The following is a 72089-nucleotide window of genomic DNA, read 5'->3' as shown; positions in this document are numbered from 1 at the left end:
AACCAACAAAGTCATGGAATATCACAAGAATATCACAAAAAAATACCAACTTATCACAATTCATGCTATCCATTATCAAGAATATCCTAACGTAAACAATCATGTGTTCCAAAACAAGCATAGCATTACAAAAATATTCATCAAGACAAAGAAATTCAATGTAATTTCCGACAAATCCAACCAACGCATACTAGCATCAAAACATAAAGATAAGAAAAGGGAAATTCAATCGTACACTCTACTCCCCCTCACTTAAAGCGTTTCGCCTCAAAACGTAAAATTAAAGTGCAAGAGAAGGAATTGAGTACTCCCCGGATTTACTGTCGACCACGGCCACGACCATGGTGAGAGGCGAAGAAGTGGGCGGTTCGGGTTTGATGCCGTGAACTAGAAACATGGTCAGGTTGTGTCGTCAGTGGAAAATTGGCTTGAAAATCCTCTGTAAAACCATAAATTGGATGGTACATTAGTAATGGTTGAATGAAAATAGGATCAGAATTTACCTCTGGAGTATTTTCTGATACCGTCGAATGCATCGATAGTTGTTGAAGAGAGGAAGTAGTGACCACGGTTGGAGTAGACTAGAAGGATAGTGACGGAGAGCACGACAGAGATGGATAATGAGCAATTCTTGATCCGGGGTAGAGAGAGATGGTGGGTGCGAAGGTCAAACGGTACGATGTGGTCAGAGTGTTTGGTGTTGGCCTCGACAACATTGTGGAGTGGAGAGGTTGAAGCATGTTAGCAAGGGTGTAGTGGTTCGGTAAGACCGGCGACGGTGAGGAGATGAAGTAACCGGGTTGAGGGAGTGGAAGCATTTTTGGGGAGTAAGTAATTGTTTGAAAGAAGAGGAAAGGAGATGGGGTTTATTTTGTTTCTGTCGTACGTGTGTGGGTGTTAGCGTTGGAGTAGAATTTTGTTTTTGAGTATAATAAGAGAGTTGAAAATTTAAAAAGTCGATTAATGGGGATAGGGGTGGGGTCTACGGCAAAGTAAAAAGGTGAGAGAATAAGGGATTGGGGTGGCAGAGGAATCAAAAAAGGGGAAATTAATTTGGGTTTTGCTAACGTGCGTCGACCCCTCCAAGGGTTTTATTAACGTACGCCGTTTAATAAAACGGTGCGAACGGCTGGGGTCTTTTTATTCCTGCTTTGTTCGACTATTTACTGCTCAATAGACTCCGAAATTAGCACTATTCAAATCATAATTTCGCAAATCCTCGGCGTTTAAGTTTGAATAAAAATATTCGCTTCCTGCAAAATAAAAATTAAATAAACATGCTCAATTGAAATAAAAAAATAAAACAAAAATAAAAATGTAACAGAATTAAAAACAATGGGTTGTCTCCCATTAAGCGCTTTTGTTTAACGTCGTTAGCTCGACGACCTGATTCAAACTACGTGTTCCGTGACAAACACTTCCACTTCATTCTCTTTTTCCAACTAAGAAATTCCTTATGCGAAATTTGAAAACTCTCATAAAGATTTTTTTGGATATTTCCCAATTTAAAAATCTTGTCGAAAAGAATGTCCGTCAAAACATCTTTTTTACTAAAAAATAATTTCCTCAAATGATTCCTCCCTCGATGGTTTTGACTTAATTTTTTGTGCCTGCAAAATAGAAGGCAAAACTTTATACTTAGAAAGAATCAAATCGGCACAATCTGAAAATATTTTTTCAACTTTTTGATTTCCTTATCATGATCTTCTAACTCCCTGCATAGATCAAAAGAAAAATTAGTTTCTACAAATTCGTTTTCTAAAGGATCGATAATACCAACATAATTTATGCTCTCCACTTTGTTTGGGTGTTTCATTTTCTTATACACATCAAATTTAACAACCTCACCATCAAACTTCATGGTTAAAGTCTCGCTTCTTACGTCAATTTTCATGTGTGCAGTAATTAGGAAAGAGCGTCCCAGCAAGATATCAGAGAATATGCTTGTGCGATCATTCTCCATATCGATTATATAAAAATCGGCGGGAAACATCAAGTCGTTTACCTCCACCAATACATTCTCTAAGAGTCCTTCCAGATAGACCACCGATCTGACGGCAAGCTGTATTGATATCTTTGTGTCCTTGAAAGACTCGTTAGTAATCATTTTGTAAACAGATAGAAGCATTACATTAATATATACTCCAAGATCGTACATGGCTCGTTTTATCTCAACTTTACCAATTTTACAGGGTATTGCGAACATACCTTGGTCTTTTAGTTTCAGTGGTAACTTTCGTTGGAAAATGGCTGAGACATGCTCTCCCAAATTCACTTTCTTGTTCCTGGTAAGTTTTCTCTTTGTTGTGCAAAGGTCCTTCAAAAACTGACAATACCTTGGAACTTTTCAGATAACCTCAATGAAAGGTATATTAACTTCCAACTTCTGAAGTACGTCTAATATTTCCTTTTCCTCAGCTTTTTTTATCCTTTTTAACTAACCTCGATGGAAAAGGTGGTGGTACGTCATAGGGATATGGCGTTGGATCGTTAATTTGTTCTTCGTCATTCTCTTTCTAAGATCCTGATTCATCAGTCTTTTTCTCTTTTTGGATTGCTTCGTCTGATGGAATAAGTGGCGCCATTACTATACCACTCCGAAGAGTGGTGGCACTGACATTCTCCCTCGGGTTTACCTCGGTTTGAGATGGAAGTTTACCTTGTGACTCCAAGCGGCCTACGGCTTGGGCCAGTTATCTCATCTACTTGTCTAGCTCTTGTAAATGGGCTTCAGTACGATTCTGGAATTTTTCCTAAGAAAGTGTTAACCTCTCGACAATCGACTCTAATGATGTCTTTTATGGCTGTTGTGAAGGTGGAGGTGGTCTCACTTGATAACCTTGATTTGGTCTTGAATTCTGAGCATAACTGAAGTTCGGATGATCCCTCCATCCTTGGTTGTATTTATTGCCATAGGGATTATAGGCTTTTTGAGGAGGTCTTGGAAAGTTTCCAACTGCATTGACTTGAGTTGTTGTGTCATCTTGAATCAGTGGACAATTGTCTGTCGGATGATCAGGTAATGCATATATTCCACACAATCTGTTTGGTCCTGTCTTTCCTGCAACAAGAGAGTTGACAACTTCAGTTAACTTATCTATTTTTTTCTAAGGAAGATGAACTTATCTCATGAACCCTTCGAGGAGGTTCATTATTTGTGCGGAATTGTTGGGAATTTGCAGCCATTGTGGAAATTAAGTCCCTAGCCTCAGTAGGAGTCATATTCACCAAGGCTCCGCTGTTGGCAGCATCGATCATCTTCATTTCCAGGAGATATAATCCTTCATAAATGTATTGAATGAGTGTTTGTTCAGTTAACCCATGTTGTGGGCAACTAGAACATAACTTTTAAAACTGGTCCCAGTAAACGTAAAGCGACTCTCTTTCAAGCTGCTTGATTCCAAGTATTCTCCTTCGTAGTTCACTTACTTTTGCCGTAGGGAAAAACCTGTCAACAAAAAGATGAGTTATTTGAGCCCATGTAGTAATAGAATTAGGGGGAAGATAAAATAACCACTCCTTAGCCGAATCGGCTAGGGAAAAAGGAAAAGCTCTAAGTTTGATTTGGTCCTCGGTTACTCCCTGTGATCTCATGCTAGAGTAGACCATGTGAAATTCCTTGAGATGTTTGTGTGGATTCTCGTTTGGCAATCCGCAGAATGTAGGGAGGAGATGAATAAGTCCAGTTTTCAACTGGTATGGAGTTTCGCCTTGAGGAAAATCAATGCACAAAGGCCCTTGTTCAGTAGGTGTCGCAGCTAACTCCCAGATAGTAGGATCGGCCATCGGAATTGTATTAACGGCTTCACTTGAATTTGATTCTTGTTATGGATTTGATTGTTGTCTCCTTCTTTCCCAAAGTGTCTATGCGTGGAGTCTTCTAGCTCTGCCTTCGATTTCCGGGTTGTTCTCCACTAATGCGCCCGGATTAGTCCTGGTCATAAATCAAAAGCAAACACAAAATTAGTAACTTTGGCGAAGTCCCTGGCAACGGTGCCAATTTGACAACTGTCGTTTTCGATGTCAAACAAAATTCCTTCTTCTCGATTAATAAATGAAGAAAATGTGTAGTGAAGAGAAGTAAGGGTCGATTCAACAGGGACTTGAAAAATTATAATTTTATGTTCGGTTTGATTAAGCCAGACGTGAATGTAGTAACGAGGGGTTTTGGTAAAAAGATTTTTAAATATTAATAAAGGCGATTTGAAGTAAAAATAAAGAAAGGATTTTAAAGTCGAAAAATAGATATGGTAAAAACAACCTCAAGCTTCGCTTTGACTCAATTTCCTTTAGATCATCAAATTAGATTTTCCCTTCGGGATTCACGTCGATTACTTTGTCTACAAGGGCTATCCTCATGACTCTATTTTGTATACCGAATACCCAAGGCAATCTTTGATTCCGACTTCGGAAATTGATCTAATCAACATCAATTGTCGTAAATCAATTACCGTTTAAGTTCATGGAGACCGCCTCGGATTGTTGTTTCTATAACCATCAATTTCGATCTCAATTCCCTCTTGGCAAAGCTATCTCGCCAATTGTGTTCCCAGGAAGTCGAATTTGCTTTCTATAAGCCGAATCTTCCTCCCACACGTTTAATCGCAACAACGATCTAGACCAAAGTCTATCTTTGATTTTGGAAAATGTTTTGATTTTTAAAAATAAGCGCAGAGATTGAGAGAGATATTCCGAAGATATTAAGGGCTTGTTTCAATTCCCCGTTAGAATTGAGTCATCGCTTCAGCTCTCGGCTTATGAAAATTTAGCTAAGAATGACAAAAGTCATACTTAGCATATTTAGAAACAAGCTTGAAAATAAAAGAAAAATGAAAAACTTGAAAAGTAAAAATAAAAGAGAAAGCTTTTATAAAACTAGAAAGAAAAGAGAATTGTAATATGAGTGATGAGTTTAGGCTTACCCCAAGAGAGTATTTATAGCCTCTCAAAGCCTAAGGATAAACAAAGAAAATAAAATAAAATAATCCTAAAGATAATTATTTTTTTTTCTAAATTCAAACTTTAAACTAGTCTCCTAATGCAACTCTGCTAGTCCATCTTCCAGAAGGCGTGTTGAGGAGGTCTTCTAGAAACCGTTGCTGACTGGACCTTCTAGAAACTGCCACGTCAGACCGCATCGTGCACAGAATTGTGCCCATGTCTCCAGCCGTGACCAAATAATAATAAAAAAATACAGAATGCGTATGTTTTGTCACTAATTTTAGAAAGTAAGGACCTGCACAAAAATGGGCATAACACAACCAAATCAGTAGCAATGAATCCACAAAAACGAAGAAATAACGAACAAATATTAACGATTCTGAACACTCATCACGTTTCAACATAGATATGATCAACTGATGATAGATTTGATTCCGATATATCATATGAGTATATTAGAAATCATTTCTAAAAATTGTTATTTTTCAAGGTGTAAGGCTCGGGAAACTTTATGTCTTGAAGATAATAATCTCCGAAAATTCTGAGACAGAAAATATAATGAGATGCTCCTTATGTTTTTCGGAGATGTTGATGGAGATATAACACTAATCAATTCATTAATAACAATTTGATTTCTCCGATTTTAGTTCTGTCGGCGTCGTTGGTAGTTTGCAATTGACATTAACTTTAGAAGTGAATACATACAAATAAAATATGATTTTATCAAAGTTAACGAGGACAAAGAAGGGGAAGTATTGTCCTTTTCCTATGATCCATGTCGTCCAAATTCTCAGGATCCGCATGGCAAAAGCACATTCACTTAATAATCTTGAAATGGAAACTGATCAGCCAAAAACATATCTCAATAATTGCACTCACTATTTGCCTATGAATCACATTTTTCATGGGCAGCTACAAGAGATTGCTGATGGAGATGGTGTTTCTTTTCTTTTTGCTAATAAAACCTGATTCCACCACTACTGAGCACCGACAATTACTTAGTAATGCATGATGGTGTCTAGAAAATAAACCGGAGATAACAAAACCTACTGACAGAGAGAAATTGAAATTATTTTTTTAATGTTCTCATGTTGTTTCCCACTGCATTGACATGATCAAATAAAAAAAACCATTAAAATAAAAGATCCCTTTGAGATCTAAGGCCTATTTGTTTTTCTTTTACAACATTCCCTCCCGGTTCTCTTTCCAGAACAGCTGTTGCAGTTTACCTTTTTTGTCATCCCCTGCTTCTTTCCTGGAAACCACCTGTTCCAAGAGATTGATAGCAAGTTTCTCTTTTTCATGCCACTGAAGAATCTGAATGTTTAAGACAAAGTTGAAAGCAAATGACTAACCTGCATGTTTTGAACTTGTTTTTCCAGATTTCAGGAAATCAAGTGTTTTCTGTGATGCTGATTTACCCTGCGGAAAACTATGTATTATGTATCGTGGAAGGTAAATTGCTTTCAAGAATGTAATGACTAGTATTTAGTACCTTAAAATGTGTACCAGAAAAACCTTGTGAAAAGTCCAACTCTATTGAGGCTTCTCCCTTGAAGTTCTTCTGTAAATACACCGAAAAACACCCATTGTTACTCAATTTTGTCACGAATGAACCCCGAATAGGCATATTAGTGTGTATGATATTGTGAAACTTGCCTCGGAGAAGCTTATTACAGGGGAGCTGGCAGTATCATCAAGACAAGAATGGTGCCGATTATTACTACAATCTTCTTTGATCTTGTTTTTGTTTCTGCTGCTTTTCTTGTCTGGTTGTCGAGTGGTTGCAGGATGAGAACAAAATCTCCCATTTTCTTGGCAATAACAATGTTGTCTTGGGCCAGAAGATGCATCAGACACCATGGATAAGCCATCCTCTTCATCTTCAACCATGAATCTTGCTCCTTTCACCCCGTAATCCTCAGCAAAGTTCCCAGTTTGAGAACAAGAGGATTGGTCTAAGTAGAAAGTCCAACCAGATTCACAATCGCTACCACATTGCGAAGCTGATAAATTCATTATAAAACACTATTTTTTTCTATGGAAAATAAATAAAAGAAAGACTATATATATGCAAAACCCCTTGAAAGCTGTAATGTATATAAACAGAATAGAAAGAGGGTATGGTGGGATAAGACCAAATGAATCAGACATTATTGTCCTTTCTTCAATCATTTTTTTCCTTATGTGAATCAATCAAATTTGCCAGTTGGCTCCGAGAGAGAGAGGTTTCTGAACAGTGCTGATAAGGGAACCGATTATCATCAATTCATGTATATAAATGTAATAATACAGCAGCCTGTACATCAGTGGTGCCGTCCTTTCAATAAAAAGTGAATGTAATTTTACTCCTCATTTAATAGCCTCTATACCTTTGTGTGTGTGTGTTTTTTTCCCTGCATGGATTTCAGATGTTTATATTTGGAAGTGATAGTTGGGGTATAAATAGGGTAATTATATATCTTCACTTCCAGAAGAAAGTAACAAGGTGGGTGCCTATTTACACAATGAAAGATACCCTTTTAATTAAAAAAACATGATTAAATAAGACCCTCCCAAAATTTACAGTTTCACCGTTGCTGTTATTCACACGGGGGCCTTAATCACTCCTCCCAAAGTCTCGTTGACTACTCGTACTGAAATTCTGAAATGCCAATGGATTGGAAGACTGAAAGGAAGACCTTGGGTGATTGACCATGATTTTAAGGCTCTTAAAAGCTTGTTACCAACTTGTACAGTATCTTCTCCAGTCTTCAAGTTAGAAAATCCATCCTTAGCTGTTCTTGGACCCTACCAATAATGTTGGATCCTCGAGGTTGCAACTGATATCAACCTTTTAGAAGCATTTTCAAGAGAACAAACGACAGTGAGTGGGCTAAAACCGATAGGGGTGAGCATTTTATCGAGTCGAGTAAAAAAAATTTCAAATTATTCGAGTTAACGAGTCGTATTTGTAACTCAAACTTAACTTAAAATTTTTTCAAGTCGAGTCAAGTTATTCGAGTTTCTATACAAATTTTATCATAATTATTTATAGTATTATGGAAAGGATTGATTCTAATTTTTTGATTTTCTCTAACCATATATATATATATATATATTCTTTTCACATTTATAATGTTATTTAATATATCAAAATCAATCTAAAAATTATAAAATATATTTACAATATTATATTTTAAAGAACATATTTTGAGGGTAAAATATTGATGAGAATATAAAGAGTTAAAAAATTGATGGTAAGAAAGAATTTACAAACAATTGCAGTCAAAATATCACATTGAGTAAAATGCAAAGTTAACGGATCAAATAAAAAGAGAGTATATTTTTAGTAAAAAATAGAAATTGAAGTTACATAGGTATTCTATAGTAGTATAGGAGCATATGTTTTAAATTTGGTAAAAGATAAACTTAAAGGGAATGATGAATCGAAGAAATAAGGAAATCATGAAAAGATGAGAGATTAAATTGAAAAATTAAAAAAATATAAAAAAGAGGAATTGGAAGCACATAGGCATTATACGATGGTTTAGGAGCATGTGGTTCAAATTTGATAAAAAAAACTGGACTTAAAATAAAGGAGAAATTGAAGGAAAAAGGAAATCAAGTACTTTGCAAAACTGTCAAAATAGTCAGTCCAATTTTCAGTTTTTCAAGTAACTCGAAATTTTCAAATTTAAACTCGACTCGAATTCGAAAACATAATCAATAATTCAAGTTGATTCGAATAACTCAAAATTGAGAAAAAAATTAAGTTTTCAAATCGAATCGAATATTGCTTATCCTAAAAACCGATGCTTGATATAAATAACACAATGAGTATAAATTGGGATGAAAAAGACAAATTGGTTCCAGACATTAAACTCGTGCACATGGACATTGGTAGTCTGTGGCCCTTTGACAGACCACCACCTCTTAACCTTTAAAATAGATTAACCATGTATTTGTACCATTTTATTTGGTCTGGTTTCTGGTGAATATAAATTTGAAGAAAATCGAAAAACACCTAGGGGTGCCCGACAAGGGAAGAGTCAAAGCTAGCTGCTTAATTATTTTGGCTACACCGCCACCCTCGCTCGACCAAGATTTGGTTGATCCCTGCAAAGAAGAAATCCCCCCACCCCCAATAATAAAAATCAACCAACTCAGTCCCCATCAAACCAGAACGAAAGTCAATGCCTTTTGTTTTGTCCTACAAAGAAAATAAAAATTAGTTTTGTTTTTATATAAAAAGCGCTGTGAATCCCATTAAAAGCTTACGTCTGTCTTATGGAATTGTCTCAGAAAATGTAGGTTAATATACGATTAATATATAACATTATCAGATACATTATAATATATTTAACAAATTCAGGTTAGCGTTATCGGAAATATTGAGTAATAATAATGTAGTAGGTTTAAATTATGAAGAAATATTAAAAAATTTGGCAACCGACAAACTTAACTTGTCGGTTTGTGTCGATACAAATGAAAAATGTATCGCTCTATAGAAATATTACAGGTAAAAATATGATAAAATCGGTCTCGAAATGAAAAAACCGGTAAAACAATACCGAATATGTTGAAAGTGTCGATAATTTAATATAACTATCGACACTTTTAGAATTTAAAAGAGAGAATAATTTATAACGCCTATAAAGTGTCGATACTTTAAAAAAATATATCGATCTATAACAATATAACAGGTAAAAATATGACAAAACCGGTCCCAAAATGAAAAATCTGGTAAAGCTCTACCGGATATGTTGAAAGTGTCGCTAATTTAATATAAGTATCAACACTTTTTGAATTTAAAAGAGAAGAAGTTATAGCGTCTAAAAAGTGTTGATACTTTATGAAAATGTATCGATCCATAACAATATAACAGCTAAAAATATGACAAAACCGGTCTCAAAATGACAAAACCGATAAAGAACTATTGTATATGTTGAAAGTGTCGATACTTTAATAAAAGTATCGACACTTTTAGAATTTAAAAGAGAAGAAGTTATAGTGCCTATAAAGTGTCGATACTTTAAAAAAATTAGTAAATACAAAGATTTGTTTCGATACATATGTAAATATATGTGTCGATACATTTTCCAAAAGTATCGACCCCAAAAACATCGAAACAAATAATTATAATGTAATAGGTAAATTAACAATGTAACCAGTATACATATACCGGTTAATTATAAAACATGTCAACATAATTTATCGGCACTATTAGAATTTGTGTCGATACTTATTGTCTAGAATGAATGGCCAAACGACAGGCACGCATAAAGTGTCGATACATTTACAATATAACCGGTAGAAATATATCGGGGTTAATGAGAGAATAGGTCAACATAAAGTATCGACACTTTTTAAATTTGTGTCGATACATTTGTCCAGACGAGGTTTACGCATAAACTGTCAATACATTTATAAAAAGTATCGATCCCAATACATTGAAACCGATAATTATTAACAGGTTACAATGTAACCAGTAAAAATATATCGGCTAATTAGCAAATATGTCTACATTATGTATCGACACTCTTTAAAAATGTGTCGATACTTTTTTTCTAAAATGAAAGCATAAACAGGTGCACGCATAAAGTGTCGATACATTTAAAATTATATCGATCCCAAAAATATCAAAATCGATAATTATAATGTAATATGGTCAATTTACAATGTAATCGGTTGAAATTTATCTTTTTTATGAGAAAATAGGTCAATATAAGCGGTGGTATCTATTACATTATATAAGCGTTACCTAATATGTTATTGTACTTGGTAATATTTCCGGTTAAATGCATATTTTATTATATAAGCGCTACCTATTACATTATATAAACACTACCTAATATGTTATTGTGCTTGATAATATTTCCGGTTAAATGATATAACATAACCGATCTAAATTTTAACATGTCACTTTTTTAACCGATTACGCCATTTTTAACCGTTTTTTAGACGTCGGTAAATTATAAATTTCATCACTGAATTTTACTATCTTTTCTATTTTGCTCACTAAACTTTAAAAGATTTCAATTTCCTTACTAAACTTAATACATTGGAGTTTTTTTGTCATTGAACTTTACTCTCTCTTCTATTTTTTTTATTCGGCTATTAAATAGTTAATGGAGTTAAAAATGACGTCCTTTAAAAAATAACATTTTCACCAAAACGACGTCGTTTTGCATTTATATAATAACTCATTTTAACGTCGTTAACTATTTAATGATTGAGTGACAAAAAATCAAATATATTAAGTTCAATGAGGAAATTAAAAATATTTAAAGTATAATGAGTGAAATATGAGAGAAAGTAAAATTCAATTATCAAATTTGTAATTTATCCTTTATATAATACTTTTTGAGATCATTAAAAGAGTGAAAATATATTATTAATATTAACAATAGAAAATGAGAAGATATTCATTGAAAAAAAATAATTAATAAATCTCAACTATCTATTTTCACTCGTCCAATGAACCTAAATTTATAAAAGAAAAAAATTACACTATATATGTAGATCTTAAAACATTGTTACATGTATTTATAATCATATTATTATATATATATACACCATTGATATGAATCAAAATATTTTTAAGATAAATTATATCGGTAGTCATCGACTTATTACTTTTTTCCATTTTATCTCTCAATATAAGTAGAGAAGTACGCACAACTTTACGTTAGAAGAACAAACTTGCATAATTTTAAAGCAACAAATTTATAAAATTTTAAATTGTAAAAATAAATCATCAATAAAAAATACTTAAATTATATAAAAATTTAAAAATTTTAAGAGATACAACCATACTCGCGGGCTCTCACCTCGATTCATCCATATATATATATATATATATATACAAGAGGTCCACCGTCCACTCACAAAACAAAACCCTGGATCAAATGTTTAAGTATTAAATCAAGTTATATAATTATTTATTTCTAATCAAATTAATATTTAATGTAAACTATTATTAAAATTAATATCAAATTAAAATTATTTTTTCATTTTATTTAATAATAAAAAAATTAATATTTATATATTTTATATAAAATTGATATTATATTATTCCAAAAACTAAATTTATAATATCTTTTGTTGAGTTGTGAAAAGTCTGTGTACTCTTTTTAATAACTTTTTTTTATGATCTTTTATTATATTGATATCGTGATCTTTTGAAATGAATATTATTTATTATGATGTTAACGCTTTTTCTTTTATCAAATAATATTACGGTGAATGTCACTTTAAAAAAAACTTGGCAAATTCTTTAATTACGTTAAAAACAATATTAAACAGAAAATATACATAGACCTTCAACAAAATTTGGTGCTTTTAAAAATAACATATTTATATACTATATTATCAACATTTTTTTCTATATTTAGTATATAATTTTTCATATTGTCTAATACAAATGAACTATTTAAAATAATTAATTTGTATAATTATTAATTCTATTTAAAGAAAAATAATCAGCATATTCTAAATAAGTATTATAAATTTAATCTTTAGAATGATATAAAAATAAATAAATAGTTGTTTATTTAATTTAATTTATTTTTAATTGAGGTGAGAAAGTAATTTAATTTGATGTTTAATTTTAATCATTGTTTAAGTTAAATATTAGTTTGGTTAAAAATATAAGAATTGTATAGCTTGATTTAGTTGTTAAACATTAGATTTTTTTTAGGAGGATATTTGATTTGATCCACCCTAATTGCATTTTGACATAATTTTAAAATGATGATATAGTATAATTTAAATATAAATTTTGATGATGAAACTTTAATCTATTTTAATAGATGGATATAATTTTTTATGCAAAAGTTCATGGTTCGATCCAGGGACAAAATTATGCTTCGTCCTGCGGCCACTGTCAGTATCTCCTATTTTTTAGTCATTAAAAAAATGTGTAAGTATTAAAGTAGGGTTCTAAATTTTAGTTTATTTTAATTTTATTTTATAATTAATTATACTTTATCCTTCTTAAGTTAAATCTTGACTTCGTTCGTGGTTCGGTCCTCTATCATCTAAGCTAATTCGTAGTCTAGTTTTCCCAATGGGGTGTGGATGGACAGGCATAACTACAAATGAATGAAAAGAGAGGTGTCAATTGTTGCGACTAAAAGTGTGAAAAGAAATGGCAAAGATGGTGCATGCTTTAAAAGTCTTGATGATCCAATCATTCAAAGATATGAAACAAAAAAAGAAAGAAGTATTGAGTGGACTCGCAAAACTTTTAAATGTCAGTCTCACCGTCCATATACTAGAACATATTACCTTGGTCGGTTTAATAAATCTATTAATTTAAAATAAATTTAATCATTCAATTGGATGATGATACGTGTCGTGACATTTAGTACCACATGATATCATACGATTTGAAGGTTAAATTAATTTTAATTTATTAAAATTAAGATCAAGTTGATAGAGTAGGTAAGTAACATTGATCAAATATGTAATTATTCTAAATTTTGAATGTGTTAATTTACCACCTAACCCTATCTAAAGACTAAATCTGGGTAGAGTGGGCGGGCCTTGGAATATCTTTTGTCATTCGGGCCGGCCATGGCATAAGAAAAGGACCATTTGTTGAACCTAGTCTGGGTATATATAATACTATATGTTATCATGTTTTAGGCCCTTCTCGACTCGGTCCATAACAGTTTTATAAGGTGATACATGTCACATCATTTAAAGGAATCGTGTGACATATGTTATGTCTATAGTTAAATATATATAAAAATATCACATCAGTAATATGTATTTACAGCTAGTTAACTAACGATTTTCATTTAACAGTATTTATTTTAACAAAAAACAAATAAAATATTAGGAGCCAAAATATTCTAAAAAATAAGAAATAAAATGACCGTTCATATAAATATTATGAGGTAATTTTATTATTATGTTTATTTTATTATTACCTAAAAAGTATGATCTTACAATATCCTAAAATCAGTTATCCCATAATAAAATAGAGACTTATTTTTTAAATAGTCTATAATGTTAGTATACGTTTTAAAAAATTATCCAATAACAACATACATACACTCTGCATATGTAGATGCTCGAAGTCGAGATTCTAAAAGAACAATATTTTTTATAACAATAAAACCGCTTAATAGGTTTAAGATAGAGTCTTATTTAACTAAAAAAAAAGTAGGATATACTATTCATATAAGACATTAAATTTATTTAAAATAAATATTATTAGGGCTGGACTTGAATTTAAAACGTCTCAATATTTTTATCCAAATCTATTTTTTAGTTTTAATTTATTATTAAAATCTTTCTAAATTTTAGACGAATTATAAGGTTTGAAAAACTAATTCAAACCTTAAACATGTCTAATGGATACCAATAATTACATTTTAAACCTTGGTATACCATCCACTTTCTCGAATTTATAATGATTGAAAATTTTATGTAAGAGAAAAATAGATCAAATTTGTTGAACGGTTTTAATAATAAAAAATAAATTTTACTTTTTTAGAGGTCTCTGATTTGAACCATTGCATTATAACATATGTATGTTTATTAATAGTTAAAAATTCTAAATAAATTGATACTACCTATTAATCCCCTTAAATAAAATAAAAAAAATCAAATACTAAAATAATAATAAAATATAGTTTCAAGGATCAAATAACATTTAATCGAATCTAAAATTGATTGATCATTAATGAGAATGGATAACTGAGAACATAGATTAACATTCATCGAACAATATATGATAATAATAATAATAATAATAGTACTTATAGAATGTTAATATAAGGTTAAAAACGATAAAAATCAATTACAATCGAAAAGCTTATCAAGAACGTAATTTTTTAGGTTGGAAAGAGTAATTTTTTCGGTTGTAACTAAAAATTATATTCTTTATAATATTTTCGATTGTAATCCTTAAACTTATGTAACGTAAGTTTTCAATTACAACCGAAAATGTTATAAATTTATATAATTTTTTAAGTTGAACATGATAACATTTTAGGTTGAAAACAATCTTAAATTAACTTTGAATTTTTTTTTAAAAAATGATAAGTTTAAAATATATAAATATTCTGATGTTATTTATAATTTTAACTGTTTCTGCTCATTGGCTGCTTCCTGCTCCTTAAAACGACCCTTTTTTTCTTTCCTCTCTTCCGCTGTTGAGCGAGCGATACTCTTTTGTTAAATATCTTTTCACGTTTGGCTAAGTTATTAAACACGATCAAGCTTACTCCACCACAGCTAAAACGGCTGAAATCATGTCGAGGTACAGGCCGATAGCGCCGAAGCCTGAGGCGGCTGCTGCTGCAAACGGCATGGATGAGAGCTCGGCTATGTCGCAAAAGATCAGGCAGTCTCCTTATCTGAGGAATTTATGGTCTAAGCCTGGGCCTAGTAGGACTAGAAAGAGAGGTAGAGCTGCTTTGTCACCGCCAACTCTCAAGAGAACGAAAACCCATGTCTTCGGCCTTCCTTCACGCGTAACATCCCCTTCTAAAAAAAACATTTATTTGCACGGATTTCTCATGGAACTCATTTCTAGTCTTAATAACTTTGTGTCGGTCGGTGGTGCTTGGAGATTTCTTCTACACCACCGGCAAGTTTGTCTTCCATGTCCTCCCGTTGTTTCCAGCCTTAGTTTCATGGAATCTTGTGCCGGAGAAAAGGTAATTGATTTGAACACAATGACTGAAATTCCAGAAGAGAAGGATGAGGATCTGTTGAAGCAGCTCCAAGATGCTCCTTTCTCCAGCAGCGTTATCGCGCCTCAGCCGATTCGGCCAGTTGGCTCCAGCATCAGTGTTGGATGCATCAGCAAGAACACGAACCTAACCATGCCAATGCAAGTCAGTTAAAAGACTACCTGTACACTTGGAGTTTCCATACCAACAAGAAGAGGGAAGTATCTCATTCTAGCACCAATGTCTGAAAATCTAGATAGCTAGATAGTACAATGCGATATCATGTATATATTTTATACAGTACTGTAGTTGTTTTTTAGTCAGTTTCTTTTAAAATTTGACATATGCGCTATGCTTTTACTCCATTGGCTTTCTGCAATTTGTTCAAGCAACCCACAAAAGGAAAATAATTGATCTACTTATCTTTGTATTTATCAGAGAAATTATTCACTAAAGGATCACAATTATTTTGTATTTATCAAATTTTGTTAATCAGTTATCAGTCTGATTTATCATAAATAAATTAGAATGTTGAGCTAATGCTATGATAAGCTCTAGCTAATCATAGATCTTCTAGTTTCGGAAATGAAATATTGATTGTCTTTTAGCTTATAATCACTTCAAATTTGAAAATAAAATATTAATTATCTTTATTTTATAATCACTTTCAAATTATCATATTATTCAAGAATAAATGTTGATCATCTTTCAATATTCTTTAATAAGTTTTTCAACTTGAACTTTAAGCCTGATTTTTGTTTCAATGAATTTCTAATATTAAATATTAAATTTAATTATATCATTTTACCATTAATTTTTATATATGTCGGTTGTTGACGTGTTAAAATTAATTATTTCAATTATAATATAAGTTTTAGTTTTAGATTCAATTAAACTCATTGTTTCAATTCAAAAATTAAGTTTTATATTTAGATTTAATTATATTATTTCACCGTCAAGATAATTAAATGTGAATGTTGATTACTAACATGGATATTGAAACAAAATAATATCATTTTGATATAATTATTTTAATGTTCAAGATGCCGTCATTTTATTAAAAACTTTAGGGAAAATATTAAATAATATTATAAATTGAAGTTGACGTCAATTTGACTTATGTAGATAATTTAATGATATTTATAATAAAATTTTATGATATTTATAAGATAATTCTATAAATAATTTTATTTTATAAAAGTAAAAATATATTTATAATATACATATATTATTTTATTTATTAATTTTTTAAATATTAGGAAATTTTTTATATTTTAATGCAGGTAATAACCTGCATAATCAAATCCAATTTTCTATTAAAAAAATGAATTGAATTTTCACATTACAAACAAAGAATTGCAGCGCACAGAAATGAGTGGACCGAATTTCCACATGTCTGGGCAATTTTTTATTTCAGTCTTTGGCAAAGCAATCATTCCCTCTTCTCCAAGAATCTCTGGCCATTGCCATCTCTTTCATTATCAAACTTCATCTTAATTTCCTCATAATAACAACAGAATTCCCTCCGGAAAACAATTTGTCACAGAGCTTGTTTATGGCTAATCCAAGGACCCAAGTGGGTCTTCATTTCCCTTCTCCGACATACCGAAGACATCCAGCTTTGCATCCTCTCCCTCCTCTCTCCACCCGACATCGCCAATTTCGCTTCCACTTCAAAACGCTCCGTTTCTCTATGCCGGAACGACGCCAAGCTCTGGTTCATCATGTGCCACCGCCGGTGGGCTCCAAGATCCACATAAGCAAATGGGGTGGTGGCAACATCACCTACAAGCTCCTTTACAAGACCTGACCCGCTGGGAGAAACTCATCGGCTTCTGGCGCCATTGCGGTCGAGCAGACCTCTCAGGTCAGTGGCCCCGATTCATCATTTTCGAGTGGGGCCCATCGTTTGTCTTCGGTTCCCGGGTCAACGGCATCTATCACTTTACCAAATCGCCGTTTTGTGGATGGGGATATCCTCAGACGGGCTAATCGTGAACTTTCTCGATCTTGAAGGGGAAACTGAAATGCCAACATGGGGTCTCGATTGTTGGTTAGATTCCGTCTCCTGGACCAAAATTTGTGCTCTTAATTCATGGGTAACAATCATTTTATGGTTGAAGAAAATTCAAACTTTTGGCATTGTTGTAGAAGGAATTCAAGTTCAAAGAATATGATAAAAGATAACGAGGAAATTATAGTTGTTGGAGCTTACAGTGGGAAGCACAGGAGCTTACCAGATCGTTTGGTGCCGGAAATGTACGCATATTTCGCGAATAGGACAAGTCCAGGTGCTGATAAATCATGGAGGAGGCAGAGAAAGAAGGAAAAGGAAAGACGAGGGAGGAGGTAATGGGACCCTGAACATTTCTTAAACTCATTGATTGCTTGCCTACTGGGGATAAGACAACGCAGAGCCTTTGAAAGATGTCAGCTTTCATGTCTTCAAAGGTTAAAATTTCTGCTTGTGAATATATTGTTGCTGACTAGTGAAGTAGATTTCTTGTGTAAATGTGTAGGGAAGTGGAATTGAAGTATTATGTAACTTATTGAATTGTTAGGGAAATAGGAATGCTTATGAAGCTGCCTTATGTATTTTGGGGGAAGGTTTGCTTTATACTCGGACATTTGGATTTTCAATTCATTCTGTCATGTTAGAGACCGATCAACTTTATATGCTCTGGCTTTCATACAAGTTTCAACAATTTTGGCATTTGGTTTTCGGTTGATAGCTTTGCATTCTGACAAGGCTGTGCAAGTAATTACCGATATGAAAATGAAATGCCTGGAAGAATAGGCAGTTATCTTATTGAACATCTTTTGATCGGGGTGAAGACAGCAATAGAAGCATGTATGTCGTTTATAAACATCAACTTGTGGTAGTCATGGCTTCCAGCATAAAGCGAGAGATTGGAAGCATTGCCTTAGGATTAAACTGTTCGGTCCCGTTTGTTTAATATGATTTGCAAAGGCATTTGACTACAATAACCAGGTTTCTTGCAGGACACTGTTTTTTGAGCATTGAAAGTATAGTATGTCAACTGAAGTGCTTGATAAATATTTCTCAACATATCAATGATGTAATTCATGCATTGGTTTTCTGGTGACATGAACTTGTTAGGGAAGTAATCTGCCAAAGCCATTGAATTCCAGAGAAAGAATCTATGATGATTATACATCTTTAGCCACTTGCAGCTGAGGATAACATACATCTTTAGCCAAAGCTATTGTACTTGTTATTTTTCTGACCGTTTTTATAATGAGAAAATCGCCTCAGTGACCAAAAATGCCTTATAATATATGATTTTAACTAATTTTTTTCGGATTTGCCAAAATGACCAACAAAATCGCAATGCGATCGCTAATTCGTAATGCGATCTCCATTATCGCAAATTCGCGTTGCATTTCGCGTTGCGATGGTCTACAGTGTCGTTGCGATTTTCCCAATTCGCAATGCGAATAAGTAAATCGCAACGCGAATTGGGAAAATCGCAATGCGATACTTACTATCGCAATGCGATAATACAAAATCGCAACGAGATATTGACTTTCGCAACGCGATTCTGACTTTCGCAACGCGATTTACATAGCGCCATTCGTATTAACGCGTATTTTTTTTTAAATTCCAAACAAGAATTTTTCTTAATAAATCGGAAACTGAACCGTCCCACAGTAATCGCAACTCATAACCTCAAACCCAAAATCACAACACTCAGTCCCATCTCCATCTCTCACTCTACGGCGAAATCCGTCCCCATCTCCGAAGATTTCCGTCCCATCGCGGCGAAATCACACCACAGTCAAAAATCCCTCACAATCATTCAGAAATGGAAAATCAACCTCCGAGGGTTAGTTTTTTTATTTTGAAATTTTGCATTAGGTTTTTCATATTGAGATTGATGATAAGTTTACTGGTAATTTAAATAATAGATTAACCATTTCACTTAGATTTCTTATTAAATTCATTCGATTGCTGCCAATACTGCTAAACTGTTTAGCCTGTGAAGTTAGTATTTGTCTTTGTTTTGTCTTTTGGTTGAAGTAATGCAGAAGAAGAATAGTTTCGAGAATGAAAATCGCAACGCGGAAATAACTATCGCAACGAGAGAATCGCAACGCGAAATAAAAATCGCAACGCGAAACCAAAATCGCATTGCGATTTTCATTTCGCGTTGCGATTTCATTTCGCGTTGCGATTCTCTCGTCGCGATAGTCATTTCGCGTTGCGATTCTCTCGTTGCGATAGTCATTTCGCGTTGCGATTCTCATTATCTCGTTGATTTTCATTTCAACCAAAAGACAAAACAGTGTTGCAAATTTTGTTTCAAGAATAAACTACTATTTATGTTTATTGTTTTTGGTATATCTTGACAGTGTAGTTTTTGGTATATCTAACTTGGTATGTGTTATTGTTTTTGTAGAAATTTTTTCGGCTTCATTGACATTAAGGAATAAAGTTAGCCTAGCCACTACAATTGCTTCGAAGCTTTCACCTGCACAAAGAAAATTGTTTGAAGAAACCTGCTTCGGGCCATGGCTGAGAGTACAGCATCCGGGTGGAGATGCTAATTTGACCCATTTGTGGCTTCAGACCATGACTAGCGATCTACCCGATAGATATACAACGTGGTGAGGAAGAGATATGGTTTCATTTCCACCGGCGTATACTTGTTTTGGGCGGAAGGAGTTCTGCTTAATCACTGGTCTACGATTCGGACACGATGATGTAGGCTGGTACACTCGTCATATCACCCGCCCATCATGGTTATCCAGGGTTTTTCCTGATGAGTCAATAGAGAAGCCGAACTTACACGTCGACGACATGAAGAAATTGTTTAATAAGAAAGATGGTTTTACTCGGATGAATGACGTCAATGTTGTCCGAGTATGCCTTCTACTACTTTTGTATACCGGCTTTTTAGGCAGAGAGGCCAGACAACCTATTCCTCATGAGCTAATATTATTGGTAGAGGACCTAAATGCATGGAATCTGTTTCCGTGGGGTTCGTATATATGGAAAGCTACCTGGACTAAGTTGTCATCTGCCTTGATGACCGCAAAAGTTTGCGGGGCGATGGGTCGAAATACACTTGTCAGGCTTTGTTTGGGCCTTTAAGGTAATAATTTCTATAATGTTTTCAAAATTATAATTAATTATTTAACAATTACTAATGTTTGTTATTATATTGTTTGTAGATTTGGATATTCGAGGCCTTTTCCCGCCATGAAGACATATGCAATAAAAACTTCAAATGATATTCCCAGGGCTATTTCCTGGAAGAGGAAACGTCTGTTGGATTGGGAAGACTTAATACCATATGCGACAATAAATAATGTAAGTTAACACAAATATTATCATATAAAAAGTTATTAATAGTAGACGTTTAACTTTGTTTGAGTTTTTATATTTTTGAGGCCAACATTCCATTAATTAGACTGACACCCACGGAGGCTGAGCTTGCCAGGATTGGTGGCAAGCTAGTCAGCGTTTTCTTGATGGCACGAATGATGAGCATCCTCCACTTCCTCCACTTCGAGAGCCATCACCTCACCCAGAGCCATCACCTGATCGACCCGACTATACACCTCTACAACGAGAGCCATCACCTATCCCGTCACATCATCGAGCCTCTTCTCCACCATCACTCATGATAGGCGACCGGCAAAGATGCCACGACTTCTATCTCCCTGTTCTCCACCTCCACGGGATGAGTCAAGGGAGTTACGTGATGAGGTCAATGCCTTGCGTGAGGAGATCGGTACTCTACTCGATAACGATGGTGCATGGCGTGTGGAGGTGTCTACTTTACGTGGTGAGGTTGCCGCTCTACGTGAGATGGTAGTATCGTTGCAGAATGAGGTTCATACTCTACGCAACGAGGTAAGTTTAAAATTTTCCATATTTAACTTGATGATAAATTTACTCGTAATTTCACTTAAATTAACCATTTCACTTAGATTGCTTAGTAAATTTATTCGGTTGCTGCCAATACTGCTAAACTATAACACTGTGAAGTTAGTATTTGTCTTTTTGTTTTGTCTTTTGGTTGAAGTAAATTTATTCAGTTACTGCCAATTCTACTAAACTGTGTATTCTTTAACACTGTGAAGTTAGTATTTGTCTTTGTTTTGTCTTTTGGTTGAAAGTTTAAAATATATTTGTCTTTGTTTTCACTGTTTAAATATCATGTCTGTTTATTTACTGATATTTGTATTTAATTATTTAGCGGACCGATAAGGTGGATGCTTTACGTCGGGTTTTTCTTACACGACAGAGTTCACGCATCAGACGGCGTGCACGTGCTATTAAGTCTCCGTATACCCCAATAGTGCGAAGACACCGCAAGAAGAAGCCCGACTCGCCTGTCATCCCTCAAGAGTCCACTCCTATCGTTGAAGAGGCCCCTATCATTCCTCGAGAGTCCCCTCCCACCATTCAAGAGGCCACTGTCATCGTTGAAGAGGTCCCTCCCACCATTCAAGAGCCCGATTCACATGGCATCATAGGTAGGATTCTTGAGAAACCCTCTGACGTGCCGGACATGATGGATTCAAGTTGGCTCTCGTATGAGTTACCGGCCAGTACCATACCGGTATCTGAAGTGGAGAGGAAACAACTACCGGACACAATTCTGGATAACACCCTTTGGGCTAAGACCGCAGTTGATTTTTATCTACATGAGCGAAGCCAGGGGTGTTTCACTGACATATGCAAGCTCAACGATGATATCTATTTGTTGCTTGATCGGTCTTGGTGGGGCGTATTATTAGGGGTCGAAGACAATGGCTATTTCGATGGAGGGGTAAGTCTTATATTTTTCTTATATTTAATTTGATTATTTTTTTGTAAATTTATGTAAGTTACTAATATATGTCTTTTTTTGTAAAACAGCATATCGATGTGTGGGTGTCACGTCTTCTAATAATTAGGAAACTTAAGGAAAATAAAAGAAATACACGATATACAATTATGCCGACGTCTTTTAACGACGTTCACTTGAATAATCAACGAGATGAATCATTTGCGTTGGGTAATGGACAAGCTAAATTTTATCATGCATGGTGGGAGGTCGATAAGGTTAGTGTTTTAGATTGAGTTTAAAGGTATTCATAAATAAGTGCGCAAATGAATGAATTATTACTTATGATTGCAGGTGTTTATCCCTGTTTTGGAACGTAACCATTGGCTTCTCGTCGAGCTTCAGATCCCATCCCTTAAGGCAATAGTATATGACAGCATGATAAATTACATATCATTGGCTGATTTAAGAGATATTATTAAGGGATGGAGCTCTTATTTGGCTAAATTCTTGGATGCGATAAATTATTGGACTCGTTCTGGAAACAAGAAGCCAAAGAAGCTCAATATTACAGTTAGCAGAGACGAGACCTCACCATAACAAACGAAAGGACCCAGAGGGGATTGTGGTCCTCTCGTATGCTTGGCGTTGGACCGTTTGATCACAGGAAGTATAAAGTATCTACCTCCCACCGATATAGATAGAGCTACAGTAGGCTTGTGGTTTCGACATTATATGGCTAGATCGATATATACGAGACGCTGCCTACCTACATCCGCGTTATAAAAATGTCCATAAACAATTGGTATGTTTATAGGCTTGTGGTTTGAAAATGTTTGGTTAAGTACCTAGAATTCAATAATTTGCTGTTTGTAGGTTTTAGATGTGTAGAAAGTGTTGTTTGAGCAAATGTTTGGTTTATGCAGATTAATCTCATAAGTGAGCTGCGTGAAAATGATGTATGGCTACAAAAGTTGATTCAATAGTAGAAGTGTTATTTTCTCTAATAATTATTGCTTATTTTTTGATTGTTTAATTGATTTGTAAAAGGTGATTTGTAAAAGTGATTTGTTTAATTGATGTTAACATAATTCTTATTTGTGCTTGTTTAATTGATTGAAATGTAATGGTTGATTTTGTTGATTTCAATCTGCATTATGTTGAAGGCAAAAAGTACTATCGCAATGCGAAATGAAAATCGCAACGAAGAATCGCAACGCGAAATTAAATTCGCGTTGCGATTTTCATTTCGCATTGCGATTCCCTCGTTGCGATTTTCATTTCGCATTGCGAAATTAGCGTTGCGATTTTCATTTCGCATTGCGATTCTCTCGTTGCGATTTTCATTTCACATTGCGATAGTAATTTCCGCGTTGCGATAGACATTAAGATGATTGCCTATTAAGTGATAACAACTGAACAGATATAGCAATTTTCAAACTCAAGTTACTAATACATGCCTAACTGAAAATGTTAAAAGTTCACACATAAAATCTGCATAATACAACGTTTGCATTTAAAAATCACCTAAGTTAACAGTCCCAAAAGGTGAAGCCAGTTGTGATTGGGATTTTAAAGATGATTGCGATTTTGATTGCCTTTTTCTTGACACATATGAGCTTTGGATTTTGATGATGATCCATATTTTGGTAGAGGAAAAGATGATTGTGATGACTGGTGATCCACATGTCAACCTTGTATGACCACTTTCCTTGCACCGACTACATGTCGATCTCTTCTTCTCTTCACCCTTAGACGGTATACGATCGTGACTTTTTGGTCGGCCAGGTAGCCTTCTGTCCATGGCTGGTGGCAAAACTGTTTGTAAGTCATCTGGTATGTCCCACTCAGAATGATGTGGAATAAGGTAGACAATCTCGGCATAAGTCTGTCGATATACTTCTGTAGTGTAGCAATCCATAGCGTATGTGCTTGAATCATCTTGGTTTAGATGAAGAGCAACTTTTATAACATGGCCACACGGATAACCAGATGTTTGCCATTTCATACAACTACACGTCCTTGCATTTAGATCGACAAGCCCATTTAAGTTATTATCCAGTACTTCAAACAAAGTGTTTGAACATGGTTCAACTCTCCATGACGTTGACTTCACAACACGTTTCGTTATCTTTTTTTCAGTCCATGGTGTAACACGATGTTCCAATGTTCCTGTAAATTTAAATAAATAATACTTAGTAAAATATATGATAAGTTACGAATTCAAAGAAATAATACTTGCATGGTTTCTTTTCTTGTAGTACCACTGTTGAATAGAGGCTCGAAAAAAACTCCATTAATATAGTAATGGGTAATTTCCGGGAATGACGACTTAGAGCGTTGATTGATTCTGCACTATTAGACGTCATGAAACCATATCTTGCTCCAAGTTGATGTACTCTTGACCATCTTTCAAACCCGAAATCTTCTAGTGTTTGAGCACACTGAGGCAAAACACGTCTTAAACAATTTATATTCTTATTGAAATCCACTTCCCGATAAGCTTTTACAGCCTTCCAGTATATCCATTTGTGCTTTTTTTATACCAGCAGACCTTGATTTTAGATTTCTATACAAATGAACACCACAAAGTCCATGAAAAGCATCTGGGAAACACCTTCTAACAGCGTTGTCAATTGAGTTTGCCCTATCGGATATGATTTTCAGATTGCTAATAGGACCTATGTAATCCCTAAGATGCCCCATAAACCATGTCCATGAATCAGAGGTTTTAGATTTGCCAACCCCGTAAGCTATTGGCAATATCCCATTGTTAGCATCCATGGCTACTGCTAATAAGTTTACTCCAAGGTATCGACCTTTCAAATGTGCTCCGTCAACTATAATAACTGGGCGCATGCAAGTAATAAACGAACGAATCTACAAAATAATATACACAAGAAATATAATCATTTAAATGTGAAATGCATGTAACTAACAGAAATGAGTCAACAGAATTATATTGATTTACTAACCGTAGCACCAATGGCGATAAACAGCAACTCAAAGCGTCCATCTCTATCTGTTTTGATATGAGTTACCGACCCAGGATTTTTCAGCTTTAAATTGTGACAATAAGCCGGCAGTTGGGCAAACGATGCTTCTGGCGACCCCCTCAACAATTCCAAGGCATAACATTTGGCTCTCCAAGCTTGAGAATATGATATACTAATCTTGAACCGAGCATTCATGTCAGTCATAATTTCATGTCCCCGATATACCCTGCCATTCAAAAACATTAACTCAGCCAGAAAACCACCCAACACCTTTTTGTTTGCCTGTCTATGGTTAGGAAAAACTTGGGTTCTTGAACATGTATGTTTATCAATAAAAGTCCTAACTTGAAACATTTCGCAATCTTTTATCCTCTTTGCAATCATACGCCACGTACAGTTTTTGTCAATCATACACCTTGTTTCGAAACGATCTTTGCTTGATTTGTTAACTTTTAGTTGATAGCCATCTTCCACACATTTCGTATACAAAGCTATCTTCAAGTCTTTCTTTGTATCAAAACAATCATCTTTCTTGATACGAATAACTTTTGTGTAACAATCAACTGCTTTCTTTACCAACTCTTCTTCCGGTATCTGAAGTAATTCTGGCATATTCCAGTTATACTCCCGTGGCATTTTCTTTTCTTCGGGGACTTTTTCTTCTTCTTTTTCTTCTTCAGGATTATATGAATTACAGAATGGATGTTCAACATGTTCATTCACAGCCTCCACTTCCTCCTCATTATCATCAACAACATCTTCCTCAGCAACGGTTGTTTCATCATCAAAATTCGGGTATTGACCAATATCAAAATTATTACACGCAGGGTCTTTTTCTTCTTCTGAAACATCATCAAAATCCGAGTATTGACCAATATCAAAGTCCGGGTATTGACCAAGATCAAATTTCGAATACTGACTAGTACTCACAATTTTTTCTCTTGGCTCATCATCGTCTAATTGGTCAATACGAAAACCAGAGTTTGGTGCTGAAAGTTGATTGGGATTTGGATTAGAGAAAGGTTGTGGGTTTTGAGAAAAACTTAGTTGATTACTACCCGCTACTGACCCAACAATACTACTTCTAGGTTCAACAACATACAATGTAACATAATCACTTGAAACACTAATGTAAGCAATGAATCATTCAACATCTTCATTGTCGGTTAACAAATAAACTTTACCATTCCTCTGATAAGATAGCCTAAATCCATTTAGGGGCTCTAAATTCAATTTCTTTGAAACACGTAACATTAGAGTTTCATAAGTTAACTTTTTTAATGACAGTTTTAGTTGAAGATTCATGGGTAAAGGCATATATTGTAAAACACCATGAACATTCTCCCATGACCCTCCAAAACACAAATCTATCCAAACATGATCAACATTAGATGATTTCATGGTTGTAAATTAATTTACTAAACAAACGAGCTGCGAAACTAAGACCTGTTGTCGGATGGGGAAGGATGTAGGAACGGATATAGGAACGGATGTCGCCGGAGAGAGTGATAGATGGAGATGGAATGAGTTGTGATTTAGGGATTTAGGTTATGAGTTGTTGCTTCTGCGTAGATATATACACAAAAAATTTGTGTTGCGAAACTAAAACCTATTGCGAACTTTGAAAATCGCATTGCGATTCTATATTATGTGTATTTTATGTGTGCACTTTTAACATTTTCAGTTAGGCATGTATTAGTAACTTGAGTTTGAACATTGCTATGATCTGTTCAGTTGTTATCACTTATTAGACATTCATTTGACTATCGCAACGGGGAAATCGCAACGCGAAAATGGTTATCGCAATTCGAAATGAAAAATCGCAACGCGAAAATGGCTATCGCAACTAGAAAATCGCAATGCGAAATAAAAATCGCATTGCGATTTTCTCGTTGCAATTTTCATTTCGCATTGCGATTTTCTCGTTGCGATAGTCAGTTTCGTGTTGCGATAGTCTGTTTTGCCTTCAACATAATGCAGATTGAAAATCAACAAATCAACTATTACATTTCAATCAATTAAACAAGCACAAATAAGAATTATGTACACATCAATTAAACAAATCAACATTTACAAATCATCTTTTACAAATCAATTAAACAATCAAAAAATAATAATAATTCTTATTTCTTCATAAATAATTGAATCAATGAATCAACAACTTTGTGACCCCGTACATCCATTTCACGCAGCTCACTTAAGGATTAACCTGCAGAAACCAAACATTTGCTCAAACAAGACTTCCTACACATCTAAAACCTACAAACAACAAATTATTGAATTCTAGGTACTTAACCAAACATTTTCAAACCAAAAGGAGTATATATGTTAACAAAACTTGCATTTGACTTACCAATTAACAATGGACACTTTCATAAGGCGGATGTAGGTAGGCAGCGTCTCGAATATATTGCTCTAGCCATATAATGCCGAAACCATAAGCCTACTGCAGCTCTATCTCTATCGGTGGGAGGTAGAAACTTTGTGCTTCCCGTCGTCAAACGCGCCAAGCACAAGCATACGAGAGGACCACAATCCCCTCTGGCTCCCGGCGATTGTTGTGGCGCGGTCTCGTCTCTGACAACTGTGACATTGAACTTCTTTAGCTTCTTGTGTCCAGAATGAGTCCAATAATTAATCCCATCCAAGAATTTAGCCAAATGAGAGCTCCATCCCTTGATCATATCTCTCAAATCAGACAGTGATATGTAATTTATCATGCTGTTATACACTATTATCTTCAGGGATGGGAGCTGAAGTTGGACGAGAAGCCAATGACGACGTTCCAAAACAGGGATAAACACCTGCAATCATAAGTAATAATTCATTTATTTGCGCACTTATTTATGAACACCTTTAAAAAATTTTAAAAATAAACACTAACCTTATCGACCTCCCACCATGCAGGATAAAGTTTAGCTTGTCCATTGCCCAACGAAAATGATTCATCTCGTTGATTCTTCAAGTGAACTGCGTGAAAAGCCGCCGGCATTATTGTATATCGCGAATTTTTTTTATTTTTCCTAAGCTTCCTTATTATTAGTAGACGTGACACCCACGCATCGATATATTGTTTAAAAAAAAATACATATATTAGTGAATTACATTAATTTTTAAAAAACTTAATCAAAATCATATATAAGACAAATATAAGACTTACCTCCCCATCGAAATAGCCACTGTCTTCAACCCCTAATAGCACACCCCACCAAGACCGATCAAGCAACAAAAACATTTCATCGTTGAGTTAGCTTATGTCAGTGTAACACCCTTGGCTCCGCTCATGTAGATAAAAATCAATTACGGTCTTAGCCCAAAGGGTATTATCCACAATTGTTTCCGGTAGTTGTCTCCTCTCCACTTCAGATACCAGAAGGGTACTAGCCGATAACTCATACGAGATCCAACTCTCATCCATCATGTCCGGAACCGGTGGGGGTTTCTCAATACTTCGATATATTACCCCATGTGAATCGGACTCTGGAATGGTGGGAGGGACCTCTTCAACGATGATAGTGGCCTCTTGAACGGTGGGGGGACTCTTGAGGGAGGATAGGGGCCTCTTGAACGATTGGAGGGGACTCTTGAGGGATGACAGGTGAGTCGGGCTTCTTCTTGCGGAGTCTTCGCACCATTGGGGTGAACGGAGACGTAATAGCACGTCCACGCCGTCTGATGCGTGAACTCCGTCGTGCAAGGAAAACCCGACGTAAAGCATCCACCTTATCGGGCCGCTAAAAAAAATTAATACATAAATCAGTAAATAAACAGACATGATATTAAACAAAGACAAATATGTTTCAAACTAGCATTGTATTCACCCAAGTCATTATTCTATCATAGTTCACAAAATGCTCAGATAACATTCCAGAAGTAAGCACTTATATAAACATTTAAAAGGACAACATATATAAACATTCCAGAAGAAGAATAGTTTACTTTCGCAACACGAAACTTAAAATCGCAACGCGAAAATGACTATCGCAACGCGGAAATAGCTATCGCAATGCGAAATGAAAATTGCAACGACAAAATCGCAATGCGAAATGAAAATTGCAACGACAAAATCGCAATGCGAAATGAAATCGCAACGACAAAATCGCAACGCGAAACACAAATCGCATTGCGATTTTCATTTCGCGATGCGATTTTGTCGTTGCGATTTCATTTCGCATTGCGATTTTGTCGTTGCGATTTTCATTTCGCATTGCGATAGCCATTTCCGCGTTGCGATAGTCATTTTCGTGTTGCGAAAGTAAATTATTCTTCTTCTGCAAATTGAAACTTGAATGGATTGCATTACTTCAACCAAAAGACAAAAACAAAACCAAAAACAAATACTAACAAAAACAGTTTAGCAGTATTGGCAGCAACCGAATGAATTACGAGTATGAAAAATATTAAACTTACCTCGTTGCGTAGAGTATGAACCTCATTCCGCAACGATGCTACCATCTCACGTAGAGCGGCTACCTCACCGCGTAATGTAGACACCTCAACACGCCATGCACCATCGTCTTTGCGTAAAGTACCGACCTCCTCATGCAAGGCATTGACCTCATCACGTAACTCCCCTAACTCATCCCGTTGAGGTGGAGGTGGAGAACAGGGAGATAAACGTCGTGGCATCTTTGCCGGTCGCCTATCTTGCGGTGATGGTGGAGAAGAGGCTCGATGATGTGACAAAATAGGTGATGGTTGTCGTTGTGGAGGTGTATAGTCGGGTCGATCAGATGAGGCTCTGGGTGAGGTGATAGCTCTGGGCGAGGTGATGGCTCCCGAAGTGGAGGCTGCTCATCAACCGTTCCATCAAAAAAAAACGCTTACTAGCTTGCCACCAATCAGTGGCAAGCTCAGCTTCCGTGGGTGTCAGCCTCTGTAGAGGAGTGTTGGCTTCCTAACAATATAAAAGCTCAAACAAAGTTAAACGTGTACTAGTAATAACTTGTTTATAAACATATGGTAGTATTTATGTTAACTTACATTATTTATTGTCGTATACCATAGTAAATCTTCCCATTGCAAGGTCCGTTTCCTCTTCCAGGAAATAGCCCTGGGAATATCATTTGAAGTTTTTATTGCATATGTCTTCATGGCGGGAAAGACCTCAAATATCCAAATCTACAAACAATATAATAACAAACATTAGTAATTGTTAAATAATTACTTATAATTTTGGAAACATTATATAAAAATTCTTACCTTAAAGGCCCAAATAAAGCCTGTCAAAGTGTATTTGGAACCATCGCCATGCAAACTTTTTCGATCATCCAAGGCAGACGATAACTTATTCCATGTAGCTTTCCATAAATACGAGCCCCACGGAAACAGGTTCCACGCATTTAGGTCTTCTACCAATTTGATTAGATCATTTGGAATAGGTTGTCTGGCCTCTCTGCCTAAAAAGCCGGCATGCAAAAGAATTAGAAGGCATACTCGGACAACGTTGACGTCATCCATCCGAGTAAAACCATCTTTCTTATTCAACAATCTTGTCAGGTCTTCTACGTGTAGATTCGGCCTCTCCAGCTCAAGAAAAACCCAGGATAGCCATGATGGGTGGGTAATGTGTCTAGTGTACCGACCTACATCATCGTGTCCGAAGCGTAGACCGGTGATTAAGCAAAACTCCTCCCGCCCAAAACACGTATACGCCGGTGGAAAATCAAACCATATCTCTTCATCACGACGTTGTATAGTCTCTGGTAGATCGCTAGTCATGGTTTGAAGAAACAGGTGTGTCAACATCGCATCTCCACCGGGATGTTGTACTTTCAGCCATGGCCCGAAGCATGTATCCTCAAACATTTTTCTTTGTGCAGGTGAAAGCTTCGACGCAATTGTTTTGGCCAGGCTGACTTTATTTCTTAAGGTAAATTGAGCCGAATAAAAGTTCTACAAAAACAATAAACATACTAAGTTAGATATACAAAAAACTACACTGTGAAGATATACCAAAAACAATAATAAACATAAAGAGTAGTAGTTTATTCTTCAAACTTAAATTTGCAACACTGTGAATTTCGTATTTGTCTTTGTTTTTTGGTTGAAGTAATACAATTCATTCAAGTTTCAATTTGCAGAAGAAGAATAGTTTCTGAAAATGAAAATCGCAACATGAAAATGACTATCGCAGCGTGAATTTGACTATCGCAACGCGAAACTAAAATCGCGTTGCGATTTGCATTTCGCGTTGCGATTCTCGGTTGATTTAATAAGCAATCTAAGTGAAATGGTTAATCTATTATTGAAATTACCAGTAAACTTATCATCAATTTCAATATGAAAAACCTAATAATAATGCAAAAATTTCAAAAAGAAAATAATTAAAAAAACTAACCCTCGTTGGTTGATTTGGTTGATTTTCCATTTCTGATTGTGAGGGTGGCTCTGAGAGATGGAGATAGACGGATTTCGCCGGAGATGGGGACGGATTTCGTCGGAGATGGGTGAGAGAGTGAGAGATGGAGATGGGACTGAGTTGTGATTTTAGGTTTTAGGTTATGAGTTGCGATTACGGGATATACTGTGGACGGTTCAGTGTTCCAATATATTAATATTCGTGTTTGGAATTTAAAAATAAAATACTTGGTCATGATACTAATGGCGCTTTGAAAATCGCATTGCGATTATGTATTATCGCGTTGCGAAAGTCAGTATCTCGTTGCGATTTTGTATTATCGCATTGCGATAGTAAGTATCGCAATGTGATAGTCAGTATCGCATTGCGATTTTCCCAATTCACGTTGCGATTTACTTATTCGCATTGCGAATTGGGAAAATCGCAACGATACTGTAGACCATCGCAACGCGATTTTCAGCTATCGCAACGCGAAATGCAACGCGAATTTGCGATAATGGAGATCGCGTTACGAATTAGCGATCGCATTGCGATTTTGTTGGTCATTTTGGCAAATCCAGAAAAAGTTAGTTAAAATCGTATATTATATGGGAATTTTGGTCACTGAAACGATTTTCTCTTTTATAATTTGCAGATCATTATCTTCTTTTTGATTTTCCCGGCCAGGTTGAGCTATTTTTCCTTCATTCCAGTGCCAAGAATGTTGTTTCAAGATAAAGAGAGCGTTGGGAATCTTGTAAAGCTTATTGACAAAAGAAATAAGCAACAGATACATGCTTGCTGGTATAGATGCCAGCGCAGTCGAATTCAGCAAGATTGCAGTTCGACAAGTTGATTGAGATTATTACAGATCCTTTTTATCTCTATGCATGCAACAATCTACTTATAAATATAAATGTGTTTTGTCATACAATTAAATATTAATATATAAACATTTATATAAAAATATCTTTAAATATGCATGGATATATAAACGCAAATAAAAAGGATGGGGGAAAATCGATTATTACGAAGGTTGTGTGGTAGTTTTCATAAAAATGTTTCCTAGGAAACTCCGAGCCTTTGACTATTCTTCCATTCCCTTCTTGTTTTGGGTTAACGAGTATCTTTCTAGCACGCATATCCGCTAATACTACATTCTTCTTCTTCTTCTTTTCTACAAAACATAAGATTTATTTATTTAAATTTTGTCATGAATTTGCTGAAATTATGTATCTCAGCCTTTCCAACTCATCATCGTTGAATGTTAAAAAATTACACATCTATACATAGATACAAACGTTGGTATAATTAGGGGTGTTTAAATCCGAGTATCATCATTTTTTTTGTACCCGGAACTTCGGGTCACAAAAGTTTGGCCCGTGGCCCGGCTCGTAAGAGGCAAGTACCCGTAAGTCGGGTACCCGTAAAACTCGGATACCCACATTTTCGGGTCAAGGATACCTAATTAATATTCATTTTATTTTATTTTTTTAATTTATATTAATTTTTAAAAAAATCACATAAAAACATAATTTAAAACTTAAAAATTTATAAATAATTAAATGTTAAGGTGAAATAATTTGAAAAAAATAGAGATTTAGAATGTTAGGGTGAAATAATTTTGAAATTAGAAATGAAAAATCTGATTTAAAATAAAAATAACAATAAAATAAAAAAGGGAAACCGGGTAGGCGGGTACCCGATTAAAGACAATTTTGTGACCCGGGCCCGACCCAAAAAGCAGCCAAAAATAACGGGCCGGGTCCCGACCCCAAAAAATCGAGTATTTACCTTCAAAATACAATGTAATTTTACACAGGGTCGGCGAGTCAGGTAATTCGTGTCGGGTACTTTTGAACATCCCTAGATATAATAATAATAATAATAATAATAATAATAATAATAATAATAATAATAATAATAATAATAATAATAATAATAATAATAATTCAATGTAATTCAGTTTTATGGTGATGTCTTTTTAGTTGATAATTATTGTTATGATTTGTAATAATAATCCACTACCATTGTATCATTGTTTTGATGATAAGTGAATCATGATAAACATTAATCCAAGATGGACCGTTTCTAGGCTTGTTCTTCAACCAATTGTCCTTAAATTTATCCACCTTCAACAAGTCAAACTAGACCGAAATCCATAAGGAAACTTCTATTACTTGGAAGAATTTTTTGTTTAATTTCTCAAACCATTCAATTTGAATACGTTTGGATCTATTCTTTTCTCAACCCTTCCTTTATGTCATTTGCCTCTCCTTTTCAATTTTCTCTGCTTCCATTTAAAGAAGAAAAAAAAACTCACTTTCAGATGTTTCAGCCCTTCTTCTGCGGCGCTTTCGATCATGAAGACAAAGATGATCGAAAGAAACCGAGAAGAAACAGCTTCTTTAAGAGTAAAGGCCGTAAGAAAGACGACAGGAATCCGTATGCCGATCTTGGCCTCGACAAATTTTCCGCACTTTTAGCCGAACTCGAAGAGAAGAAGCAAAAGATTTACTCACAAACAGGCTCACAAGACATATCATTGGTTCGTTTCAGGTTTAAAAACTCGACGGATATCGTACCGATCGTGGTGAAGATCAAAGACAAGAAAGAAGAAGCAAAAAATAAGATTGTTGATTGTAACACAACCCGAGATCATTCAGAGATCTTCGATAAACACCCGGTCCAAGACTCAGTCGAAGGGAAACAAGTAATCAAGAAGATACCATCGGGATTGCAATCATTTATTGACCAGAAGAGGAAAAAGAAGAGCTTCTCGTGGAATTTGGAGCTGCATCAACGGAGGCGGCCTTCTTACTATGTACCAGCAATCCTAGTTTTGATTTTGTTGCTGCTGGTGTTCTTCGGAAGATCGGTTTCGATACTGTTTACATGTATTGCATGGTATACGGCTCCTTCAATACAAGGAGTTACAGTAAGAAGAAAGTTTATGTGAGAAGGTTGAGTCACAACAAATGATCACCATTCGGGAAATTTTATCAACAATATCATTTCATCGTCCTTTTTTCTGGAATTGATCTTTTTTTCATGTAAATTGTTTTCATTTTCTTCCATTGTCTTGGGGTTGGATTGAAAAATTCGTTGTAAATTCTTGTACATAAGAGCTGGTTTACTCGAGACGATGAAGTTTAGGTTGCTTTCTATGGCATTTTATTATTCAAGTAATTTTGATCATGAGCATTCCAAATGTTTGTTTTTCAATAATTTTATTCGAGCCGGTCCGACTACGGGCTAAACTCGAGCTCAAGTCCGGCCAAGTTTGCTTAGTCCATGAATATGTCTAGTTGAATTATTGTATCATTCTATTGGTTAAAAGGTTTAGGGTTTAGACACAGATTAGAAGGAATTCGTTTTTAAGACAATGATTTATTACATTTGTTCCAACACTCATAAATTAAATTAATTTAAAATTTTATCATTTAACTCAACTGAATCAATATTCATCCATAACTTCAACCTCTACATTGACTCATTAAAAATTAATTTTTTTTCAAGAACTTTGATAGGTACATGCATGGTTGTTGGTCCAACGTTAGAAGCCCATCAAATGAAGAATGTTGCTCACTTCCTTTAGATAGTCTTTTTTTAACTCTTCAATTCATACAATTATCGGTTTCTTTGTATATACAGTTGCAATTACAACCCATTAATATATGAATAAAATCATAAATAAACAACTAAATTATAAAGAAACATTCAAATCATAAATAAACAGACTAATTAACAACTTAATTATATCCAAACTCATCAATGCATGACTTTAACGTATTTTCTTATTTGAAATACCGTGTTTGGGTATATCAGCTGTGTTTTGACTGCTGTGTTTGGGTATATCTTTCAACCTCTCAGCTGTGTATTGACTGCTGCCATGAACTATATACATAGGCAATGATCCACAATTCTTGCGTTCTGTTAAAAACTATTCATTATCGAGTCAAGTTCGAGCTATCGAATGTGTTGGATTTACCTGGCATATCTCACGCCTTTATAATATTTTTACACACATTTCTTTCTGCATAAATGTTCTTACCATTGACCTCATTATATGAATCTGCAATTGTAGTTCATCAGTCTCGTGCCTAAACCCTCTTTCTTTCAAATCAAAATTAGCTATGACAGACAAATGAAGAAAAAGGAGAAGCTAAGGGATTTTAAACTGTTCAGATCTCTATAATAAGACAGTTCAATCTAAAAGTTAGAATTGGACCTTGATCAGTAAGCAGCTGCACCATCAACCACCGATTCGGTTCAGAACAGTCCGTCATACGACAACGGAATTCCAGTTAACGTCAAATTTGAAATAAGAATAGAAGATTGAAACTCGGTATCAAAATAACATACATGGAAAGATACTTGAACCTTCTGAAAAGTAGGCATATGATACATCAGTCTTTCACAACTCTGTTTTCAATGGTTTTTTGGCACATTATGGTGCCCTGAAAATCTAGGAATGTATACTGCAGATATTTTGATCTTTCCTCACCAGTCATCCGAGAAAACCCAAAGTTTGTAATCCACATGTCCATCACACCAGCCACTGCAGGTAAAACTAGCCTCTGCACCCCCAATTTCTCTAGATTCTTTTCAAGTTCGTCGATCAAAACTCGACACATACTGCGGTGTCGGTGGCTGAACCTGGTGGCAACAAGGGGCATTTCGGCCACCGTTTCGCCATAGACCCTCACGGTAGCCACCGAAACCATTTCATCATTTTCCTCCATAATCACAATATAGAATCCATTGAAATTCAATCGTTTCAGCTTTGATCCTTTGCTGAAAATCACATCTTGAACTATCTCTCTCCCGGTGTAAACATCGCTACTAGGCTCGAAACACTCATGCATCACATCAAGTGCAACATTCAACTTACTGTGAATCTCTCCAGAAGAATCCAGGCCATAACCATGATCGGTATAGCGATTGGAGCAGGCATCGGTCTTCAATAATGTCCAATTCAGATTGTTCCCCAACAGAATTGGCTTTCCCATAAGTTTTGCAGGACAGAAAAGATAATTTCACAGCTATGGCTGCAGAACCAATTGTTCTTCTCAGTCTGATAACCACTTGATTTGTTTGATTCCTTCTGCCTCAAGCATCCAACATGAAATTGACGCTCACATTGTTGACAAGCATGAAAACTATCGTCATTGCTTAAAGATCCAATACAACAAATGCTACAACAGCAGGAAGGGTAAAACCAGTCGCCATCTGGAACTTCCTTGAGACCTAAGCAATTCGCATGGAAAGCAGAAGGGCAACGATCACAGCAAATCAACTTTCCCCAATCACAACAAACAGAGCAAACATCGTCCTGTTATGAGGATTTGAATCGTCCTTCATCTCGTTTGTAGGGCTCTCTACCTTGGAACTCTCCATTGAATCACGAACTTGCCTTTGACAATAGGAAAGGGACCTGCCGCTGCCATCGTCCAAGAAGATATTAGCTGCTGGCCCATGGTTGCTACTACCAGCATGAGCCTCAAAGGCAGTTAGAGAAAAAAGCTTTCAAGCAACAGTCACAATGAATACCAGAACGAGTTATCCTTCCTTTCTTCAATGGCATCCCTGCTTTATTGCGGTAATACACTTTTCCCAGATTTGAAACCACTTTGTTATCTATCAACCAAGAGAGAATGGTTTTAGGATTACCTTGAGAGGAATTATGTACCGGACCCTCTCGTACTCGATTGTTTGATCAACCGAGGCTTGATTTGATTTTCTTGTTTTTTCAACTTCTTTTCTCTTTTTGATGGTTGGGGAAGAAAAGATCCATCAAAAGCTTGATTTTCTAGAAATAAAGTTTTCTTTTCCAATTGTTGCTTGGTATCCAAGTTTCCAGGCGCAAAGCGTATATCTTCTCCTCCTGTCCCTGATATTTTTTCGATACAACGTTTATTCTCTTATTTTTTCAACTATGTTTCTCTTTGTTGTGGTTGGGGCCGAATAGATTCAGCAAAAGCTTGATTTTCCAGAAACAAACTTTCTTTTTAATGGTTGCTTGGGCTGCAAGTTCCCATCGGCCACCCCTTTTTTTTCTTTCCCGGCCACTGATATCGTGTCGATATAGCCCTTGCAAGCCGCTTTGAGTGTATAATAAACTTTTCCTTCCAGCGATTGATACCGGAGTTCATGTCTTCCGTTCTTCGGAGCATGCCAGAAATTCCATCCCATGGCAGAAAGATGTTTTTTGGCTTTTGATGAAAGTTCACTTCTCTTGCCAGGTTTTCCTGTACATGCGTCGTTGTACCACCTGAACACGGATTCTTCACATACTTCACCTTTTATCAAAAACTCCACTCGTTTATCAGCCATGGATGACTCACTTCAAAGTGAAAAGGATACACAGTGATTGTGGGTGGTGAGAGAGAAGATGAAGAGAACTTAGGTCATTTTAAATGTGTGATCAGTCTAGATTAATATTATTTTAAAAGATTCTTAGGGTTCATCTTATAACTATGCTTTTCAAAGTCCATTAAAATGTATATTTATTTGAAGATAACTACTATATGGAAAGAGTTTAATTTTAAATTGAATTATTTTACTTTTTAAATTTTATATATTTCATTAATCTTGAAACGAAAAAAATCTCCACCAAAAAATAAATAAATATTTATTGATAAAAAATCAAAATAGTTTATTATATTTCCGTTTTTTATTTATAATTTCTGTTCAATATTAGTTACTTTTTTATTAATCAACGACGTTATTTATAAAATTCATTGAAAAATAATCATTTTTTAATTGACCAATAAATCAGGATTAAGCGCTACAAAAAATTATTATGAAAGCGACCCTCCCAATTTAATTTATTTCATTCATAATATTAAATTTTAAAAATTTTAATCTTATTAAAAATCTAATATCTCGTTCAAATAGACCAAATTGTTCAATAAAATTAAACATTTCTTTTATTTTTTATATTTATAATATATAGGGTAAACTATACTATTGACCGCTTAAATACCTTTTCATTTTGACTACTATTTTTGAAATTTTGTCAATAAGGTATTCCAATTATTTAAATGCATTCAATCAAGTCACTTTTCGTTAACAGTTAACGGAAGTACTGACGTGACAGTTAATAAAATTAGTATAATTACACATTTGGTTATCAATGTTTATACATTATATCAGTTTAGCCCTAATTTAATTTAATACAATATATTTAATCCTCTAATCATATGATGACTAGGAATGGGCATGAGACTCAAATCCGACGAGTTTCAACCCGATCCGACCTAATCGAATTGAATTTTTTTTAAATTCAGGTTCGGATCGGGTTCTGGTTTAGAGTGAAAAATACCCGACCCGACCAAAGAAAAACATATAATTTTACCTTTATATTTAGGGATAATTGCAATAATGTCACTCCATATATTATTTCTCAATTAAATCCCTATTTTATTGAATAAAAATAATATTTTTTAATAAATATATTATTTCAGGTCGGATTCAGATTTTATTTCAAAAAGTCAGGTCAGGTTCGGGTCAGATGGAGTGTGTATATCTTTTGGGTCGAGTTGGGTTTAGGTAGAGGATGTATAATTTTTGGGTCGGGTCAGGTTGACTGAAAATTTAACCCAACCCATGCCTATCCCTAATAATGATACAAGTCATAATTTGATTCGAGAGTTTTTGTTATAATTTTAATTTTTAATATAATATTTTTTCTTCCAACCAGATGGTGACACATGTTGTCATATGATTAGAGGATTAAATTTTTTAAATTAAATTGGGACTAGATTGATAGAATGTATAAATATGATAACCAAATGTGTAATTATATCATTTTATTAACTGTCACGTCAGTACTTCCGTTAACTGTTAACGGGAAATGACTTGATTGAATGTGTTTAAATAATTGGATGGCTTGATTGATAAAATTTTAAAAATTGTGATCAAAATAAAAAAAAACAATAATTAAGTGATCAATGATATAATTTATCCTAATATATATATAACGGTGAAGTAGGCAATATAGAGAGGTGTTTAGGGGTTTAATCGGACTAGGTTCAACCACACCGTTTGGAAATTTCATTTTTTATACTTATTTTACTATTTATATTTATAGTTGTCATTTTAATAATATCATATATAATATTAAAGTATAAATTATTTCTTTGATATTATAATGTGTTTATCATTGTAGTTAATATAAATAAAATATTTAATATTAATATCAAAATAATAAATTAAAATACTACTAATATTAAATATATTAAATTAATATATTAAAATAATTTATTTTATGTCTCTTAATTTTTAAATTTATTTAATTTAATCCTTAAAAATTATTTAATCCATTAATTTAATATAATATTATTTCATAATATTAGAATAGTTTATATTTATTGATATTTAAGGTATTTAATAATATATTTACATAATATAATAAAATAATATTATTATTCATATAAAATATATTAAAATAATATTAATATTAAATCTCTTAAATTTTATTTTTGATCGATTTAATCCTTTTTCACAGTTGCATAAAATTATAGCTTAAATAAAAAATATCTAAATTTTATTATGCTAGGAATTTGTAAGCAGAAAATAAATAATGCAACATCAACGTATAATAAGACACAAAAAAAAATAGAATTTAATGTGGTTTGGATTTGCCTACCTCCAATGATGAGAGGAATACTAATCTACTATTAACTTAGAGATCACTAAGTGTACAAATACATGATATCACATGTATCTTAATGTTTGATAACTATATCAAAATTCAAAGTATCCCAAATTGTTCTCCCAATATTTCTACAAAATTCATCCGTGGAACATAAACTTCAAAAGTTACAGAGACTACAAAAGGAGTACATCTCTCCAAAATAATTATATCTCATAATTGTAAAGGCTAAAACATACTTTCTATTTTGGAGTAAAATATTTAATCACCAAGAATCTTTGTTTCATAAGAACTATTAAATAAAATACTTAATTATTGAGTTATCTTTAACTAGTAGAATTATAACAAATTCCAACTTATTTTCTAATTAGAATCCCTTGACACAAATTCTATTAAAAAATTTGTCTTTGAATCTTCAACAATTTCAATTTTTAAGTAAGTCAAATATTAGTTGAAGCTTCATATTCAAGTATTCAGCGACTTTAAATCTTACGTAATATCCATCGAAGTACCGTTGGATTGATCGAGAATTACTCTCATGTAACTAAAAACTCATTGCAACAAAATTTCTCTTGTGTGTCTATAATACCGCTACTAAATCTATAAGAACAAATTCCTCTAATATCGTTACTAAATCTGTAGGAACAAATTCCTCTTAAATATCATAATTCACCATGGCTTATGAGACCACTTGTTAGGAATTTGTGTGCGAAAAAATAACTAAAGATTTAATGTGATTCGACCTTGAGTGAGAAGAATAATAATCAATTATAAACGTAGAAATCACGAAGCGTACAAATATATGATATCTCATATATCATAAAATTTGGTATCTATACCTGTAACACCCCCAACCCGAACTCGACCCGGATACGAATCTGAGGTGTCACATTAACTAATCAAAACCTTTAAATCATATAAAATCATGAAAATTTCAAACTTTCATTAAAATAAGTTAATAATTTACATAAAACCTTCGACATATTACAAAAACTGATCAGAGCTCATATACTTAATAACTTTGTGTACATACCAACATTTCTAGTACACAAACACATACTTTATAAAGTATTAATGATCTGATCTTCGAGTGAAACTATGCTGCCCTGCAAATCATATTCTTGATCTTCTTGCTCCTCAGAACCTACGTGTAAAAACGCTTACACGCTAAGTCATAGACTTAGGAAGGCATAAAACTATCATAATACATTTCTTATAAATGTAAACATGCAATGCAACTATTCAACTCAGATCATCACTATCATGTCATGATTGCCTTACATTACATATGATTCATAATAATCAATATTACATGATATCATATAAAAGATATACATACTCTTTATATTGTTTATAGGCACATGCATATTCTGAGAACTTAAGGCATGCGAGTACATTGAGGTTGTGCACTCATGCTGTCACCACAGCTCGTATGGGGTCCCACTAGGGACATATGAATTTGTCCCGAAGGACCACTATGAAATGTCCCGAAGGACCTATGTAACCCTCGACTCTTGGCATGCCAACTATACCCGAGCTCTCATATCACAAAACATGGGCATTATTGTTATTCTTCACATATTCATATATTTGTATCATTTCTCCTGTATTCACATATGTCTTTCCTTTTATCACATATCTCATGTACATATAATTATCCATCTCATATCATATAACATGTATATTTGCATCTATTCATGTGAATCATATACCATTATCAAATACTATAAACATATATAACTTATGCATATATTTATAATAATCATAATGTATGCATGTTCATAATTACTATGCTATAAATACTAACATAGGAATAGACTTATCACAAGTCATAATTCCTTTGAACTACATCTATAGTATGCACTCTCCTTGGCCTCACTTGCTATCAATTACTCCAATGGCTTAATTTCTCTTCTTGATCAATTATAACCTTTCGATCGCTCCGGAACTTGTTCGTGCTCGATATCTACATATCATACATTCCAATAATCATAATTCAATCCTTAATTTCTTAATGAACATAATTTCCATTTTTCCCCAAGGTGGTATCAGTACCCCCATATATGGTATTAATATTTCCCTTTAGAAGGATATCGATACACCACTGGAGTATCAGTACACAATTTAAACTCGATGTTTACAGAGTATCGATACCTAACTGATGGTATCGGTACCTATGGTATCGATACTCCTCCTTTAGGTATCGATACCTCATGAAGATGTTCTTCAAAATTGATCTTAGGGTATCGGTACCCATTCATAGGGTATCGGTACCCCTTTGCCCAGAACAGGCTGTTTTACCAGAAAATCATCTACTCTTCACTAAATTTTCATATATAAAGCTTCTTTCATACCACCAAACTCAATTATCAACACTTTAACTAACTTCTATCATTCCTACTCCTTATTATCGTCCATATATCATCCAAATTCTTAAAACTAAGAATCTCACTAAATTTTTCATATAATCCAAACTTCGTTCTAACATTTATAATTTCTTATTTACACCTATGACAAGTCAAATTTAGCCTCCAATTTAACTTATCGACTTTTTTTTTTAAGATTTCATTCAAAAACTCTTTAACTTTAATCTCTTCTAACTCTTTCATTCTTTGTTTTAAAGCTAACTTAAGCTTTCCTTAGGCTTAATTAGTACTTAAGAATCATAAACCCAACTTAAATCAATGAATAAATAACTAACCAGAGAACTCACATTCTCAAGCTTGAGTTCACGACTGAAAGAAGATGAAGAAGAGAACTCTAGAAAGCTCCCTTTTACCCCTTCATCTCCCACGCGTAACATATATAACCCCACTCAATAATTATCTTACTGTCAAATTACCATTTTGCCCTTCCATTTTTCCTTCTTTGATATTTAATTCTATACCAAATTTACAATATAAGTCCTCGAACCTTTTAATTTATCTACTTTAACTAAAAAATTCTGAAATATTTTAATTTAGTCACTAACCTGATATTGAGGATGTTACAATACCAAAACCTATAGTATCTCAAATTACTCCCTCAATATCTATACAAAACTATCTCTATGTAAATCTCAAAACTTGCAGAGATTACAGAAATATTACATCTCTTTAAAATATTTTTCTCTTAATTCTAAAGGTTAAGACATACTCTTTATTTATAGAATCAAATACTTGGTCACTCAAAATCCTAATAGAATAAAATTTTTTAACTAAAAAGTTTAATTATCAAGTAATGTTTAACTAATAAATTTACAATAAAATCTAATTGAATTTCTAATTAGAATTTGAATCAATATCTATAACTAAGTACACAATTTAGCCAAAGCTATTATAAACTTGTGTCAAGACTCTTTCCTTCGACGACATATCATAAGGGTGACTTGTACTTCTAAATTCCTTCTATGATTGGTTGAACTCTTACAGCTCCAGCTTTAATCTTTTCAGCTTAGCATATGATTGGACCATTCCAAGAGTCCACACAATAAATTTTACTATTCTTACTGTATGGTGTATCTACTTAAACTTTTAGACAACTTTAATCGGGTTCGATCCAGTGGCGAATCTATTAAAATCTCAAGTCAAATTAAAATTTTCTTCAAATGTTTATTTATTTTATTAATTATTTCTATCCCATATAATAATTTTATGTTGTTAATATATATGTATTCACCCTCAAAATTATTCTTGAATCTGCTATAAGTCGAAACTCGGGTTTAAAAATTTCCTATCTTTCAACCTTAAGCTTCACTCTAACTGTATATTCACCTAAGCATCAACATCTTAAATACAAAGAGACGTCTACAACTGTATATTCACTTAACCAATCTATGTATTGTTCAGAGCTCTTTTGTATTAATATTATTAAATAATATTATTTAACAAAAAAATTAATTTGGCTAAATCACGTGTATGATCCTAATAGATAATACGAATAAATTTTAAAATTAAGGAATAAAATGTTTCAAAAAAATTAATAACTCAATAAAAGAGATATAGTTAAGAACAACTGGACTTTTAAGCGTTTAAAAATTGGCTAAATCACGTGTCTGATACTGATACCAATTGCTTTATTCCTACGCTCGCCTGGTGTCTCACTCGGCGCGTGCAACCGACAGCCCCAAGAAACGGCTACCAAGCTGCCACGTCATAGGCCGCGCGGTCACCAAATTCCCAAATCCACGTTTAAACCATTCTCAAATTCTTCTTATATAATTAGGGTTCCTTAATATTTTTAACGTCCGATTCGTTTCCTTGGTTTTATAATCCAGAAGGTTTTCATCTCCGTATATCAATTTAATGGCTGTATCGTCCTTCGATTCACTTTTGTTGTCGTCTTTTGTGTTCTGTTTGGATTCTTGTTCGGTTTTTCGTTTTGTTGATCTTTGTTTAATTTCAAAGGCATCTCATTCTCAGCTTTTTAGTCAAGATTGTAGTTTCTGACATATTAAAATCGGCGGCGGAGAAGTAATCACCAACATGGGTAAACGTAAGAAATTTTGTTCCAAATTTCTTTTTCTTTTGTTTCGGTAATTTATGCCAATTAATTTGATGAACTTTTTTTATTTTAGTTTTTCAACCGGGTATTATCTTTCTATATTGCTATGAATATTAAATTATTAATTGATTGGCCGAGTTACGTTTGAGCAATCTTCTATGGTTTGTTTTGGGGGTGTTTAGCGTCGATTTTTATTTTTATTTTATTTAGGGTTTTTTAACTGGATAAAAGGAATTATATGAATTTGGCAGGTAAAACTCAGCGTAAGAATATGGCGATGTTAGATAGTGACGATGATAGTTGTAATAGTATAAGTTCATCTTCGACCATGCGATCGGATCGAATGTCGGTTTCTGGTACTGAAGAAGTAGAACTTAATAAGGATAGTTTACTTGATGAAGCTGTGGATGCTTTATACGAAAAGAGGTCAGATACTGTTATTTGATATTTTTCTTTATTTATGTTTTGGATGAAATTTTGATGCATTCCTAAAATATCATTGTTAATGTGATTAGGGAAGAATTTTTTGGTTGGTTAGCTATGTTTTGTAGATTTCTCAAAATTTTGTGAATTATTATGCTTTTGAGTTGGATGTTGCTCAATTGGTGTTTTTCGCCTATTTTTTTGAAGGGGTTCTACCCGAGAGAAGGCATTGTCCTCAATTATTGAGGCTTTCAACAGTGACTTGCAGCGTCAGTTTGTGGAGAAGAAGTAAGTTGATCTTTTCTAAGTGTTTCTTAATCATGATTTTGATTTATTTTATTGCAAGAATTGCCCAATGTATTAGGATCATGGCTCCATGAGATTTCATGGAGTTGTGATTGGGTGGCTAAAATTCATTAATTGGATAAAACATTGGGGCGCTGAAAATTGGGAATATCACTCTTTTGGCAGGATTTATTTGTTAATCATACTTCAGATTGCATACATAGCATTAGATTGTTATTTTCTATTGCCAAGCACATTTGTGGCTGTGGGTGAAAATGATTCTTATGATTTAAAACATATGGTTTGAGTACTTGGATCTACGTGCTTCTGATGTTCGTATTATCTTTGGCTGTTCAGGTTTGCTACATTACTGCACCAGTGTCTGAATTCTATCAAAAAGGGGTCCAGCAAAGAGATATCTTTAGCTTCCCATGTCATTGGTTAGTTTTGAAAGCTTTTGCAAATTCTAGTGCACACATGCATGGAAGAGACCACAAGGCTTCAGTATTCAAGCTGATAAATTTCTTTTTGCAGGTTTGTTGGCTTTAACTGTTGGTCCTGGAGATAATGCACGGGAAATATTGGAGGAATCAATTACTCCTATTTCACAGGCCTCTAAATCTGGTTCTGAATCTTCTAAGATAGCTTCGGTATGCAAGAAGTTTAATTGAATTTGTTCTATCTCTAATATCTTTTGTACTATGATTCTCAATCAGTTGTTTCTCATTACCTGGTTACCTGTTATAGTTACTGGAGTGCTTGGCTATCATCACTTTTGTTGGGGGGGTCGATCCAGAGGAAACAGAAAAATCAATGCAAATTATGTGGCAAACAGTTCATCCTAAACTAGGCTCTAATGCAAGTATCCTGATTTTCATTAATTAAAAAAAACCATCCAATAGTGTATTGAGGTTCAGTGAATTGGTTATTGCGTCTATCTTGTCAATATCAAAGCATGATTATGTGTTTATGCTTCATTATTTGCTTTATTTGAGAATTGATTGTTTCTGCTCGACTTGTAGGTTGTTACTGTCAAACCTTCTTCTGCTGTAATAACAGCAGTTGTATCTGCCTGGTCGTTCCTTTTGACAACCATGGATGGCTGGAGACTCAGTCCCAAACTCTGGCAAGAGTGAGTGAACTCTATGGATCATATGTTGTTCCAGGGGCGGATGCACTTGGCCCCATAGGGGTCCCAGTGCATCCATTATTTTGGATAAGTTCTTAAATATAGTTCATATATCAAGGGGAGAAGAAAAATAAAAATTTTGCTTACCCATTTTATTAAAAAAAGAGTATTAAAATTCTTGGACCCCAAATTTCTGGATCCACTGCTTTGGTGTTCTTTTTTCTTTTTTGGTTGTAGTCTTAAATTCTCTTCATATATATTTTGGTTATTGAACGTACTGTTGGGTTTAAATCTCAGAAAAGGATGTTAAAAAACCTTGTGATACTTTGATGCTTCCACCATATAATGGGCTGAGACTGATCAATCGTGGTAAATTATGCAGATCCATAGCATATTTGTCCACTCTGCTAGATAAGGATGACCGATTGGTTCGCATTGCTGCTGGAGAAGCATTGGCAGTAATTTTTGAGATGGGAAGCTTGGAGAAGTTTGCTGCTGAAGCTAAAGGTTCCAATGATGGCTCAATATCCGAAGGAAATAAATCTAAAGAAGGATTCTCACATATACAAGGACTGAGGGGGAAAATTCTGAATCAAGTCAGAGGCCTCTCTGTGGAAGCTGGTGGGAAAGGTTCCGCCAAGAAAGATCTGAACAACCAGAGGAATTTGTTTAAGGATGTTTTGGAGTTCCTTGAGGTACTAATATTGTTGTCTTTCATTTTCATGACTTACAATTCTTGGACATCTCATGTTAATGTTTATTATCTCGGTAATGTTAGGATGGTTATTGTCCTGAGACATCATTGAAAATTGGTGGGGATTCACTGCAGACATCAACATGGTCTCAGTTGATTCAGGTTTCTTTTCCTCTTCTAATTCTCTAGTTTCCTGAGTTATGTGCCATGAATTTTCAAAGTAATTTATAAAATTTCAATGCGACAGCTGAACTTTTTGAAGCACTTTCTTGGTGGAGGTTTCACTAAACACATGCAGGTCGGCCTTGTTTTGTGAAGCTGACACTTGTTGATACAGTATGCTCGTGTTTTATTTTCTGGTTGATTAAGATTGGCATATCTTGTTTCACTTGTGCAGGAAAATGAATTTCTTCAAGATGTTTTTGGTTTTACACCAAAAAGAAGGAATCTTCTAGGCAGTGAGCATATATCCAACGGTCAAAAGGTTGGTTGTAACCATGTAGAGCGTTTTGTCTTTCAATTATTTCATAATATTTTGATTATTGTTGTAAGATTTAGGTCTATAATTTATTACGCCATCATACCTCTTAAAGCTTGTTATCCCGTCACTAGATTCTAGGTTGATATATGCATGTCTCGAATTACCCAAAGATATGAAATCAATATTGATTTATTCGGATTCTATGGTACAGAGAATGTACAAATCACCAAATTCAGTGATCAGCAAAGCAAGAACCCAGATGTTGAACAAGCAGCGGATGCAATCCAAGGTAAACATTTCAGGGGACAACCAAATGTAACCAGTAGTAAAATTGCCTGCCTGGTTAATGTTTGTTTTCTCTTTGTTGTATTCAGGATAGAAACTTTGGGCACTTTTCTGTCAATGCTGGTGATGAAGATTCATAAACCGATTGAAATTCTTAACTCCTGATCTGGAGGTACCATTTTGGTTTAAATTTTTGATGGCTCATAAATATACAATTGTGTAACGTTGATTATACTCATTCTGTGCTTTATACACAGATTATTTGAGTTGAAATTCATATGATGAATTGATCAGAGCCTTATTCATGGCCTGTAATGAACTAATGATGTTTCTCTGAAAGCTATAAACATGGCAAATAACAACACAATCTCTTTGCATTAACAAACCAATCAGCCTTCCAATGATAGCCATAGGAAAACTGGGATGAATATCATCAGATGCCCTACTTATCACAGCTTCAATAAAAGGAGACCTCAAATCACTGAATGTGGCTCTTTTATTGAACTTGCAATTTCTTTGTAGTCGGAATAATTTTGGTTGATCTAAAACAGGAATACCAATGATCTTGAATGTGAAATAAGAATAATTTTGGGATCAACTTGAGTTTGAATTATTTCAAATTAAAACTAATATGAATTTATGTTGATCTTTTAAGATCGGATCAGTTCAAATTTTCGCCGCTGAATTCTTTGAGCTTTCTGCTTAATAAGCAAGCCGATCAAGTGAATTTCACGGGTTCATGACAGATTGATACTATGTATCAAGTATAGAAATTCCCAGCAACCACAGAGATTATCTGTACCTCTCAACAAACAAGGCAACACTATAACGAAATAAGCCTCAAATCTTAGTTTGGTTACAATTAGGTCTTCTTTTTCTTTCTTAAAGTTATAATTTAGCTGTTTAATTAAGCTATTATTGCATAGATAGAATTTGTATGATAATAATTTTAATCCTCAAATTTTACACATTTTATCAATTTGTTCTTAAATCTAAAATGTTTAGTAAATCTAACCCTTTATATTTAAAAATATTATCAATTTAATATTTATTCTTCTCCTAGAAGTATTATTTTAATTTGTTCTTAGTTTTTAATATAAATAACAGTTTAATAATAATTTGTTGTTGCTTTATAGTAGAAGCTAATTATTTAATTATTACTTTGATTAGTTAGTCTTGTTTAGTTTGAAAATACCGTAAAAATGATTAAGTTGATGTAATTTTAAATATCTATGTTTAATTTATTGAATTGTTTTTAATTATGATTAAATTAATAGAATATATAAATTATGATTAAATTATTAAAAAGTCTAGTAGTGCACACGTTTTTTTATAATTGTTATCCATTTTATAATAATAAAATATTAATTTATTAAATATATAAAAATCATGGAATGACATGTGCCATGATTTATAAAATAATAATATAATTCATGGTTTTTAATTTTATAATTTGAGTGAAGGTCAAAGTAAGGTTTAAACCCAAATATGTGATAAAATGTAAAACAAATAATTGGATACATATACTTTTTAATATTCTTGGGTGAAGGTAATATTTTTTAATTATTAATAATATACAATTTTTATAAATATTAACCGATTTTGATGGAATTTGATGGAGAGCTTATTAACAGATTTTGATAAGTTGAAGCGAGTGAAGTGAGAGTTTCCTTTTTCTTAGTCGCGTATGTTTGTGGGGAGTGGTCAAACTCAATTTGCCACCGCGTTTGAATTTTGACGGCTTTTGTAGTTGACTTGGAAGCCACCGTAATCTTATGGCCGCCAACGATGACCGCTCAACGTCAACGACCACCTCTTCCACATCCAGCGGTAGATCCCACCGGTGTTCCATCTGCCACAGAAGCTTCCCTACGGGGCAGGCCTTGGGTGGCCATAAGCGACTCCACTATGAAGGTGGCAAAGCTAACAGCGGGACCACATCTAAGAAACTAGGCTCCAGCAGTAGTACCAGCCAGAGGGGCTTCGACCTGAACCTGCCGCCTCTGCCGGAATTCTCGAGGACCAACTTCTTTGCTTCCGACGGTGATGATGAAGTGGAAAGCCCACACCCTTTGAAGAAGCCACGTCTCGTGATACGGATTCCACACAAAATGGAAGTCAACTAAACAAATACTGGAAATTTTTTCGAGGAAATTACACTACTCATTCCCTCTTTTTGATTTGTTGAACCAATATTCTTTACCCTGTATATAGCATTTGAAGAATTCCCCAACTCTCTCAATTGCTATCGTTCAATTAATTTTGTTTTAGTTCAAATATTATTTCATGGTTTCCAGCTAATTGGGAATCTTCATTCAATCAAGTTTGTTACATCTGTTACCATTACTATATCCAAGGTTTAATTATGAGAGAAGATGTGCATCATTCATTTTATGAAAAATGAAAGCAACCAAATACAAAGGCTTATATATACCAAGAATCATTGTCCAACATCATTTATATATATATATATATATGTACACACTTTTCTTTGACTGGCCTATGCAAAATAAGAACCGAAGGTACCTAACCCAAGGATAGTTCCTTTCAAACTACATTTTAACGTTTCAATACAAAGTCCATAATATCATATCTTCATGCTTGTGAAATTCAATCAACTATGGAAACCTTTCTTCTTACCTTTGGAATCATAATTTGGGTTGGTATTGAATTTAAATCAGACAATTTTGTTGTCAAAGGTGGGAGATAACTGGTTTAGTTGTAAAATGAGCGTTCTAAGGCTACATTCCTTCACCTGGTAATTACATAACCCATAAGTTTTGAAACGAGTTTTATGTACCCCCAATAAAACACACCAGAATAGAAATTTACCCGCATGGCTGCAATTGTTGGCAATACTTGTTTGCATCGATAGAGTAAAGCAAGCTCGTTTGTGCTTAAATTTCTAACTTCTGACACCATGGTGTTAACTTCTGCAACCTAACCACAGAAGAAAAGACAGAAATTACATGCAAGCATAGAGAACCGATGAAAATCGATAAAAGCTGCTTTAAAGGGAAGATCTATTGTAATTAACTCATCTCAAATTCAAATGAACAAATCCAAGAAGTGCAATTTGATCAACCTATATCACGTTTACTACTGGTACAACTCTGTGCAAACAAGCCGTTAAAAGCTAACACCATATCAATTTCATCAGCTGCTGTAGTTAAATGATTTTACAAACATAAAATTTTATGTTACTAGGCGAACTTATAAAATTTTAGCGGCCGAAAACAGATTATCAATAAAAAATAAAACGAAAATATTTAAAATATATATGAATTTGAAATTTTCAACAGTACGACAGCCGCTCAGTCCATCACTGTGTCAGACAAGCTCTAAGGTTTATGTTCATACGATACTTGAAATTGTGGGTATGTACGGTGATGAAAAATATTCTATGCAGAGCACGAAAAGGGTAACAACCATAAGACAAATGTTGATCTATTTGTTGATAAAGGCTACAAAATTAAGAAAACATGGAAACAAACTATCCAAATAATAATCTGGTTCCTGTCGTATGGATGATTATTTTCATTCCACCTGGTTAACAAAGTCAACCAAATGCCCGCTTATCATTCAGAAAGATTAGGTGTCAAAGTAAGAACAAAAGAATTAAACCAAGGCCTTTTATACAAAGGATAAAAAAATAAGAACGCCCACCGTGGGGCTCGAACCCACGACCACAAGGTTAAGAGCCTTGCGCTCTACCGACTGAGCTAGACGGGCTTGGTTGTTGAACTTCTAGGCATAACTATTGTTTATCATTTTATAAATTAATCCGAGCCAAAGACCCTACCTACCCAATCCCCATTATTCATAAGTAGACGCAAAATCTAACATGTTTCAACACATATAAGAAACCTATCAAAGGTTTAATTATGAGAGAAGATGTGCATCAAAAGCTAAACCCATCATCATTCATTATATGAAAATGAAAGCAACCAAATACAAAGCTTATATACTAAGAATCCTTGACTAAATTCGAAACACCGTTTATACATATTTACACACTTTCCTTTGACTGGCCTATACAAAATAAAACTAGAAAGGAAAGGTACCTAACCTAATTTCACTTCCTTTCAAACTACACCTTCAGAAAGACATTTATCAGTAACGAAAGAAAATCTTATACATGGCCAAACCGTTTTAATTATAGAGAGCATGATACCCACAAGAATAAAAAGGATTAATCAACCTTTAGGTGTTGCCAAAGAATGTGTCTGCACTATCTTATTATTAAATTAACTTTTGTCTAAACTACTGCTTAGGAAAAAATGAGTCTGCAAATAAAAGGGGACCAAAGGAAACTCCGAAGTTTGGGCATTAAAGAATGAAGGGTAAGGGGAGGAAAAAGGGATGAGGTCAACAAAAGAAAGATTTACCTTTGATAATAATGACCATATGGAGGATGCTATTGCCTGCATTACATTAACTGCTGAAAATATTGCTTCCTTCAATTTTGGGATATCAGCCTGTACAAATAAGACGACAAGCAAGTTTTCTCCCCTTCTTTTTAAGACCCACATAAAGTAAAGCATTGACAGCGGAGATGCTAAAGCTTAAAGGAAATGATCAAATTTCAGAATAAGGAACTTACTCTTGCCCCACAAACTACTGGAAGGCGGAGTGTGCTTGCCGTCAGAGCTTCGATAGCCCCAGACAAATAACTGCAATAATCATGGTCCAGGACAGCCATTCATCCAAAAAGATCATCTGCACTTATCAATGAAATAATATGCTATAAATAAAAAAGCACACAATTTCTTGAACTGAAACATGCAATCCAAATAAGATATGGCAGACAATGAAAAACTAGTAACAATTGAGTTAAGATCAACAAAATAATCAGAAATCTTAAAACAAACAAAGAAAAAAATCAAGCCAACAGTAAACACATCTAGTAGGGAGCTATCGTTCTTACTTGCCCCTTGAGGATGGAAATCAGCTTCAAATTTTGCCTCAGCAATTGTAATTCATTTCTTTTGGCTCTAACAGATTCTAGCAGTTTTGAGGTAGTAGTCCAAGCATTATGGAGGCTTTTCTGTAATAGGAACATGTTTAAAGAATTCATCCTCATTTTTACTAATTTCAAGGAAGATAATCATTTTCAAAAAAAAAAATCAAGGAAGATAATCGAAAAACTTGAATTGTTAGTAAACCGAGAAACAAGAGATGGTTAAAAAGAGATAGATGTACATGTATTATTGATGACTTTTCTGTTATACGAACATGATGACAAAGGATTCTTCATCATATTTTAACACGATCAAACTCGTTTTAAGCCACAAAACAACCCTGCTGCTTGCACGCTACAGAATTTCTACACCACAAAAGTAATTATAACCAAAAAGCCAGAATGCCAAGCGCTCTAGCAGAAGTGGCCTGAATAGTTTCAGTTCTAACAAGAAAACACTTTTTTTCCCACAGCACATAATTCAACTCAGTTTTGTTGGCCAGGTTCTAGAGTTTTTTAATGAAAATTTTCAAATTCCAGGCAGTATGGGCAAGATAAATTGTGACAAGCCAGGCAACTTTCTCACAATTTAACATAACATGAAACCATGATACTATATAATAATAAAAGTAAATCTTAACCATAATCCTCAAAAGGTGATGGAATGCAACATTAACAGCTACGAGTTGTGCTGCCAAATTACACTAAGAGGGAATACCTATGAATGTTGAAACAGTACAGCATGCAAACTTGAAGCATACAAACAACAAGGTAGCAATAGGACAAAGCGAGCTACTTAGTTGAATACAACAAGAGAGAAATTCGAAGTCAATACCTCTGTGTTAGACCTTTTGGAAGACAGAGTCGCATCTGCTCTAGCATTAACAAAACGCCACTGCAACAAATGGTTATGGAGTAACCTCAATAAATGAGCATCCGAAACTTTGTTCTCTCCAATCTTAATAGCATCACCACTAAGCTCAAAATCGATGGCCTATTTACCAAATTATCACCCAACCCAAGCTTACTCGGTGATGCAGGCCGAACTGGCCAATGAATTGACCATAATTGGCCTCTGCTGTTCGATACACCTTTTGGAGACGACAAAGGACTGTCAGTTCCGTACTTGTCTCGTACAATTTGCTTAGAACGTGCTGTATTTTTCTTAGGAACCGGATAACCAGGATCGGACCGGCATAAACGATTAGCAGTATCTTGCCAGGACCGAGCCGAAACCATTATTCCCCGAGGCCCACGCTTAACATCACCGTCTACGGAAGAACTTTCTGGAGCTCCTGGAGTACTACCAGAAGAAACACTTCCGGTATCAGAAGCCGCGAGATCATATTGAGGCTTAGATTTAACGGGAGTAACGGCTGTTATTTCTCTATTATCAGTCATGGAGAGCTGCAGTGCCCTAACTACATTGCCGTTAACAGAACGGTTAAAACTCTTCCTCTCGTCGGTGCAATCAACGCTTCCACTAGTAACCGAATTTGATAGCCTTAACTTTGCCGGCCACCGCTCCGCTTGCTCTGTTCCTTTCCGTGGAGTCGTTGCTACCGTTGTCTTCCACTCTCCGGCGTCCCTTTCGTTGCCGCGCTTGGTGATGGAGCTGGTTTAGCTTTCCTACACTTATAGGAAAACGGCTCACCATGAGACGAAACGGATAAATCACATTTGTTACTGTTGTCACCGTTACTAGTTTTCAAATCCAAAGAATTACTAGGCAGCGGCGTCACCGCATGTCTCCTCTCCACTGCTTGCGACCGCTTGCTAGCCAATGGAGTCGTGCGTTTTGTCGTGGTCATGGCCTTCGAATGAGAAGTCCTCGTCGAAAATAACGTCAGAGGACAGATTTTGGTGGGAGGCGAGGAAGAATTTGATGAGGACGTTGACATATAACGAGAGGTGAACTTTCCGGATTTTTTACGACAAGGAGTGATGGCATTGTCGGGGTCGGAGGTCAACAGCGGAGGCCGCGGCGCGTTTTGGTTTAGCGGAAGCCCTCCTCCGAGCTGTTTGGGTTTTACCGCTGCGGAAACGGCAGCAGCAACCATTGCCGGCTTCTCAGAAAATTCAATTCCACAGTCTGATTCTTTAATCTCACTCTCCTCCCAATTCCTCCAAAAATTTACTTCCAATTATATATTTATTTTTTTTTTAAAATGAAAAATCAGAACTCAGACAGTTTAGGATTTATGTTTTAAAAACATTGGAATTGAAAATATTTTTTTCTTTATAAAGTTGGAATTTGCAGAGAGAAAAAGAAAAAGGAAGGGCGGGAAAAGTAGCGTTGGCGTCCAAAGAGGGAGCGGAAAAACGAGAAATGTTTGGCTTAGGATAGCATAAGGAGTATGGAGATTTTAATTAGTGATTTTAAAGTGTGAGGGGGGAGACGGGGTTTTATTCGCGTGGAGGAGGGACAAGGTGTGTTGTGCAAGTGAATTGGAGAACTCCTTACACGTGTAAGCTACTTTTGTTGTTTTTATTTTAATCGTGGAACTTGGTCATAAAATTTAGGGATTTAAACTTTCAAAAGATTTAAAGATTACATTAAAATTTTAAAAAAAATTAAAGAGTTAAGTTTACATTTTTTACAAAAATAAAGTTTGGGGCCAAACTAAAATTTTTGAGGTTTTGAGAGATTTGATGGGAATTTTTAAAAAATATTGGAGAGTTTAATTAAAAATATTCAAAAATTTTAAATTTAATCTGAATTTTTAAAAATATTATGAGAGAGAAATTGAATTTTTTAAAATTTTAAGAGTCTAATTATATTTTTAAATTTTAGAGGGACCGTGGTTCCATTAGTCCTAATGCCTCTGATTTTAGGATATGATTATATGGAAGTAATGTTAACCTTACGAGTGACGTTAACCTTACGATAGTTAACTAGTAAAATCATCATTAGTTGAAAAATCAGTAGACGGAAGTAATGTTGAATTTAGTAAAAGTAATGTATTAAATATAAGAATTTCTAAATCAGTAGTTAGATAGTTAACTAGTGATGCGAATAAATAAACAAAATTTAGAAAAAGAAAAGAAAAAGGCTGACGGAAGTGCGATCGAGGCATTCCGAATAATTAATCTGGTAGATCTCATAAAGCAAGCTTGTTAAGTATATTTAAAAACAAAAAAAATTAAAGTTGTTTTACTCAATGGGTAAAGGCATACTTTGGGGTGCAAACAAGAAGACCTTCTTTGAGTTCTTCCAACTCCACCTCAATCCCCCACCAAACAGTTTACTATTTTAACTTTAAATAATTATTAGACATATTAACCCTAAATTTTGTTCATAAACTGGCTTTCCTTGAATGATAATATGTGTTATATGTTCGAAGAAAATTTCTCCATTCGTCGGACGTTTGATTAGTTTGTATTCCTTAAATATAAATTTATGATTAGTTATAAAGTATGGATAAGACCTCTAATAAGTAAGTCACTCGATAACACCACGTGATGCGTTAGAAAAAAAAATTAAAATCTAATTATCAGATCTACTTAATCTGTTGAACTATAAAAAGTCATGATGATCCTATAAATTAAGGTTAACACGTACTAAAAATCACTATAAATACTCCAATCGCAATTAAACAAGGAGATGAATTGACCGTAACCGACCAACCTTTTTTTCTTATGATAATCTTCTTCTTCTCTCGTTCAAATATCAAATAATAATCTCTCATTAACTACAATTTCCCATAATTACACATGAACATAACATTAATGGCCAATCATTAATCTACTGATACAAACCTATATTATTCCTTTTCGTTTCCCACGCTTTTACTTCAAATAACCTTTTCTTACTAAATCTTAATCTTATAAATTGTATTTTAATAAGAGTTCTAACTTAGATCTTAAAAATGACATTGTTAAGATATATATATCTAGATAAATTAATGTCTTTGCAATGAACTTTACAAATTCTAATTTAATTTAATTTTTGATCCCATAAAACAAAGATGTAAATTTAAAAACATTTAAAAGCACTCAAATGAATTAAATTAAAATTATCAAGTCGTTTTAGAAAGATAAAAAATGTTCGATTATTTACAAATATCGAGACTAGATCTTAAAAGCTATAACAACCTTTTCTTGATAAATTTAAATAAACGAACATTTCCTTTTCTTTTGTTCTCAAATTTTAGGTGACGAATCAATTTTTGGTTTCACTTTCGGGATACACTTTTAACTTAAAATGGTCATACCGGCCCTCTAATCAGTTAAGACAGGCCACTTAAGACAATTTTAAATTAAAAGGATATTACCCTTAGTCCGATTATGTAATAGGTCGAGTTATGCACGTGAGGGTATCATACAAATTGTGCAAAAAGTGGATGTCATACCAAAATTAATTATACAAAAATTAATATATATAAAAAATGATTATCTAATTAATGAACAACCTATGTGTACATGCATACATATCATCATCATTCAACCATATGAAGCATACATTCGAAACGAATCCTAAATAACTATACATACATAGGCATAAAAACTTAAGCATGAACTAAAACGTAAAGAAAACTAATTTAAGGTTAAAACCTAAATAACGTAAACAACATACTATTGTAAAAATGATAAAAAAAATTAAAAGAACTTAAAGACATGTGATCAAATTAAAATGGGAATGTAAATCTAATGCTAAAGTAACAAACTGTACAAACATTGAGCCATGACACAAAAGAAATAATATTCCAAGCACCAAGATTGTAATTTGTCCATTAAAAAATAGAGGATTAAATGTAACAAAATAACATTATGAGCCTCGCAGGTGAGAATAAATCATACGCATACATAGGGTTAAATACAAAGTTTCTGAAATTGCATGATCGATGTATAAATAAGTAAAAATTAAAATTAACCAAATCTAGGACTATAATGGAACACGCATCAACTTAAGAGCTATAAACAACAAATTCAGAAATTAATTTAGGGACCAGAATATGAGCTTTTGAAACCTAAAGGATCAATCGATGAATTCATTAACTTACGAAACACCGCCGTTTTGAACATCCCATATATTTAATTTTTAAGGCCAAAATAAACCCTAATTTTATTTGCATTAAGCCAACCCTATCCCCTCAGCCGTTTCTCTTCTACTCTCTTCTCTGGTTCGATCGAGACCCCCTCCTTCACAATTCAACGCCACCTGCTGGAGCCCTCCGGACACCATACCCCACGACTCAATGACCTAAACTGACCATCTAGTAAACCAAAAAAAATAGACCCTAAGCCTCTCGAAACTAAACTAAGATTGCTCTCCTCCTAACGCTAAATTCTACTCTCATCTCCTTCTATCTCTGGAGAAGACCCAAACAAACCAGGTAAATAGATCTCTCTCTACTATTATGGTTCCCAAAAAAAAGAAAAAAAGAAGGGTTTCGAACCTTAATCTCTTCTGAAATCCTTTTGCAGCTTGTGATCTCCTTAAGTGATTGGATGTCGTTTTTAACACCAGACGACAAATCTCATATAACGGATCCCTCGAACTCAGGTAACAACGATTAAAATCTTCCTTTTTCAATCTTGGTTTCGAATGGCTAAGGATGATGTGTTTTTCATGCTTTAATTTCTATTTCGTTATAACAGATCACGAAAATGGTATATTGAAAAATGCTTCTGAAATTTTCGCTTTGTATTGCTTTGTTTCGTGATCCCCCTGTTTCTGGTGGTTAATTGCTTATTAAAAACTGACCCCACCTCCTTTACAGTTTCTTTCTGATATATTAAGAAAACTAAAATCCATCTTTTGTTAACTCCCGATAACTGCTTTTAGTTTTCCAAGGAGTATTCACGTGGGCTTGAGTTGGGCCTTCAATTGCTCTACTTCGGGTTTGCTCCGATCTAGCCTCGGACAAAAACGAGAATCTACAGCTGCCCCTCTTTGCTCATTGTCGTGCAACGAGAATAGAGCAAAGATCAATAGATGATCAAGTTTGTCCGACCATTAGAACTTCAAAAGATTAATCCGCTTCTCTGCTACTTCATGATAAGCGAGACTTGAAAAATCTTCAAATAACGGGTCTGCTCCCTATTCTTTTAAGGAGTATAAGACTTGAACAATCTTCGGCAAATGTGTCTGCTCCCTATTAATTCAAGGAGTATATGACTTGAACAATCTTCAATAAATGGGTCTGCTCCCTATCTGTTCAGGGAGTACAGAACTCGAACAATCTTCATAAAATGGGTCCGCTCTCTATTCCTTCAGAGAGTATAGAACTCGAATAATCTTCATAAAACGAGTCCGCTCTCCATTCCTTCAGAGAGTATAGAACTCGAACAATCTTCAACAAACGGGTCCGCTCTCTATTTCTTCAGAGAGTATAGAACTCGAACAATCTTCATAAAAAATTAAAATCTGATTATCAGATCTACTTAATCTGTTGAACTATAAAAAGTCATGATGATCCTATAAATTAAGGTTAACACGTACTAAAAATCACTATAAATACTCCAATCGCAATTAAACAAGGAGATGAATTGACCGTAACCGACCAACCTTTTTTTCTTATGATAATCTTCTTCTTCTCTCGTTCAAATATCAAATAATAATCTCTCATTAACTACAATTTCCCATAATTACACATGAACATAACATTAATGGCCAATCATTAATCTACTGATACAAACCTATATTATTCCTTTTCGTTTCCCACGCTTTTACTTCAAGTAACCTTTTCTTACTAAATCTTAATCTTATAAATTGTATTTTAATAAGAGAATTCTAACTTAGATCTTAAAAATGACATTGTTAAGATATATATATCTAGAAGTTAAAAATGTCTATAAATCAAATCAAACTTACATATTAGATTAACACTTCATGCTTACTCAAGCCCAAACTGACTTGAATTAAATTATTGCAAATAAAAAGTAATATACTTTAACTACATGTTATAATTAATTAATCAAATATAAAATCACAAAATATAAATAATTTAAATAATTAAACTTTTGACTATATAAAAACCTAAATTTATACTGATGTTAATAAATATGATTTTATATTAATTTATAAGATTAATAAATATAAATTATGATTAATTATATATTATATTAAATATTATAGCATCTCAAGCTATTAATTTATAGCTTGAGAAAATATTTTGAACCCAATTGTAAAATAAAAATATTAGACATAATTATTTCGAGCGCATTTGGATATACAGGTTAGTTATAATATATGATGATAATTCAACATATTTTAAATTTAGAAATCAGTACGAACCAATTTACTTCAGTGGTTAAAGGAATTTTTGTTGTTCTTAGATGTTACATGTTTGAGCACGAGCGACTTCAAGGGTGATTGAATGTTCATTATCATATGGTTAAAACTATTTAATATATATAATACTTTGTAATCACTTTTAGTAAAAATAGATAAATTTAGAAATTGAGTTGAGTCAGTCTTGAATGTTAGTATTTGAGTCCAATTTATATATTAAACGAGTCTAATTTTTGTTTAAATTATTTTTAAATCATTATATCAAAAAAAAATCAAATCTAATATCATTCTTCAAATTTTTAAGATAACTCAACCTTTAAATATAGATAATAAAACTTATACGAAAAATTTAGAAATATTAAATTTGATATGAGCTTATCAAAATTCCAGTTCTGCGAGAAGATATGCGAACATATTACGTTCGAAACTTTAAAGATGCGAATGTAAGGTGTCGAAACGATTTTTCCTTAAAGGTGAGATTTTGAAAATCACATTATTTTTTAATTTACCTCTTTCAATTGATTTAATTAAAAAACAAATGCGATTTAAAAACCTTTCGTTTCGAAAAAATTTTGGATTTCCTTTACGATCGAAAAAATACGGTTCAAAGAGTCGTCACCAATCTTTGATTAGGGTGTGATTGGGCACCCAAAAATGTTTGTTATTTTAAATAAAAATTAATTTTAATTAAAACAACAAATTAAGGTCTGTGTTACCAAAATCCGAGTTCGAGAGTCGGTTACGTGCAGGGAAGGATTAGCACCCCACAACGCCCTAAAACGATACATAGTCGATTAATTAATGTCTTTGCAATGAACTTTACAAATTCTAATTTAATTTGATTTTTGATCCCATAAAACAAAGATGTAAATTTAAAAACATTCAAAAGCACTCAAATGAATTAAATTAAAATTACCAAGTCGTTTTAGAAAGATAAAGAATATTCGATTATTTACAAATATCGAGACCAGATCTTAAAAGCTACAACAACCTTTTCTTGATAAATTTAAATGAACGAACATTTCATTTTCTTTCGTTCCCAAATTTTAGGTGACGAATCAATTTTTGGTTTCACTTTCGGGATACACTTTTAACTTAAAATGGTCATAACAACCCTCTAATCAGTTAAGACAGGCCACTTAAGACAATTTTAAATTAAAAGGGTATTACCCTTAGTCCGATTACGTAATAGGTCGAGTTATGCACGTGAGGGTATCATACAAATTGTGCAAAAGTGGATGTCATGCCAAAATTAATTATACAAATATATATATATATATATATATATATATATATAATGATTATCTAATTAATGAACAACCTAAGTGTACATGCATACATATCATCATCATTCAACCATATTAAGCATACATTCGAAACGAACCCTAAATAACTATACATACATAGGCATAAAAACTTAAGCATGAACTAAAACGTAAAGAAAACTAATTTAAGGTTAAAACCTAAATAACGTAATAACGTAAACAACATACTATTGTAAAAATGATAAAAAAAAGTAAAAGAACTTAAAGACATGTGACCAAATTAAAATGGGAATGTAAATCTGATGCTAAAGTAACAAACTGTACAAACATTGAGTCATGACACAAAAGAAATAATATTCCAAGCACCAAGATTGTAATTTGTCCATTAAAAAAACAGAGGATTAAAATGTAACAAAATAACATTATGAGCCTCGTAGGTGAGAATAAATCATACGCATACATAGGGTTAAAATACAAAGTTTCCGAAATTGCATGTTCGATGTATAAATAAGTAAAAATTAAAATTAACCAAATCTAGGACTATAACGGAACACGCATCAACTTAAGAGCTATAAACAACAAATTTAGAAATTAATTTAGGGACCAAAATATGAGCTTTTGAAACCTAAAGGATCAATCGATTAATTCCTTAACTTACGAAACGTCGCCGTTTTGAACATCCCATATATTTAATTTTTAAGGCCAAAATAAACCCTAATTTCATTTGCATTAAGCCAACCCTCTCCCCTCAGCCGTTTCTCTTCTACTCTCTTCTCTGGTTCGATCGAGACCCCCTCCTTCACCATTCAACGCCACCTGCTGGAGCCCTCTGGACACCATACCCCATAACTCAATGACCTAAACTAACCATCTAGTAAACAAAAAAAAAAAACAGACCCTAAGCCTCTCGAAACTAAACTAAGATTGCTCCCCTCCTAACGCTAAATTCTACTCTCATCTCCTTCTATCTCCGGCGAAGACCCAAACAAACCAGGTAAATAGATCTCTCTCTACTATTATGGTTCCCAAAAAAAGGAAAAAAAAGAAGGGTTTCGAACCTTTAATCTCTTCTGAAATCCTTTTGCAGCTTGTGATCTCCTTAAGTGATTGGATGCCGTTTTAACACCAGACGACAGATCTCATATAACGGATCCCTCGAACTTAGGTAACAACGATTAAAATCTTCCTTTTTCAATCTTGGTTTCAAATGGCTGAGGATGATGTGTTTTTCATGCTTTAATTTCTATTTCGTTTATAACAGAGCACGAAAATGGTATATTGAAAAAATGCTTCTGAAATTTTCGCTTTGTATTTGCTTTGTTTCGTGATCCCCCTGTTTCTGGTGGTTAATTGCTTATTAAAAACTGACCCCCACCTCCTTTACAGTTTCTTTATGATATATTAAGAAAACTAAAATCCATCTTTTGTTAACTCCCGATAACTGCTTTTAGTTTTCCAGGGAGTATTCACGTGGGCTTGAGTTGGGCCTTCAATTGCTCTGCTTTGGGTTTGCTTCGATCTAGCCCCGGACAAAAACGAGCATCTACAGCTGCCCCTCTTTTCTCATTGTCGTAGAACGAGAATAGAGCAAAGATCAATAGATGATCAAGTTTGTCCGACCATTAGAACTTCAAAAGATTAATCCGCTTCTCTGCTACTTCATGATAAGCGAGACTTGAAAAATCTTCAAATAACGGGTCTGCTCCATATTCTTTTAAGGAGTATAAGACTTGAACAATCTTCGGCAAATGTATCTGCTCCCTATTCATTCAAGGAGTATATGACTCGAACAATTTTCAATAAACGGGTTCGTTCCCTATCTGTTAAGGGAGTACAGAACTCGAACAATCTTCATAAAATGGGTTCGCTCTCTATTCCTTCAGAGAGTATAGAACTCGAACAATCTTCATAAAACGGGTCCGCTCTCCATTCCTTCAGATAGTATAGAACTCGAACAATCTTCAACAAACGGGTCCGCTCTCTATTTCTTCAGAGAGTATAGAACTCGAACAATCTTCATAAAACATGTCCGTTCTCTATTCCTTCAGAGAGTATAGGACTCAATTTTCAACAAACGAGTTTGCTTCACTACTCTTCCGTGAAGGCTTATAGATGATTTGCTTCACTACTCTTCCGTGAAGGCTTAAGTTTGAATTGTTTCGAAGGTCCAACCTGGAAATTAAACATTACCAATCATTAATGTATGTTTGAAAATATTATACTAAAAAATTTAGAATTTGATAAAATTTCTGAAAATCCATCTCCATCGCGAAAACTTGTCTGGAAACCATTGAATACGTGAATCTACTTTGGCTTAGTTTTCGTCTAAACATCATTCTTTTCAAGATCTCAAAACTAGTTATCTTCATCTCAATGCTTCAATATCTTCAATCTTCAACTATCTTTAGGAAACCTGTAAATGCTTAAGTCATCATGCAATTATGAATGCCATGATCCTATTCATGCCTAAAATGTATGCAGTTATGCAATTTAATGTCTTTTCTTCTTCGAAGGAACTCTATCTCCTTTTGATCTCAATGGAACTCAGTTTCATCATGGGCACAGAACATTTGACCAGTTCACCCTAGTTAACAATCTCAATTCCATATCTTTCGGTTTAACAAGACCTTGGCTCATTTCCTTCTTGAAATCCGCCAGTACCCATGAACAACTTCTTGCTAAACGAAAATCTCTTTGGGTCATCTTTTAATGGCTGAAATTTTCTATGAATTCCAAGGTTTTAGTTTCTCGTAACCACACAAGCTTACATGTTAAAACCATCATCAGCTTCAGAATACCTGCATTTTCCAAAACCTTTTGCATAATAATACAAAATGATCTCATGTACTTCAAGTTAAGCTATATGTTTTAACTTTTCAAAATAAGATGCTTGTAAAAGAGAAATTAACAAGAAAAGACATCTCTTTATTTATATAATGCAGAGAATTTTTAGGTAACTACATGACAAACTTTTAACTGAAAATAAAAGTAAAAGAACAAAAGAATAGGCATCTTCAAATATCAATAATGCAAATGCTTTTGAACTGGAACGCCATTAGAATGACTCGAGTGTAGCTTCTGTCGAAAGGATCTCCAAAATTGTGATGATGCTTAAGAGTGTGAAGCTACTTCTAAACTCCCAAATCTCCATCATTGGATGCCTTAAACCGGTATTGAATCTCATGTGCATTCAATTTCTCTCTTGATTGTTTCAATCGAGACTCATTAATCTTTAGTCTCAACCCTGATCACCATCTGTCATTGTTACTATCCATATCAGGAGCTCTTTCCACTTCCAAAATCAATTCAGAACCTCCACCAAGCATGAATTCTGAATTTAAACAAAACTCAAGTCGCCCTTTGCGGGTTTTCAACTTGAGACCTCATTTGGTTCCAAGACGCCCTTTTCGGGTTTTCATCTTGAACCCCCCTTTTATTTTCTTTTTTCATTTTTCATTTTTCTCTTTTTGTTTTTCTTTTTCATTTTTTCTTCCATTTTCCCATTTTTCTTTTTCTTTTTCTTTTTTTTCCTTTCCCTTTTTCTCTTTTTCTCTTTTTCATTTTCTTCATCATTTTTTATTTTCTCTTTTTTTCTTTTTCCATTTTCATTTTTTCATCAATTTTCTTCAAGCGAAATATCTCTTAACAGCGTCAGAATTTACTGGATAGGGTAATTTCGATCCGTCCATTTCGGTTAAGACTAGAGCTCCCCCAGAAAACGCTTTCTTGACAACATAAAGTCCTTCCCAATTGGGCGTCCATTTCCTCGGAAATCCTTTTGAACAGGTAAAATCCTTTTAAACACCAAATCTCCCTCATGGAATTCTCGAAGGCGAACTTTCTTACCATGTGCCCATATCATACGTTTTTGGTACATCTGACCATGACAAATAACTTTCAATCTCTTTTCCTCAATCAGATTCAATTGGTCATACCTAGTATGTACCCATTCTGCCTCATTGAGCTTCACCTCTGACAAAATCCGAAGTGAGGGAATCTCCACCTCAATAGGTAAGACTGTAACACCCATAACCCGTATAATTATACCTATACAGATTACGGATGTCACCCGTATTTTCTAAAACCATTTTACGATTCGAAAGCGATTTAAAATTTATTTTCTTAAAATAGTAAATGATATTATAAAATTATCATATCATAAAAATTACGTTTCGTTGTAACCAATTTAATTCAAAATATTTTTAATTATGAATAGTGAATAATACCCGAATAGTGAACAGTGAACAGTGGGGGAATCGATTCCCTGTAGCAGGGGAATCGGTACCCCTTTTACAATCTGGAAAAATGATTTAAAACGAGGTTACTATTCATGCTACAATAAATTTCGAAAATTTCATATATAAATCTCATAAAATTAACCTTTCATCACTATAACAATTTCCAAAATTTATTCAACAAATAAATTTAACATTATCAAATTACATGCCACTATCTAAATCAAAATCCATCGTAGGATGTCTTACTGATATTGAAATATACCTCTCGATGCTTGATGTTGTTCTGAACTCTTTATTCTTATTCTTTGCTTTTTACCTACGCGTGAAAATCATCACATGCTAAGTATAAACTTAGTGAGGCAATTAAAACAATATATAGTGCAATACAATTCATGCATGAATTTAGATTTCAAATCCAATGCCATAAAACCATGCTAATAGCATCTTCAATATTTTACCATGATCAATATAATATAAATTTCTTACCTTTTATCCCATAAGCTCATAAGCTTATTTTTACCAAAATACTTACCATTTAAAATTCCATAAGCTCGTAAGCTTATTTTTTTTCAATATACTTGCCATTATTCCGTAAGCTCATAAGCTTATTTGCATGGTTATCATTATTAACCAATAAAACATAATCCATAGTCAATAAACCGTAGACAATAGCCCAATATAACACCTTGAGGACCCTGGGTATACGAGTAAAATACCTGCACCGTAGTGCTAAACCTGCACTAAGCTTACGCCATAGTGCTAATCCGGACAATACACATAAGGTCGTGCCCACCACCTACACTAAGCTTACGCTATAGTGCTAATCCAGACATAAACCTGCACTTAGTGTCCTTACACACTATAGTGCTAATATAAACTTGCAGCTGCTATACTCTATGGCATGCCAACTATACCATGTCCCTCAATGACTTACTTTGGGCATATAGTCTATTTTATTCGATCCATCCATGGCAAAGTATATCATCAATATTTAACATTGGACAGTTCATACCTGAAAACATTCATGGTAAAATATCACATTTTTCATGATCAATGCATTTTAGTTTCATACTCTGACATATCAATGTCAATTTGTAAAAATGATATAAAATCATGCCGATATAAACAAGGTCGACTTATCGCAAGTCTTCCTTATGATGTATAAAACATCCATGTATAATTTCATGCATGTATTGCACTCACCTTGACACTTTATATCTTTCAAAATATATAAGCCTCACTATTGTCCACCATAAGCCCTTTCATATTTGATTTGCTTCGATTACAAATCAATCACAATCTGTATAAATCATCAATTCATAATAATCCATATGTTAGTATTTTACTAACATAAATGCATTCCACCATATCTCCATACTATATTTGAAATTCATCATCTAACAAAATATTCAACTCATAAAAATTTCTTATAACATTGGAACCAACTTTTCCAATTTACTCAAAATGGTATTCACCATTTTACCACTTAAATTCTTAATACCAATAATTCCAACATTGAAATTATTTCCATTCAAATGCTTTTACAAAAGCATAAATACATTTAAGTACTCCAACTATGCAATTGTTGTACTTAAATCACCAATCATTTCAATCTTCCCAAAATAATCAATTTCACATCTAACACTCTTTTCAATTCTCAAACAACAATTTCCAGCATGTTACATCAATTATACAACACTTACACAACAACCCATAAATTTCCAGAATTCAGACAACTTGCACTACCCTTAAAGAATCATTATTCTGTATTGATACAGACACTGGAATTCAATTCCGTTTCTTCCGTTAAAAACTAGACTCGAATAAGAATATCCATATAAAAAATCCTTCTAATTCATTCTGTACAATTTATGGTGAATTTTCAAAGTTCACCAACAGAATCTGTTTTGTACAGAATTCTGCTGTCCGACTTTTCTGACCTTTACTCAGTTAAAAATTCATACATATTTGTATACAACTTGAAATTGATCCCCGTTTATTTTAAACAAAATTAGATCCATATATGAACATAATATAAAAATAACCTCCAAATTATTTTTATATATTTTCTGATGAATTTTCGAACCTACTGTCAAATCCAAATCTAACTGTTTCTTTTAACTTCATCCCTAGGTTCTTCATCAATTTTCCAAAATTTACGAATTTATCCCAAACTTTTAAAAACTTACAAAATGATCCCCAATTTTTCTAAGGCTTGCAGAATACTTCCTTCAACATTTCCAAGCCATATCAAAATTTTCCATAATTTTTCTCACTCAAACAATCCATGACCAAAATTTAAAGAACAAGTTCTAGAATGATTAAACATGTTCTAATCATCTTTTATGCTTGAATATGAATCAACTACTTCTCAAACATCAAAATCCATCATCAATTTCATGATTCCTTTTTATGAACACAAACCCTTAAATTTAGGATCTTTGAACACCAACAAGATTACCATGACATATTGGTACCAAAAGATAGAGTTTTTCGTATACAACCATTTTCTATATACAACTTACACAAAATCATAAGTAAATTGCTTGAAAATGGAGTTGAAAATTTTCTCTTACCTAGGAGAAACCCACGGCAAGCTTGGATGAGGAAGAAGATGAAAATACTCCTCTATTATTGATATTCTAATATAAAATAATCCAACACATGGCATAATGAAATATTTTATTCAAATCAATAGGAAATTCCATTTTTATCATTAATGAAATTCCATATTTACCATAAAACCTATACACCTCATCCTTATCATCTTTCAAAGTCAAAGATGAATTATGTTGACTTTTAATTCCGAAATTCCCCTTGAATTTTCAAAATTTGCGTTTTAGTCACTAAATTCCACTGTTTCGGTTAAACCTAAAAAACTGCATATTTCCAAACCAACTTTCTCTGATCTAAAATATTACAATAATATTTCCAACCATTTTATAACATCCTTCAAATTTTTGTAACATTCCAATTCGATCGGAATTTACCGATTCCTTACCGGCTTTAACTCTTTCTTTACTAAATTCCCAATCCAACAATATGATTTCCATAAAACTCCAATCTCAAGAGTAAACCATATATTTATGGAATAAAAATCTTTTTAAGAAATTTATCACTTAATTCCCTAAACTTTTCCCCAAGTTTTATACTTTGACCATCAAACTTTCAAAATTTTCATTTTGGTAATTGTCTAAATTTTCTGGGGTATTACAATTCTCCTCTCCTTAAGAAAATTCGTCCTCGAATTTTAAAACTTTCTATGAAAACCATAACTTCCTTTTTCCCTTGAGAATTTATAACCTTAATTTAAGGTTGTACTAACTGGTAAGACGTTCCCTTGCCTTATGCGAAAACCTCTTCGGTCTTGCCAACTTCTTGAAATCTGATTTTTTTTTATATCCCATAAGATCCAATGAATCTTAGACTTAATTTTTCTTTTGCTCCCAAAACGCAATTTTTTTCCAAGGCGATACCTTAAGAAAAACGTTATCACATTCATGAAATTCAATTTATTTTCGCTTCAAGCCTGCATAAGACTTTTGCCGATTAAATATCATCTTGAGATTATCTTTACTTTATCTTCAACTTAATTCAATAAATCTGAGCGAACAAGATTTCGATCTTTTAACTTGAACCCATTGGTGTTCGGTATTTTCTCCCATATAAAGTTTCATACGGAGCCATCTTGTTACTCAATTGATAATTGTCATTGTAGAAAATTTCTACTAAAATTAAATACTTTTCCTTTCCCATGATTCCTTGGAATCAATCACATATGCTCTCAGCATATCTTTTAATATCTGAATAGAACTTTTTTTTCTTTTTTCTTTTAATTTACCATCCGTCTGTGGATGAAATTCGTACTGAAATTCAATCAAGTACCCAAAGCTTTATGCAAATATTTCCAAAATCTTACAGTGAACCTTGGATCCCTATATGATATAATTGACATTAATATTCCATGTAGATGAACTATCTCTTTAATATATAACACTGTATAATTATCCAATGCATAGTCCATTTGCATCGAAATAAAATGTGCCGATTTAATTAACCGGTCACTATCACCCAAATGGAATCCCTTTTTTTATGTCAGAGATAACCCTGTAACAAAATCCATAGTGACTCTTTACTATTTCCACTCTGGAATAGGAATCAGTTGCAACAATTATGAAAGCACTTTATGCTCAGCTTTTATTTGTTGACATGTCAAACATGTAGCAACAAACTCAGTAATGTTCTTTTCATAACTGACATCTTTCTTTTGTAGCTCTATCATTCGATCTAAAACATCGATTTTTTTATAGTGCGCCCTTTTCTTTCAACCCTAGCCGCACATCCATAGCTCGCAAAGCTGCAAAAGTTTTCTATTTAAGTGCATCTGCTACAACATTTACTTTACCTGGATGAAAATCAATGATCAAAGCATAGACCTTTAAAAATTATATCCAGATTCGTTGTCTCAAATTGAGCTCTTTTTGAGTCAACCAATATTTCAAAATCTTATGATCCATGTAGATGTGGCATCTCTCACCATACAAGTAATGACGCCAAATCTTTAGAGCAAAAACAACCGGTGCTAACTCAAGATCATGAGTAGGATAATTGCTCTCATGTGCCTTTAATTATTAAGAAGCATAGGCTATCACCGTACCTTCTTGCATAAGTACACAACCTAAACCATTATGAGATGCATCACTATACACCACATACTCTTTGTTCGATTCCGTTTGTACCAACACTGGTGCTTCCGATAAAATATTCTTTAAAGCTTTAAAACTCTCTTGACATTTCTTAGTCCAAGCAAATGAAACACCCTTTCTCCAAAGCTTGATCAAAGGAGAAGCAACCATCAAAAAGTTTTTCACAAACCTTCGATAATAACCAAAAAATCCCAAAAACTTCAAACCTTTGAACCTTCTTTGGAGGTTTCCTTTTAAGCTGATAAAACAAGTCATCAATCATCAAAATAGGATATTTGTTTCTGATAGTTACTTTGTTTAACTATCAATAATCTTTTCAATAATCTATGCATAATTGCATATATCCATTTTTTTATAACCAATACCTGTTTACCCAAGGTATAAAATATTCAGTCTAATGCATCCTCCATTTATCAGCTCTTGTATTTGTTTATTTATTCTTTTAACTCAATCGCAATCATTCGATATGAATCCATAGATACAATATCAATGCCTTAATAACCCTTAATATTGAATTCCACCTCTCAATCTGGAGGTAACCCATAATAATAAATCTAAAAAGACTTATGGAAATCCCCAAGTTATGGAAATAGCATATAATCTTACTTCAGATACTTGAGTATCTATTACCTTAGCTAGAAAAGCTATGCATCCTTTTTATATCATCTTAATCGTAACCATTGCTGATATCACTTATTGATGATTTCACTTTTTAATCAATCATTAAAGTTTTTAATTTCTTTGCATTTTTCTAAATTAATCGCTTTTTGCGACCAATAACCCAATCTTATTGCAGAGACAACCAACTCATGATCAAAATGATCTAAAACTCGTTAATGATAATCCCATCAGATTCATCAATAACATAAGCTCATGAATCTTTATCGAACATTTACTATTTGTCCGACTAACACTTGTATCATGACCATGACCATGACCATGACCATGACCATGACCATGACCATGACCATGACCCATAAGTCTTCCACAATAATATCACTCGATATCAAGTAGAATTGAATATCTCTACTTTTGAATTCCTTATTTTGTCTTAAGGAAACTTGTATAACCTATCCAGATCCATAAAAATTATTCTCGAACAATTGAAACATTTTCCATCTCAATGAAAATTTCAATGTTCACATCATTCAATAAGGAAACTTGATAAATTTGTAGCTATAACTTCATAGCAGTTAATGCTAAAATCACACTAGTAAACAAATTTACTCCTTCTCTTATCATTACGAACTTGACACTTTTAAAGTTCTTGAGAATCCATCTCAATCTAAACAATAATTCATTGTAGCATGGAAAGTTGAACAATCCATTTTCACATATTTACCTTCACAATGTAACTCTATCCAATTTTATGGACTTGATATCCATTTTCAAACCAACTCATAACCATTTGATTTACTAATAATTGAACTTTCTTTAAACGTTTAGCGGAAATCATATTACCGCTTATGTATTTCCTCTTGCTCAAATCAACAATGCT

General features: G+C 33.8%; 4 protein-coding genes, 1 non-coding gene and 2 pseudogenes across 5 annotated transcripts; 4 read left to right on the top strand and 3 right to left on the bottom strand.

The window, feature by feature from the left end:
• Positions 1 to 5997: 5997 nt before the first annotated feature.
• LOC120175282 (protein SOB FIVE-LIKE 6-like) lies at positions 5998 to 7005 on the bottom strand. The gene is made up of 4 exons (XM_039181949.1): positions 6601 to 7005; positions 6437 to 6505; positions 6297 to 6363; positions 5998 to 6207 (listed from the first exon to the last, which is right to left on the bottom strand). Exons 1-4 carry the CDS (start codon positions 6958 to 6960, stop codon positions 6179 to 6181), a joined length of 525 nt encoding a protein of 174 aa, XP_039037880.1. The 5' UTR covers positions 6961 to 7005; the 3' UTR covers positions 5998 to 6178.
• An 8183-nt stretch (positions 7006 to 15188) lies between these two features.
• On the top strand, positions 15189 to 18285 carry LOC120175294 (annotated as a pseudogene).
• A 15791-nt stretch (positions 18286 to 34076) lies between these two features.
• On the top strand, positions 34077 to 34706 carry LOC120175293. Its single transcript, XM_039181953.1, has one exon. It carries the CDS (start codon positions 34077 to 34079, stop codon positions 34704 to 34706), a length of 630 nt encoding a protein of 209 aa, XP_039037884.1.
• A 9904-nt stretch (positions 34707 to 44610) lies between these two features.
• LOC120175297 (interferon-related developmental regulator 1-like) lies at positions 44611 to 48388 on the top strand. The gene is made up of 13 exons (XM_039181956.1): positions 44611 to 44879; positions 45140 to 45314; positions 45519 to 45599; positions 45954 to 46036; positions 46131 to 46246; positions 46344 to 46454; positions 46619 to 46728; positions 47108 to 47420; positions 47504 to 47581; positions 47667 to 47717; positions 47817 to 47903; positions 48112 to 48189; positions 48275 to 48388. Exons 1-13 carry the CDS (start codon positions 44870 to 44872, stop codon positions 48323 to 48325), a joined length of 1344 nt encoding a protein of 447 aa, XP_039037887.1. The 5' UTR covers positions 44611 to 44869; the 3' UTR covers positions 48326 to 48388.
• Positions 48389 to 49930: 1542 nt separating this feature from the next.
• LOC120175299 (zinc finger protein ZAT10-like) lies at positions 49931 to 50397 on the top strand. Its single transcript, XM_039181957.1, has one exon. It carries the CDS (start codon positions 49961 to 49963, stop codon positions 50309 to 50311), a length of 351 nt encoding a protein of 116 aa, XP_039037888.1. The 5' UTR covers positions 49931 to 49960; the 3' UTR covers positions 50312 to 50397.
• Positions 50398 to 50671: 274 nt separating this feature from the next.
• On the bottom strand, positions 50672 to 55285 carry LOC120175300 (annotated as a pseudogene).
• Positions 51845 to 51917, bottom strand: TRNAK-CUU. The gene has a single exon. It is a non-coding gene; the product is annotated as a tRNA-Lys (tRNA).
• Positions 55286 to 72089: the final 16804 nt, after the last annotated feature.

The sequence above is a fragment of the Hibiscus syriacus genome, unplaced genomic scaffold, assembly GCF_006381635.1.
Source record: "Hibiscus syriacus cultivar Baekdansim isolate YM2019G1 unplaced genomic scaffold, ASM638163v2 tig00112184_pilon, whole genome shotgun sequence".
NCBI lineage: Eukaryota > Viridiplantae > Streptophyta > Magnoliopsida > Malvales > Malvaceae > Hibiscus > Hibiscus syriacus.
Note: the sequence above shows the minus strand (reverse complement) of the source record. Positions and strands in the feature narration are given on the sequence as shown.

Coding starts and splice junctions, on each gene's coding strand:
- LOC120175293 (XM_039181953.1), top strand. CDS start 34,077: ATGTTTCAGCCCTTCTTCTGCGGCGCTTTCGATCATGAAGACAAAGAT.
- LOC120175297 (XM_039181956.1), top strand. Junction 46,729..47,107: donor AGTCCCAAACTCTGGCAAGA/GTGAGTGAACTC, acceptor TAAATTATGCAG/ATCCATAGCATATTTGTCCA. Junction 47,421..47,503: donor ATGTTTTGGAGTTCCTTGAG/GTACTAATATTG, acceptor CGGTAATGTTAG/GATGGTTATTGTCCTGAGAC.
- LOC120175282 (XM_039181949.1), bottom strand. CDS start 6,960: ATGAATTTATCAGCTTCGCAATGTGGTAGCGATTGTGAATCTGGTTGG. Junction 6,364..6,436: donor TTTCTGGTACACATTTTAAG/GTACTAAATACT, acceptor AGTTTTCCGCAG/GGTAAATCAGCATCACAGAA. Junction 6,208..6,296: donor AACAAGTTCAAAACATGCAG/GTTAGTCATTTG, acceptor CTCTTGGAACAG/GTGGTTTCCAGGAAAGAAGC.
- LOC120175299 (XM_039181957.1), top strand. CDS start 49,961: ATGGCCGCCAACGATGACCGCTCAACGTCAACGACCACCTCTTCCACA.